The sequence below is a fragment of the Hyalella azteca genome, unplaced genomic scaffold, assembly GCF_000764305.2.
Source record: "Hyalella azteca isolate HAZT.00-mixed unplaced genomic scaffold, Hazt_2.0.2 contig9805, whole genome shotgun sequence".
Classification (NCBI taxonomy): Eukaryota; Metazoa; Arthropoda; class Malacostraca; order Amphipoda; family Hyalellidae; genus Hyalella; species Hyalella azteca.
Window position 1 is genome coordinate 95,165 of NW_025939865.1, and position 72,089 is coordinate 167,253.

General features: G+C 36.1%; 2 protein-coding genes and 1 long non-coding RNA gene across 3 annotated transcripts; 1 reads left to right on the top strand and 2 right to left on the bottom strand.

Annotated features, from left to right (window-relative positions):
- Positions 1-14,802: 14,802 nt before the first annotated feature.
- On the top strand, positions 14,803-38,074 carry LOC108680599 (glutamate receptor 1-like). The gene is made up of 10 exons (XM_018169473.1): positions 14,803-14,817; positions 15,164-15,257; positions 29,947-30,065; positions 30,330-30,422; positions 32,474-32,598; positions 34,806-34,982; positions 35,555-35,769; positions 36,437-36,654; positions 37,003-37,092; positions 37,907-38,074. Exons 1-10 carry the CDS (start codon positions 14,803-14,805, stop codon positions 38,072-38,074), a joined length of 1,314 nt encoding a protein of 437 aa, XP_018024962.1.
- Positions 38,075-41,308: 3,234 nt separating this feature from the next.
- LOC125178439 lies at positions 41,309-42,236 on the bottom strand. Its single transcript, XM_047882160.1, has 3 exons — positions 42,073-42,236; positions 41,729-41,821; positions 41,309-41,476 (listed from the first exon to the last, which is right to left on the bottom strand). The coding sequence occupies exons 1-3, from the start codon at positions 42,184-42,186 to the stop codon at positions 41,309-41,311; spliced, it is 375 nt and encodes a 124-aa protein (XP_047738116.1). The 5' UTR covers positions 42,187-42,236.
- Positions 42,233-43,518, bottom strand: LOC125178438. The gene is made up of 3 exons (XR_007156895.1): positions 43,408-43,518; positions 42,582-42,796; positions 42,233-42,290 (listed from the first exon to the last, which is right to left on the bottom strand). It is a non-coding gene; the product is annotated as an uncharacterized LOC125178438 (long non-coding RNA).
- Positions 43,519-72,089: the final 28,571 nt, after the last annotated feature.

Below are 72,089 nucleotides of genomic sequence, written 5' to 3' on the forward strand. Positions count from 1 at the left end.
TCTACGACTAGTTTTATACAACTGACTAGTACTGTATACTAAATGTCCAACAACAGCCATGTCCATGCATAAAATTAATGTGAACACATAAATAAATTGGCGGATCAAAATTTGACCTGCCATAGCGGAAACATGGCTTTGTCATGCTAATGATCTCATCAGTATGACATTCCTGAGAGAAAGGTCTCATCAGCCCACGATGAGTTCAATAATGGCAAATTATCAGCGAATGTCGACTCTGGTCAATGGAGAGGATGGCTCAAATCAGTTTCATTACGGCTGGGCATCAATTACTTATAACATGAAATCCAGGATGAAAACCTATTGATGCTTAACGATTATGTTCTCAAAAGTAATTTTAGCACAGAGATGGAAAATCATCATTAATTTACTAGAAGGAATCCGTGAACTATTGCACATGCCTCAAAAACATAAGGTAAAATCATCAACACGCGCAGGAGTTGCACTTGGAATGAAAATTTTTCACTTGAATTGAGGTAAATATAACTGTGTCTTCAACACAAGCATAAACGCAGAAAAATGAAGTTTCAAATACTTCGAACATATAACACGAATGCCAGCACAGCGAAAACGGTCCGACTAGTAAGTATCTTCAACGATCCAAGTAACAAGCAGAAAATTTAAAGATTTGTTGACAAGATCCAGGAGCGAGTGCAATAAACATAGGACTCTGGAACGATCAACACACTGATTTTTTATGCGTCAGAAAGGAATATCATGTGCCTGAGTGGCTCCATGAGACGCGCTTCAAAGAGAATTCCTAAGCAACTCGGAGTCGGCAAAGCGTCGGGCAATCGTTCGCAGCCTGAGGCAATCGCAGCCGCGGCTTCTTGAGAGACACGCTCTCTCGGATGCGCTAATGGAAAGTGTTGAGAAAAAGAATACATACTTGTTGCATGTGCTTTCGAAGTAGCTAGACCGGTTATGAATAGCCTATTACATAATTTTAATATATTTTTCCTAGCGTATATTTCTACTCAAGTTAACGCTCAGAGGCGCTAATTGAGATCATGTTGATAAAATAAAAAATGTCGAATAGTTACACATGCCTCCTAAGTATCTCAGTTATTTATAATTCATTTTTTGCATAATTTTTATTAATTTACTTTCCTCTCGTTCATATGTCCTCAAGTTGCTAGTGATACCGGCTTGGTGATTCATGCTTTCACCAAAACAAACTACAAAGTAAATTGTCAACATCGAAATTAAGTAAAAAAGTTATTTTGGCTTTATTCTGGATCTAAGCAAATAAAGTAATTTGGCATCATCGAGTGCTAAAACACAAAGAACCAAGTGAATAATAACATCAAATTCGACGTTTTTGAATTGAGAGTCTTTTCAACAATTGTTAATGAGACGCGTTAGCAACATAATCATAAAGTAGTGAGACTAAAACTAAGTAAGGCATTGTAAACTTCACTGTTATTGCTCTGCTTTGGTTTATGTGGTTACCAACACATAAAGTTTTACCAATCCTGTAAATGAATAAAAAATCCTTATAGCATCCTGCACCAGCAATCGAACAATGTCAATACTGAAGCATAATATTCTGTGAGCAATTTTGGGAAAAATCCACTATATATGGATCATAACAGATTATACACAACAAACCTATATTATGTCGTATAAATGAAAAAATCGCCTGAATACACTCGCTCACTAGCTGTGTAGTTTACAAAACCAACTAGCAATTTAGATCCCATGAGCTCATGAGGTCACAAATGCAAGTCTCTGATAACAAAAAAAAAAAAAGTCATGATGGATCCCTCCATTGACAGGAACTTGGCGCTCGCATTTTTTTACGTTTATTTACGGAGTGTTTTGTGGCTCTCCTCGGATTGACTGGACTGTACTTCCATGTCGCGTAATCAAGAGAACACGCCAAGATTGCGACGCCGAATAACAGGAAGACAAAGTGGGGGAAGAAGCGAAAGGGGAGTTAGGAAGAGGAGCTATTTATAAAACACAGAGTGGTTGAGAGGCGATAAGGCAAGGGGAATGCAGCTAGACACGCGATCCTGGGATTAAAGAAGGAATAAAAAGAAGCTCGAGATAAGAAGGGGACGAACACAAGAGCCATGGACGGTGCGAGGAATGCGCAGCTAGTAAAGCCGAAGTGAACTTCAATGAATTTCTGATCCGTGAATCATAGGGATCAGAACCGCGAAAGCTGAACTTGATTCACATTGAATTTTGTTGCAGTGGTTTTCCATGCTAAGAGAGTAAAATCATAACAATTGGAATTCTAGAGAGCTTGATAATAAAAGTTGAAAACAGTTAGGAAGACAAATCTGGAATTGTACCTACTCTAATAGAAGCTACATATTTACCGGAATTTACAAGTGAAACAGAAATAAAAATGATGCTATAATCAAGGTTCAAGCTTCAGAAAAAGAGCCAGATCGTCTATGCATACGAATTTTCAAAATTATTGCGACATCGTGATACGCGAATAACAAACATTCTGTCTCTATCGAAAGCTCGCGGTCATCAAAATGATTTCTGAGCATATGCCGACCGCTGTTTGGTCTGCTGAGAGCATTATTTGTGCGACTAACAGGAGTGTTGTGCTTCAGTAGGTAAACATGCATACGATTAACAGACATTTCTGATAAATAATTGCCGAGATCTTGCCAGTATTGTTCTTACTACAACAGAATTTTATTGTTCATCATTTAACATCACTCTTTTCATTAACACATAGATGTGTAAATGTATTTATTGTACGTATACATATAAATCATGAACTAGTCACTACATGCGGGATTCTGTTGTGTCACCTTCACAGAACTACTAATATGTTTACTATAGTACGTCATATAGTCAAACTGCAGGTTATCGTTTAATTTATTGCATTGCAATTAATGAATCAAATTTTGAGCTATTATCAAAACTTAAATTATTTGATCAAAGAAAATTAAAGAGCATAATAACACTATTCGATTATAAAAGAAACCATGAAAAATAATTGTGTAAAGTGAACGACTCAGATTCTGCATTATTCATTCTACATCCTTAACTTCAACGTAAATACAGAGCTCATTATCAAGCAAATTCTTAAAGCTAGTAAAAGTCAATGTGAATTTATACTACACTTCGCTTGAGGTTTCTCATGACGAGAGATGGTGACCTCCTCGAAACTGTGGACCAAAAGGAATCCAGAAGGCGACCCTCGACTAAGAAAAATGATTTTGTCGTGCAAGGAATCGCGCTTGCTCGATAAAGCAGCAGGCCAAAGACGCTCGATGTTGAGGAGATGTTAGGCCTACAGCGTGAGAAGCGCACTTCAAAGTGATCGCGCAAGGAAAGCCCTCGGACTAGACCGGGTGAGGGAGGTGGTGAAAGATTCTCAGTAAGATCAAAACATATTTAGATGCAGCCATAAAATAGGCAAGAAGGTGCATAATATACTAATAAGGCAAGTGCTGTGAAATATTACGTCATACGTATCAGCAACGAGAAATGATAGAAGTAGAGTGTGATCGATATAATTGTAATCGACTTCTCTCGGAGGACAAAACCTGGCCACGTGAGTAGCTGGTTTCGCAAAGGATGATGGGAATTTCCCGAACGAACTGAAATTCAGCATTGATATGGTGCATATTATTTGCGGTAAATAAGATATTTAGGATCGCCTTGGCCATCCAATTATTCGCTTTTTCGTCCTATTCACGTCAGTGCAAGAGAAAGTAAAGTCATCATCAATTAAGTCTGCTAATCAGAAACTTGGAGTGCAATGAAACTTACCCACGTAATCGTCAATACGTGTAAAAAAAATTGAAAACAACTGAAGTTATGTTGTCTATCATTCTTTTCTCACAAACTATTGAGTATATTTTTGGGGCAAAGCTCACGTAGAAAGCGAGGTAGTAATCCGAGGGAAGGCTGCGTAACGCGAGCCATGACGCCACCTGGCTTGAGTGAGGCCTTGTTCCCGAGCTCAGGGCTGAGCTACGCAAGCCACACAAGAAAAAAAAAAGACATTGAGTATCTTATATTTTGACCATGTGGATCTTATATTTTCTCCTTGTTTAACTTATATTTTGACCATGTGTAGCTTTTATTTTGTCCTTGTTTAACTTATATTTTGATCATGTGTAGCTTTTATTTTGTCCTTGTGTAACTTATATTTTGACCGTGTGTATCTTTTATTTTGTCTTGTGTATCTTGAAGATACATCTCGCCCTTGTGGAAACTCTTGTACTTGAAAATACATATTATCCTATCTTGTCCTTCTGTATCTTGAAGGCATCTGGACAATATTTCTAGACAACTGTCAGAAATTTGACAACTGTCGAGATTATCGACTTATACTACAACATAAACATGCACGAAAAATTAACTAGCTAAGTAAAACAGAAATTAAGAGCAGAGCTCATAAATCGTTGCAATAGAATTGCTTGAAATCTTCCATGAAATGATATAAAAAATGTTAACATTTTTCGAATTTTCTCATAATTTGGGAATTTGAAGACAAGACACATGAGACACGAATCTTTAAATAACAAATTATTAATCAAATAAGCTAAGTAGCCGAGGTATGTGTCGACAGCCATCTTAAAACGAGAGATAAAATTAATTTATGCTGAACCACTTGTATTTTTTAAACAAAAAGACCCAACCACGCCACCAAGGCATGATAAATCAACGACTAAATAGACGAATAAATATCGCCTATAGAATTTTCCAGGTTTAAATCATGCAAGAGCATAACAAACCTTGAAAAAAGTAACAAAGAAAATAGAGCCGTTGACATTTCATAACGACATAAACATTTAGTATTCATGCAAGTATGTGAATGCTTCCAACATCAGGTCATTCTTCCTCACTTATAGCTTCATTTGTGAATAAAATAAAGCAAACATTGCCAGGGAAAGAGCATTAGTCGATTTCCGATAACCGTTGTTGCTCCATTCAGTTTTTTTAATTACTCAAATATTTAACTAGGCTGCAAAACATCAATTCTATTATTTGATGGAGCAAATTATGGAAACGTGAACGTAATAATACAAGAAAATTGAAGCGAATATGTCACCGTCACTTTAAAAAGCTTCGCCTCGTCAATGAATGCCTTCACTCCTCAATGAAGTGAAGGCATTCAACAATGAGAACGCTTTGAATGGCACTCATTGTTCCATAAAATACCGAAACCACATATACATAACAGTCGCATTATTGCATCATCAGGGCAAGGAACTTACTTTTTCTAAGGGGACAAAAAATATCAAGCAGAGATATAAAACATTTATCCCGTTGGAATTTTCTACAGTGAGTCCCGTACAGGAACCAGAAGTTAGTAACGTAGGAGTCTCACTCAGAGAGTTCAAATGAAATTGATAAGAAATTGGTTATATTTATCCAGTCAACAGATTAAAGGGGAAAAATGACGAAGAGTAAATCAACAACAAAGACTTTTCTGGAGGATGGTCTGACGAAGTTTATGAAGCTATGTATATCACATTAATTTTGCTGTAGCATATACATATATACGCTTCAGGGTATGACAGATAACCACACGCCTGTCATTTCAATAGATTATCTATTCTGCCTTCACTGGCTAAGGTGCTTCATAAAGCGGAACTGACCTTTGAACAGAAGAAAAAATCAGAAAATATATTTTACTGACTTCATTTAGAAAATAATAAGCAATTGTGAGATTTCCATTTAGTGGGAATAATCGGTAAGCTCTGGACAGAGAACCATCGGCTTACCAACTGAATAACTCATAATTATTGTCAAGATTATCTATCAATTTATTATCTCATAAATTATTATCAAGACTTCAATAACAATGCTTTCAGGGAGGCCAAGGTGATATATGTAACACCAATAACAATATAACTGTGCAACAAAACGAAAATATTTAATAGGAAGCAAGCATAATAAGGAAGGCGTGCTTGCACAACATTATTTATTGCAACCTTCCAACAATCCTGAAAAGTTTTGCACCGTTCCCATCCTATAGTCGTAACTGATGAAACAAAAGTTGTCCTGAAAATGATTCCAAAACAATATTCCAGGCTCTCATGGCATATTAATGAGACACGGTTATGAATCAGCAAAACAAATGCAGAACAGTGCTCGCTTGAAGCCTATTTCGAAATTTTTAACCTAATCCGTCCCTTTATTTCCAATTTATTGGTCATGAAAAAACAATAATGAAGGCAATGAGTTTTGTATAAAGTTCTAGATAATTTAATTAAGAATTTTTCATTCTCCTTGGGAACCAAATTATCACGGAAGTACCATACAGAGAAATAGTAGGTATTCAGGATAACTGAAACCATGTCTTATAATTTTAATCAATGCGTATCTTACTCACAGCATTAATTAACTCTCACTCTAACACAAGGGGAGCAGAAAACATTTGCATTATTTGTGTCCAGTCTTCCGTGTTGCCTCTAATGTATCATCTCACTTGAATAAAATAAAGTTCTCTGCCTTAATACGTTATGTGAAGTCATGTAATTCAAGGTAAAAATTCAACGATAAATGCAGACAGCATTATGCACTGGCACAGAATTACATCAGGCTGCTATAAAACCAATAAATGAGGGATTAAAATAAATTCCATCTAGCCTATGAAGTTTGTCAAGCTCATAGCGATTTCACTCTGCAATCTAGCAATAAATGATCGAAAATCTACCTTTTACTTCTAAAATCTACCTTTTACTACTACCTTTCATCAATAAAATTTACTGATGAAAGTTTTACGAATGTATTAATAGTAACATCAGGTAAGTAAAAAACACTAATACCGACAGAGACCAAAGTATGACAAATACATTTTCGTTCAGGGCGCAGTCACTTCAGCGAATTTTAGTCACTCCATTTCATTAGTTCAGCGCATACTTTGCATGAATGTACGAATTGCACTGTAAGATCAAGATTTCAGAGATTCATTTTAGTATATATCTTCTTTCTATATCTTTAGGTACATACCGTATCTTCTACATGCATTGATCCTTCATACCAATTATTTTAGAGTGCTTTTTTAACCAGTTCATGTTTGGTCTTGCATAAAATTCAATCGACGTGAACAAACAAACGATAAGATGTGGAGGAAGTAGGATCAAAGCAATGTTGATAGAAATTCTCCCGACTCGAAGCTTTCCAGCAAAATTTTGCTCCAATTTGCCAAGTAACTCGGACTAAGATACGAAACTAGTATCATTAGGTCAAAATATTAGAAAAAATTTAAGATCAACACACGCACACACACATGCAAGGTGTGTGGGCCGATCACATATACACGTGGGCCGATCAAAGAGCAAAACAAAAATTGCTGGAGTCGACAAACAAGAACTTCAGAAGAACAAATAGATTCAAGTGCATATATAAATTTAAAAATGTGAAATATTTATGCAAAAATTCGAAACCTTGGCATTCAGCCTCACACGAGTAATCTTCTCGACAAGAATTGTTCCCTCGCTTGAATACGTATATACCTGTCACCACATTACATGACATGGAATGTCAACCAATCAACACTTAAGAACACAAGTACGTACAAGCGATGACGTATGGAGCAGTCGCAAGCTACATTAGTGTCGTGTTACGTAAAACTTTCATTTAAAATCCAGGGATGAGGTCATTTAATACTCTGATGGCGTCAGGTAGACGAAAATAACTCAATAAAACGCATTATGGAAGACAAAGAGCTAGAGTTACCCCTTAATCTCTGAAATAATGACTTGATCTTAGGAATGAGCAGAAGCGGACATCACAGTTTAACTCGATGCAATCTGAGGATAGTTGATGTCATAAACAAGCCGCCATACGCACTCATTGCGGTGCTTCATCACAACGGATGACGCCACTACAGAATTTTGATGAGCAACAAGGCCGCTGCAGAACGTCATAAGCAGACTGCGGAATGATGGATAGTGCCTGCGCAGACTGCGCAGTTACTGACAGTGCCCGCGCCGACTGAGCAGTGATTGACCGTACCCGCGCAGACTGCGCAGTGCTTATGTAAAGTTAAGTTAGTCACCAGGTGCTAAACTGTGTAAAATTTATCACCTGGTCCAAGACTATGCTGATGCTTCCGGATGATGGACAGCGTCCGCGCAGGATACGCAGTGTTGGACCGTATGCGACTGACTTTATAGAAATCGTAATTTACACATTAAACGATAGCTCTTTAGATCGGCGACAAGCTGTGCAGCAGGAGAATATAAAATTCATTATTGTCTAAACTTTCAGTATAAATTCATTATTGTCTAAACTTTCAGTAAAATGCGGCGCGAGGTGGCTAAAACGGCATTTTGATGCAGAATCTTTCCTCTGTACTCACTTTAGCGCCGATTTGAGTAACCCAAGTTTTGATGCAAGGAATTAGCCATCAGAGGTATATACTAGCCACGTCTTAAATGACATAGCAATTCATAGGCAGGAGAAGAAAAACAAGACACACCAGAGAGGTCATTTTCACAACAGAAGTCTTCGACAAAAGATAAACATTTTTAAAAACATGTTCCTATACCGAGATTTGTTTCCTAGAGAGCCACAAGATTTCATGGAATAAAAAAGGTAAATTATTCTAGATGATAATTCAAGTTCGAAGTTACCGTACTGAATTTAAAGAGCCTCCAACAATTATGTGGGCAAATCGATACATACCAAAGCACATCGGTAGCCACGTAATTTCAATTGAGAGAGCCGAGTCAGAAGACAGCAACATTCGCATCTCGCACCCTTGCAATTTCTCGGCCAATCACCGGAGATAAAAGCTGTGGGCCTCCCGAGCGGGCGCGTCGGTTACTGATTATCTGTCGCATTCGTCCAACCGAGGGAGATCTGCTATTGCTAATGCTATTCGTACGAACGAGGAAGAGAATTAGCAAACAATATTAGCCGGATTGCGCAGCTCAAAACAGCAGCCGGATCAATCAGTACTTTTTATATAAAATTTTAGGCAACAAATTAGAAGATCGAGAATTCCAATTATGCATTGACATTCGAGTGAAACATGGATATATATTGGAACGGTCTAGTGAAAATTGAGGGAATAATGAAATAAAAATATTATTTTGATAGAACGTCAAAGAAAAAGTTCGACAGCTCATCTACGGGCATTCCCGAGGCTGAAGTCGACGGATTTGATGATGTAGAAAAAACTCACAGACACGCGATCAAAAATCAAGGACAATTCGAGTGATCAGCAAAGGTAGTGACATGGGAGATTTAATTCAAAACAATGAGCACACCAATAGAATCAAATAGAAGCCAAAGCTACTGATGTTGGATGAATTCAGCAAAAATCTTGCACGATCCGTTTATAATTTTAGCCTTTTATTTTTATTTTAAAGTCCAACGATAAAGGTATACAAATAGATCTTTCTTATTCACAGGACTCCACAAAACGTAGAAAAGCCGAAAGCCATTCAGAAACAAGTTGCATTCATTAAAACTCCTAACAAAAGATCTCATGTAGCGCAGCAGATCAGGATACTTTCAACGTCCAAATGGAAACACAGCATTTCAGCGACGCTAATACCGATTCAAAATAAATTGAAAACCAACATGCGCTCGATGGAAGATTCACTGAGCTTTGCTTAACGTAAACATGAGACCAGTCTCAGCGCATGAAGGCTCTAGCAGTCACGAAAACAGAAATTGCAGAGACGTAGGAATTAATGCTTGAATAGATTGGGAGAGTTTCCCAGCATCGCAATATTGATTTCGCTAAAAAAATTGCAGCATTAGCATCTGCAGAAAAATGCTGCAATTTTACGTCCAATGCTGCAATTTTACGTCCGATGCTGTAAATTTGCAGCATTAGAATCTTGAAAATAACGCAAAAACTCTTTGCTTCATTATACTCTTTCTAATCAATGAAATTTATTTGACCTTAAAATGAAACGCCCATCAAATTATCACGAAAACAGAAATTGCAGAGACGTAGGAATTAATGCTTGAATAGATTGGGAGAGTTTCCCAGCATCGCAATATTGATTTCGCTAAAAATTGCAGCATTAGCATCTGCTGTAAAATGCTGCAATTTTACGTCCAATGCTGCAATTTTACGTCCGATGCTGTAAATTTGCAGCATTAGAATCTTGAAAATAACGCAAAACTCTTATGCTTCATTATACTCTTTCTAATCAATGAAATTTATTTGACCTTAAAATGAAACGCCCATCAAATTATCAGGATGCACAGCACTTACCCATCAAAACAAGGTAAGAAGTGAGGCTATTATTAATTGTATCAGCGATCGAAGTCGATAACAAAACTTTCAGCGCAATGCAAATTTCGGAACCCTTTTTGGTCTCGTTAAAAAATGTTCAGTTCAATGGAAAGAAAACTCTGCTAAACTCAGATTGCTGTTTTTGTGCTAAACGGTAGGCAGGTGAGTCCTCGGATGGTCGATTGAAAAGAAACATTTCAACTGCGTACAAAGAACCCATAGTCATTGAGTTGTTACAAACAACTCAAATTTATCATAAGTTTGAGTTTCGTAGTTTATCGACATTAAAGTTAATGATAGTTCATTTCAGCAAAGATTGGATTATAGACTTGATGATTAGTCGTGAGTCAATAAGGAGTACACTGCTCAAGATAAACTTGAGCTTGCAACTAACCCATTCTCTCCTAAATACGTTTTCCTTTTTAAAACCAAGCGCATCTGTCAGAAGTTATTAATGAACTTTGGTTTGCACAGTCAATGCGTTAAATAAATAATACAACTCAGTTCCACAGGTGTTACATGCGAATAACAAATACGCTGAAAGCATTAGGGCAAAATTCAGCAGCGTCCCAGCCAAGCATTCCTTGGCGGTCACACATGCGGATAGTCCAAACATGACTTGCAGCTCAGAAACCAGCATTAGCTTTGGCTGCAGTTGCAGCAGCACCTGCACAAGGAATCCGCTTCTGCACTCAAGAAACGAACGAAGTCTTTGATATGAAGACTGTCAATCAACCATACTTGGTTGGATAATAATCTGGACAGAACCTTGTTAACACGAATGTTCCAAATGACGAATAAAAGTAATCAATAGTAATTTTGGCACTATCTATATTTTATCTATATTATTCACAGAGAGTTTGTACAATACCCGCAAATATATTAATGATACATATGCAAGGGTAAAGCACGTACCATATTTTGCTTATACGTTACGAAATGGGGAGCATGATAACTTTCAGTTTCAGAACTGCTTTGAACCACAACGCAGAATTATGCACACACATGGCTTGTCATCTAAAAGGAAGTTCGTTGACCGCAACCTAACATCACCTGGGCGCTTGCTAACTCTCTTCACAACGTCTCAGGGCCGTTCGTAAAAGTTTATCAAAGAGTCGGAGAACTCAGCAGACGTGTGGCAGAAGGCCACCTTTGACCTCAAGTTCTCTCAGCATGGCTCGGTATACAAGAATCATGGGACCGGTTCAGCGAGAGGAGGAGATCGCAGGTAAAAGCTTCAGATTCCAAGCAGCTGCGGCACAGGAATCCAAGCACAGTGCGAGCCCATGAACAGCCTTGCCCTAGGACGACACTGAACAGCCTTGCAGTAGGACGACACTGAATAACCTTGCTCCAGTACGATACTGAACAGCCTGGCTCTAGTACAGCACTGAAAAACCTTGATCCCGTACGGCACTGAACAACCTGGCTTTAGGACGACACTGAACAGTCTTGCTCTAGAGCGACACTGAACCGCCTGGCTCTAGGACGACCCAGAAAAAACTTGGTCTAGTACGACACTGAACAGCCTGACTCTAGTACGACACTGAAAAACCTTGATCCAGTACGACACTGCTCTAGTACAACACTGGCCTCACATAGCAGACAGCAATATTGTGCGATCATGCAACGGTTCATTTGAGAATCGAAATACTCGTTGCTCGCATTTATTGGCATATACTTACTAAATATCTCACTTACTTTCATCTGGAAACAAGTCGTCAACAAGGCTTGTATGAGCTTCAAAAAGAAAGAAGGCATCGATAGATACATGAATACATTTCAGATTGAAGTAAGACATATAGAAAATGTAAAAAAGGTTATTTTCTCACATTTAACATTACTTCACGCATAATTAATGATTTTGCAGTAAACTTTTACTAAAGCAATGGTTTCAACTACAAAGTTCCGTCCCTGGTAACCTATACATTCATCAGGTATCAAAAGGTTTCAAATGTTTCTTGTTTTCAACCTGACAGGTTAGCCCGCTTCTCAACACAGCTTTGTGAGAAGCCTAGACTAAATCTGCTAGTATTGTAAGAAGTTGTAATGCAAAGTCATTAAATATTAATGGCAAGTAGGACGTTAAATTTCAATTCTTCCAAGCAGAGACTGACTGAAGGAAATTATAAATCGCTGCAATAATCGTTGTTTGTATCTAAAATAATTATGTTTGTATCTAAAGGCTACAATAATTACCATGTTGGTATCAAAAAGATACCAACATGGTATCTTTTTCATGGCCCTCCCAAATTTGAGTTACCTTCGGTAGACAAAAAGTTTCAAAAACCGTGTACCATCCTATCCATCAAAACGTGCAAATGGTGGTGAGGTCGCTATTTAAACCCTTATTAATGGATAGTGAAGTCGATATTTAAATCGTGCAGCGTTCAACCAGGGTTAGTCTGCCTTACCGTAAGTGTAAGAGGAGGCGAGCGGTACCAGCAGCGCCCAGTAGACCAGCAAGAGACTGGCTCTCCCGCGAGCAGCACGCGTTGCTGCCATGCTCACAACACAAACTTTTTCCTGTTTAATCGTTAGAATTAACAGCACTTCTCAAGTTCAACAATTGATCACCAGATACCTAAAATAAAATTGAGTTATATTCTTCTTGATTTTCCATCACAGTTAATTTACTACGACTAAGATCTTAAAGATAGTCACATTCACAAATATTTTAGTGCCACATGCTTTTCCTTCTACACCACAGATTGATCGGTCCATTCAATGTCACAGCACTAGAACCACTCAATAGTATTTCCACCGAAATAGAACCTGCACAAGAAGCAAGATTCAAGAATGAGTCAGGTTACTATAGAAATATCCAACGTCGGTTAAAAACGGTCTGTTATTCAAAAATATTGATGATAATAATGAATGAGATGGTGACAGGCTCGAAGCCATGACCCAACAGCCCAATCTATTTGAAAAGACACCACAATTCAGCCCACCCACGTATAAATATATAATAGGCTTTACGAATCGATGGGCAAATTACACTTACAGAACATTCCCCTTACTTAGCGCAAGAGATCAACATTTTTTGACGAAATCGATCCACAAATCACGTCTTCGGTTTCGTCAAATCTCGACTAGACTCAATAAGCGGGGCGCTCAAATGAAACTCAGAAGAGATGGTAAAAAAAGTATTTAACATCGTATAAAAACTATGCATTTTTTAGGAAGAACTCAATCATTTACGCAGCCATCAAGACTCATTGGGAATCTTAACGCGTTTTAAATCAACCATCAACAGGTCGCAAGAATTCGTAGTTAAAAAAAGTTTAAAACTCTCTCGCTCGACAATGTTACGCCTCTGCACGCACACGAGATTCCAGCCCAGCATGAACAAGGATAAAAAAAATATATTGCAATGCCAGTTATGTCACAAACGTCACCACAGCACTTATTATGTCGCTGGCCTTCAAAAGAAACGATCTACGTATATTGTGAATAAAACCGAGCCACAAATTTCTAACGCAACTGTAACTAGGTAGGTAATCCTAGTTATCACGCGTTGATCAAACCCCAAAAATTGTAGTTCTGACTAGTATTATACGGTTTTTATTGATGATCCGTGGTTTAAGTGTAGTAATTCTGAGAGAGCCACAAATTTCTAACGCAACTGTAACTAGGTAGGTAATCCTAGTTATCACGCGTTGATCAAACCCCAAAAATTGTAGTTCTGACTAGTTTTATACGGTTTTTATTGATGATCCGTGGTTTAAGTGTATAGCGGATTGGTTAGTTACGAAACCGCTACAATTCAAGAACTTAGAATGGGGATTATAATACGAATTTGCCGAGGATAGTGTTTTAAGTGTATTTTGTAAAGTATGGAAGTTGCACCTGTAGAATGAACAAACGGCTATAATACTAATGGCATAATACAAATCGAGATGAATAAATGAAGTACATTATATAAGCAAATATTACAAATTAGATCAATATAACAGGAGCTATTTAATGTCTTACCCCAAACATTGGCGGATCAGGCTGTTATGATCCTACGGATAACTGAATCTACGAAGAAACAAAATGTCAATCTTTAAGTAGCTCTGATGGTTTGCGAAAAAATCAAATATTCTAGAAAATTAATAAAACTGATAACAGATAAATAGTGTCCCTATAAGTGTACCTAGTAATTCTGAGTGGCGACTTACGTGTCATTGGTAGGCCTAGGTTAGTATGTACAGAATATCTTCAGGAAAAAGATTTCTCTCACCCTATGCCAACGTAGCGAACGACGCAAGACCAAATCAATAAATTATGATGGTGGCAGCAATACCTAAGCATTTCAATGGAGAATATACGTTCGTCAGAAACAGGACAACATCGATCGATTATTTCTTCTTCCGGCTCACAAAGGGCATGAAGGAGTCAGTGGCGACGGTTGAGCGTCATCTCTGACTCTGTTCTAGTCTAGGCACCGCAAGTAGCCTACGCAACATTAGTGCAGCTTCCAAAACTAATGCCGGCACAGAGTACTCAAATTTGTTGCTGGGAACTTCGTAGAAAGTCAGAAAAATAAACGACGGAACCTTATGGATGACTTGAGAATAATAATTACCCTTAAATTGAGTCTACCTATGCACAAGAATACGGTGAGATACAAACTTCTGGCCACTTAAATTAGGATTAAATTAATATATCCGATGGATTAGGTCCAGGAAGTATAAAATCTTGATTTCTTATCTCACAGTCAATCTGGGCGAAACCGAAAGAACCTTCCATCAACTGATCACTGAAAGAAACTCATATCTCTTGACAGATTTTTCGACCAATATTTGCACTTATTAAAGCAACCGCAACAATGGTAAACAGCAATAAAAACATCACTAAATTTTAAATTAGATCTCATCCAAGTGCCCACAAAACATTTTTCACTTGCGTTGCGCCGGAACCAAGACGCACCACCTCACTCCTCGCAGTTACTTCGCACACTGACAGGCTTTGAAGTTCAAGCGGACTACGGTCTACCGGGACGAGGCGTCTGAGGCGGTCGAAAGCTCACGGTCGCAGACCTTCCCTGTCAACCGAGCATGTGAGTCAGAGGGACGGCCCATAAAAGCTAAAGAATTCTGCGGTCCCGAAAGAGCTATACGACTCGAGCCAGCATGGCGAGAAGAATAACACCTAGCAAACCGATTTTTTTTAATTCGACTCGAATCGAACTTCTTTGATGGAGACAGCACCTTCAGGGAAAGACCAGCGTTTGTCAGCTTTCACGGGACACATGCTGATATAGAACCTTGATGTTCAATGGATCCAAGATTCAAGTGTGGTGCTGGAGTACACTTTATTTCTCTAATGTAATCAATATAAGATTTATGTTATGCGTAAAATTAGTTTAATAATGGCAATCAATGATTGCTTAAAGCAGTGTTTGTAAGTTGTCTTCCGTTTCCTTACTTGGACATCGATCTTTCAATTCACCTCGGTCCGCCCCGCATGAGCGAGGCCTGGCGACAATGTGTCTGGGATCAGATGCTTCTGAGGAATTCCTGTCTGAGACCATTGATCCAAGAACATGGGCTTGAGGTAGTCCTTCATCCCATTTAGTATTCGATATACCAGAAAATTTCAATTTAATTTATTTTCCGGAGTTTACTCCGAGTGATTTAATATTTTAGTGCTCCGCTCATGTTATTGACGTATGCAACATGAGTTAATATTAAGCCGGTCGTCTATATTTAGTGAATGAAATTAACACCTGCATATGGATATCAAGTAACAAGAATCCACCTATAGAGAATGAAATTACAAGCTCGAGAACGTTCGATTAGATAAAATTATATCATTAACACTTTTACAGTTATAAAAAAAATATTGTAGTGAAGAATACGTTAACTTTGAGTGGCCCGTTCATTTGATAATTACAAAATAATACGTTCGGTGGTCCCTTAGACCTGTGGTTTTCCAAGGAAAGACTTTCAATATCGGAAGGAATGATGCCTTCAAATTAATGGATAAACACATAAATGATATGTAGAGAAGCTTCATATGTAGGAAAAAATCCTAGGCTCCCTGAGCTTGAATTAGTACCATATGTATGAGTACCATATGTATGAGTACCATATGTATGAGTACCATATGTATGGGCACCATATGCATGAGTACCATATCTATGAGTACCACATGTATGAGTACCATATCTATGAGTACCACATGTATGAGCACCATATGCTTGAGTACCATATGCACTAGTTCCATGAGTATTGGTTTCGCGGACCAATAAAAACGAACATTGCACAGTTATACAACCAACAAATCAAGGAACTATGAAAATGAAACATAAAACGAAATAATATAGTAAACAAATTTTAACATTAAGTTGAATTAATAACAGAATTCGTGAATGACAATAGAAATCAATTAACAGACATTCTCGGTGATAACATACTGTAAAAAGTATTACCGTACTCATCTTTCTTTTTGGCGTATAACAGAAAGAAAATTAAGGGATAACAAAGGTCAAAGAAAGCCGATGTAAGATCACAGTAAAAGCGACTTCACACATTAGTGAGAAAAGACAATAAGTGAACATGTAATAAAGTGAAACCTGCAATAAAGGTTAGCATTGCACCGCTTATTACAGTTGAGAAACTTGCACAATCTACATAAAAATAGACCAAGGAAAGGAATAAATGAAGACCATCGCCAGACGTTGTTTTACAGTGAAACAATGAAAGGGTCAGAAAAGGAATGAATAAGGAGGCTGATGACATTCTTTGCGCATGAAGAATACTTGTTAAGGTTACCTCCTACCTTCTTAGGGTTGTCTCTTACCTTCTTAGGGTTACCTCTTACCTGCTTAAGGTTACCTCCTACCTGCTTAGGGTTACCTCTTACTTGCTTAGGGTTACCTCTTACCTGCTTAGGGTTACCTCTTACCTGCTTAGGGTTACCTCTTACCTTCTTAGGGTTACCTCTTACCTTCGTTGGTTACCTCTTACCTTCGTAGGGTTACCTCTTACCTTCGTAGGGTTACCTCTTACCTTCTTAGGGTTACCTCTTACCTGCTTAGGGTTACCTCTTACCTTCTTAGGGTTACCTCTTACCTTCGTTGGTTACCTCTTACCTTCGTAGGGTTACCTCTTACCTTCTTAGGGTTACCTCTTACCTTCTTAGGGTTACCTCTGTTACGGAGCTCTAAGCGTTCCGTAACATGGAAAAAATCTAGTTCAATGATCATGATGTCTCTTGTATTTAATTTTTCCTATGTCATAACCCAAATAATTGTAGCATCGGTGCACCGACTTCAGCTTGAAATTTAGTCAAACTAAGATGATGCAATTTGCTCGCTTTAACGAGTGATACAGGATCATTGGGCATAGTCGTTTTACCTTCGGGCTACGAAATTTATCTTTTTTTTTCAAAGATGATAATGCCCCGCAATTCGAGCTAACTTTGAGAATAAGAGAACAATGAAACTAATTAAAAAGTTCAATCGCCAAGCAAGGCGATTTTTAACATTTAAATTATGTGGTAATACTTGCAAAATTTATAAATAGAACAGACGTCATATTATGTATTATGTAGAGACGCAACGTAATGTGCGAGGTCACGGCAATAAATTACGTAAATCTACAATAAACTGCATTGGTTTCACGCGGAACGCGCAATTAAACATTCAGGTAATATAAATTAATTAGCGATATCAATGCCAAAGAAAAAATCTCATTCATCACAACCCAACGCAAGATGATTGAGGCTTGAAGAGGGAACAACTACACAAATTCCTTATATAACGAAGGCCAAGTTTCATGTACGTTTGCTTTTAAGAATTCCATCAATGAGTCACAAATGACTAGGAAGAAACGTGAAACGCAAAATAGATTAAAATTGTGAATAGCTTTCGTCTTAATAGGTTAAAATGTTTTCTAGTACTGAACAAGAACTTCTTGAATTAACCTTACAACGATTTTGGCAATTTTTTTTTCATTGGGTTGACAACCCTTGAATTGAAATGTTAAGCAATGACGGTGGTTTAATTTTCTCAAGAAATTTGGTCCGATCATTGGCCTGAATGACAATTGAACGCAATAAATGAAGTAATTAACTGTACTGCTTACCGCGAGCTCAGGGAAAACCGAGCGACCAATGAGACGGGAGCCACAGATGCATTTATAAATTTATATCAATGTCGAAGCCAGAAGGTTGTTCCAACTCAATAAAGCTTTAAAAAAATAGCAATTAGCAAGGCTATCAAATCCCCAAAAATGGTAAGGCTCTCTTAGTTTTGCTGACAACATAGGTAAAACTATCGAAGATCCACCTTCATTCAACCAATGTTGAAACAATTATGTGGGCATAAATTCGTTATATTGTAGGATTGCCTATATTACAAGTTTCCTCTTTAGTATTTTTGCTGTAAAATAATCTAGAATTTAATTAATAATCGCTATTAGTTGGATAAATACGACATAAAAAATTGTATTCAGTTTGAATTAGATTTACGAGTTTTGTTGATTGATGAATGTGTCTTTATTAACAAGTGCAAATATGTACAAACTGCCGCTGAGGATACGGGCTCTCCTGTGAAAAAATTAGGTTCTCTCTCCCTGCTACTCATGCGGGCAGTAAATTTAGAAAACGCATAAGAAAACTTTGTCTGGCTATGATAATAGGCAGACTAAGCTAGAATTTCCTTATGGAAATGTTGGCACTTTCTCTGTTATTACTTTTTAGATTATTCAACCTTTCCGTTACCCGTTTTTTTTTTTCGTTCATGCTACTAGGGAAATATAAGGAACTATCCATCCTGTCATTATTTTTGTTACTATGTTGAATAACACCATTATGATATAAATACTTTCGCTTTCTAAAGACTGCACGACATAATTCGTGCAGATTACCCATTTGGTTGTTCACTTGCTGTCTTGGGGCTAATTTTCAACAATTTTTTCAATAGGTGCGCCGTTTTTTCAATGATATTTGTATTCATAATCATTGACATAAAAAACTCTTTGATTCAAGTGAAACCTAATTAGGAATTAAATTCGAATCGAGTGTGCGAGCCATAATGAACGAAATAAATTTGGATCACCACAATCCAATTCCATATACGTGCGCTTTTGTGCCCTTTGTAAATCTCTCCCAACGCTAATTATTACTGATACCCAGAATACAAAATAATCGTTTTTTATATTTTAAATGCCCAAATACGTGCGTCAACCGTCGCTGAGTTGTAGACAAGTCCTGTAGGATAGACGACGCACAGCGACCATGTTTGACGTGGCCAGGCTTGACGCTGAAGCGAGCGGACAGACGTTGTTCCTATTAGGGAGCAGAGGTGTTCGACACGCCCGCTCTGGGCTCTAGAACAGCTCGTTGTCTTAAAACTATCAAAACACCACACTTCTTTCCGCCTTGAAACTCAGTTATAATAATGGTTCACAGTTGTTGACCTACAGTTAGTAAAATCTTAACAAAATTATTCTTCTGTTATAATCAATATCATAATATTGCCAATTATTAGAATGACAATAACTGATTTTTGAAGTTTCGACGCTCATACTTTGGCCCTAGAACCGCTCGTTGTCATAAAACTATGAAAGCACGACACTTCTTTACGCCCTGTAACTTAGTTTTATTAATGATTTACACTTCTTGAACTAAAGTAGGAACAATTTTTGCGAAATTATTGTTTTATTGTAATCATACGGATTAACAATTACCGAAAATATGAGGCGTTCGATGCTCCCGCTCTGACTGCCCACGGACGGCTTCTTATCTTAAATCTATCAAGACACCACATTTTTATTCCCGACGAAACGAAGTTTCATCTAATGAAAATTTGAAAGTTTAGGAAACGCCATATTAATTCGACATATCTTCATCGAAAGTGGTTCGGAAACCAGCTCCATTATCAGTTCAAAAAAATTGTGCGGAATAAAATTGACTTCAATAGTGAACGCCAAAATTTTGGCTGTCACTATTGAGCTTATGAGTAACCAAAGAATAAGAAATTTCATTTGTTCACGATCGAGCGTTCAATTTAATCGAAAGGGAGTACAGCTCAACTATAATTTGAAAAATAGTATCCATTATAGGTTTATAAGTATTTATATGAAGCTCATACAAATTATTTCCAGCTACATTTATCTGATTTTGTATTTTTTAGAGGTTATTCGTTTAACATTGAACTCGGAAACTTATTTCTGCGTAACATAGCTCTATTCTAACCTTGCATACTCGTACAGGTATTTTCACAAGCTGAACGAAACTTTACCAAAAGAGGCAGATTTTTAACCTCCCGCTTTGCGTATTTCATCAGAGCATATCGCTTAGGGAGAACCCATTAAGTCGACCAGATCGTCGATATTTATTCACAAGATCGAGGCTTCGTCGAGTCGCCCCAGGTGCAAAAGCCTGTCTATTTTCTGTCTCATTCATGCGCCCCAGGAGGCAAGAATGTATACACTCCATGAGGCTTTATAGTTTGTTTTATTTTGAATGAGCCATCGCCCAGGGACATAACTGGCCCGAGGAAAGCTTATGATCATCATTAAAAACCCGACGCAGCTCGTTTCCCGGACGACGGGCACGGACATAACGTGTGTGTAGGATGCTTGCGTCCCACGCTGGTACTTGCATGGGCGTCATGAGAAATGCAACGCCTACAGTCATGCAAAATTTAAAAACATTTTCTCTGTTACCGTCGTTTTAATGATTGTTACTTCATGTATAAAGAATTTTACAGGTTAAAATGAAGTATTTCAAGATCGATTTTGAGTATACAACGATCCCCACTTGCCGATCCACCTCTATTTTGCCGACCCCCATCACATGTTTTTAGAAATAGGAAAGGATCGATCCCCTAATTTTCGATATGAATATTTTTATATATAACGATATAACACGTGACATCTACTTTAGAATCTTTAGCGCAATATTTCAATTCTGTTATGAAAGATTTACATTTGCATTAATGTTACAGTCTCATCTCTGTTCTCGCATGTAACAGAACAGAATGTTTAAAAAATTAATCTCTGTATTTCATGCTCTAAGCTTGACAGTGGGCGGAAAATATGATCCGTTGATCTCCTTGTAAAAGCACGAAATTGAAACAGCGCTCAAGTGCTGCTGTCGGCGCAACAAGAGCACATCTGCCTAACTATACGTATACGGACAATTTTTGAACTAAAATAGATTTCATAGATAAATTGCAATAAAACATAAATTATACGCATAGATGTAATACAAAAGTTATATATGCTTGTCTATTAATTTTGTTCTCAAATATTCTGTCACAAATGCACGCCAAGATTTATAGCGAAGAATAGGTCAAATAAAATAACGTTATTTTTCGAAACGTTAAATATTCTGCGATATAAATGCTGAAATAATATAATATAATAATTGCACAGTTTTTTCACCAAATGATCGATTTTGCCGATGACTTTTGAACTCACGTCCGATGATTTTGAATTAGTGCTGGTTTCTTTATAAGTTTCAGAATATATATATCGCATATTCGGTTCCGTGGAAAGAAGTATTTTCAATTCCAAATAGTGATTATACGATACACGAATTTTCAATAAGTTATATTAATAATCGTCATTTATATCAATTTTGATACCATAAGGCCACACTATTCAAAATATCATATTCCGGGCATGTATTTGCTAAAATTCAATTTTTGAATAGTTACAGAAAAATTCAACGTTTTTATCTCTTCTCTCTGAAAATTTCGTGCAAAACTCTACGGTCATTGAGATAAATATCTTACTCAACTGCCATAAAAGTTTCTACGCACATAATTCTTTCCTTAATTCTCAGTGTAGATGATACCCAGATGGATGAATATGCACTTCTGCGCAAATAAAATGCTCTAGAAAATCATTTACTTCTGCAAGTAATCCTACGAACATGCACACACTTTTGCGATCGTTTTATCCGTTGAAAAGCATTCGTACACGTTCAAAACGCAAATATTCAAAATTTGAACAGGAATGTCAAGGAATGACCGTTCAACTAGCATGCGATAGCGATACCCGAATCTCCTTCTGTGATAACGTCGTCTGACTCTCCACTGGCGATATACCGATGTCCAGCCGTCACTTTTTATTAAAGATATAATCTGAAACGACTCCATCCGCCATAACCACTTGGGATAAATTCTGAAAGAAAATATTCGTTCGATATAGTAAGCCTCGTTCACAAAATTTGGTGTTTATGTTAATGACCTTATAATGTTGTTCTTGAATAAATTTTCTAACACTTGAATCCGGCTGCTTACATGGAAAAGAGAGATATGGAGAACCTGAACTTTTCACCAAATAACGCTGAGATTTAACATATTTGTTGTTTTATATTCTTGTAACATTCATTACGAAAAATTAAGTACATATTAAACAAAAAATGCATCTAAATTTCAGTTTATTTTGAAAACATGAGAGTTCATGACTTTAAAGGGCTAACTTAAGAAATGATTTAAACAAAATGTTCTCCGCCATGCATGCTGATCCGATGACTGGTCGAAATTTGCTACTCCAACACGAGTTGAAAATATCTTGACCAAATATTCCTGATCCGTCAAGTGATGGCATCTAAGGACGTACTGTCAAAAATAATCGCGATTTCGTAACTCTGTCAGCTAATAATTGACGACTAAACCCACTAATCACATCTAAAAAATCGGCCGCTACGTGTACAGGGATCTTACGGTCCCTGTTCAAAGACTTTTTATATGTATTACAATATTACGTGATGTTTTCTCAGAAACATGCATATAGCAGCATAACGATGAACTGAACTTAGCGTTAGTTACATACCGGCGTTACGTATAAAAATCCATCTTAACGCGCAGCTCGGTACGTGTTACTTGGCACGTTAGGAGTACGCAATAAGAACTGGAATAATTTTTTATTATTGCCTTTTTTAGTTTAAATTACCGCTTAAGACAAAGAGTTAATTTTGTTTTTATTGTATGGGACGATGGAAACTATAGGGACTGAGCCAACTCTAAGAGTATCTTTACCTGGAGACCGCGTCTCAAGTTGTACTCCCATGCAAGGATGATAGATTAATTATCAGCCATGATAGCCATCTTCAACCATCAAGAACTATCCTCAACTATCAGTCAAACATTTTGTTCCATATGCCGTTAATCATTTTTATAGTGCAGTCGACGGCTGATCTGATCTATATATATTTTAATTCATAACTATTATTAATTAGTTATGTAAACAGTGCATGACTGTTATGTAAACAGTGCATGACCGTTATGTAAACAGTGCATTATCTCATACTTTGATTTTGGGGACAAATTGAATGGCTATGAGATGATATACCATTTTTAGCGACCAATTAAATGGCAAAATATCATTGGTAATCATTTCATGAATAATCTCCAAAAAGAATTTATTAATCAGAGAGGATTTTATAAGAGCGTAGAAAATCAATTAAGTCTTGTTAAAATACTTGACCGCATTTTCATATTAAAAAAACGTCTGAATGATCGCTCATATATTCGTTGAATGATGAAAGCATTTTCATGCGCTGATTGTTTTCTTTTTTTAAACGACAGTTTCAAAATTTGTGAAATGTTGTCTTTTAGTCTTTATCGATTATGCATATCACATTAAAATGATGAAGGTTAATTAACAATCAGATTTTGGCTATCCAAACTGGCGGTTTTCTTCAGATAAAAGGACGCTGTAAGCGTTCTTTTACGAAAACTCTTGTGAAGATCAAATTTTCTTCAAGTTCACAAGTCATGAATCGGTGTGGATAGGGACGACCTAAGATTATTCGAAAAAACGGCCTCGCTTGCCAAAAAGCCATCGCTTGCCAAATCCCGCTCACGACATTAACGCCATTTTGGCCAAATGTTGCACGACAAAAGGAACATTTGAATGAAGCCGAAGACTTGGATTCGTTTTCCTATAACATTGCCATCGGAAATGGTTCCATCTAGGCTTACTTGAGCGGCCACAGAAACCAATTCCAACCTTGCGGAAGAAGTTGCGTCTTTCAGAAAAGCCGTTACGACTGAAGAACGCTTTGAATAATCCACACGATTCTTCTTGACGTGATAAACATGCGGAGTTAATGATCTTTGCACGGAGGCTTGGGCATTGCAATGACACTAGTAAGCGAATTTCGGCGATAAGAGAAATTTCGCTCCGAATACATTGTAAATAAATTGAAGATACATGTTCGAAACTCGAATTCAGACATTCAATATATAATGAAGTTATTTTCAATAACTTATGAATAATGAAGGAATTTAGAGAATGTATCTTCTAGTCGTATAAAAGCCTGTTCATGTAAAATTTCTTCACGTGAAATTTAACTTTAAAAATATTTATTCGGACAACAAATCGTTAACCAATGGGACGAGATGCAATTAAAAATTATTTTAAGGAGCTCTGCAACTTTAAAATCGAATCTTTCGGTCGATGTTTCAAATCAACGAAGTTTGAATTAGAAAATATTAAGTCCAAATCTCAACTAAAATATATAGTAAAGAGACTCAAGCTTGACTCATGAGATCATAAAATGCCTAAATAAGCAACATTAACGAGACACTAATGCAAGTTTTTTCCGCTTCTACAACTTATTATTACTTTTCCATCGGACTATCAAGTTAACGAGCGCTCTAATTTTTATAAGAATGGGATCACAAACTCTTTGAACTCATTACATGAGCGGTTTTAATGTAATTTGCATAAGCCCTTGGTTTAAAATAACAAAGGAGCAATCATAAATTATATCTTGGCAACGAAAACAACTCTACTGCAATAATTAAAAACGGTAAGGGGAAATTTTTAATTAATGTTTTCGGTCCTGGATAGAAGACTTAACATTTTTGTAAAAATAGCTATGAAATAAAAATGAACATGCATGGTATTTCATTTCATGTTCATGTATAAACTTAATATTTTATTTTAATAATTTCAATTTTTCTCTTTTAAATTTGGCTTCCATTTATTAATGGTAAACATATTCCACAAATCAATTTGTGGAGCAAATACAATTTTTTCGATTGTTGGCAAATTCCAATGCTTATTACCAGGCAATTAGCAAAAGATTTACATTAACCAAGCAGAATAATAATTAAAATGTATACCTAAGTTCAATGATTATTTTAGAATTTTATAGAAATAGTATCATATAGTATAAGCAGATTTAATTAAATTTATTAGGAAAACTGACAGCTTTTTACGATTATTTCTATTTCTTGTAACGATTCTCATCAAGGTTCCTTCAGCTATAGTAACTTCATGAAATTCTTTCCTCTTAGTGAGCTAAATCGTATGCAATTGTTCTATCGTTCTTGCGGCACAGAGCCGGAGATAATTGTATATAGGAAAGTTTAATGAGTTTCCTGAAGTTGGATGACAAGGTTACGAAAGTTGATCTCTCAAGTTGAAAGTTATGGTAGACATTCGCTGTTCTGGAATGTTCATTGAAGCAATCTAGAAGCGTGTGCAGCGGTGGATGGCTGGCATGGCTGGAGCAAGTTAGAGGTCGGATGATAGTGAATTTCGGGTCAGGTAATAGTGAATTTCCCGAGCCTTCATTACCTGTACTCGTGTAGTCGGTCTAGATCAATACGGTGTCTTCTCTGGAAGTATAACCTCACTTAATTGGTAGTTATGATTTATTACCTGTAATTATGAATATACTATAATTAAGACCTATAATTCGATAATTCCAGGATTCTTCTAATATAGTTATTGCTAATATTTTATACGTTCTATGATAATATTCTGAAATTTTAATTTATACTTCATTGCAACTCAATGTATAAAATACCTAATTTAACTTTATTGACGATCTAACGTTTACAAATATTTGATAGGTCGCCTTAAACGAGAAGGCCTATTTGAATATAACTCATGTCATCGACATGAAGAGTAAACAATAAGTCACTAAAATAATTGACAGGGAGTTAAAACTGCAGAAAATTTTATTTTCAAATGAAGTCAAATAATTTAAGTGAAGTCAATTTGACACCCTACGATTGACAAGGTAAAGTTTCCAGTCAAAAATAACAAGTAAATAATTAACTGCTTGAAACCATGTACTAACAGGTCCTCGATTATTACCTATGTGAATTCGGATTGCCATTATTTATGCTTTCAGCCATGGATTTACTTAGATTAAATGAAAAGAAGAGCATTTGAAACCTTTTCAGTTAGAGAAATTTAACCTAATTGCTTTATTGCTTCACCTTAAAACGCTTGAAAGCTTTGAATGAACATTACTTAAAGTTTACTTAAAACTCGCGACTTGCTTCCGGACCTAGAATTTCGACAAAAAAGGGTTGCGTTCACCATCTAATCTATAAAAATACGGTACTTTAATTACCGTCAACTACTGACTAAATCGTTAGAATTTAGAGAATAATCTTTTTATTGTCAAATGTTCTGATGTTTTCAGGCACCCTGAATTAACTCATTCAAATTGCACCTCTACGTTATAAGTAATTCTTGCATGACACAAGCCTTTTGTCGCTGAATATCGGTCATAACTGAATATACGTTCTGATATGCATCCGTGTAGTTGGGCTTTCTAGTCATTTTATGACTTAGATTTATGCTAAGAGAAAATGGCTCATGACGTCACTTGATTTTTTAGCTCAACTTTCACTTGACCAGCGGAAAGGGAATTGAATTTTAATACAGTCTGTCTGAATAAATTTTTGCAATCATCAGCTACGAGAAGGTTCTTCACAAGAGTTCGTACAAATGACTGATAAATGTGCACTCATAATAATGAAAGCTTCATGAAGTCAATAATCATAATCTTGAGTTACAACGTTCGGAGTGATCCAGCCGCCCTCTGAACATTCGTGTATAGGCAGCAAGCTATCTGATCAGAAGTGCAGTAATGCATTAGCCTAGCTTGTGATTACGTTCATTTGGAATAAGGTAAAATCTTATGTAAAATCGGCAAATTTCCTGATTTAGAACCGACTAAACCCTTTATACTTCAAATGATTACCTCCACTTCTGCAAAATTAACACATTTCTTGTGTTTGGTAGAGATCTAAGATAATTTTCAATTGCCTAATAATTAATTAGGATAATCTAGATCTAAGATAATTTTCGATTGCCTAATAATCAGAAAAGGCAGCAAGCCGAATAACTGGAATTATTACACTCAATATGCAGTTGTATATTTAACTTATTGTTTAAGTTTGATGCAGATAAAGTTCATTTGCGGCATTTATTTCTTAATTGTTTCATTAATATGAAACAATTATTCCTTACATAATTCGCATGCTACGTTAATTAACTCTTCCCTAGGTAACTGTCCTTCCTGCGCATGACTTTAAAGTATTTCTTTTGTACTCGTGCTGTTGAATTTAACTGCGTTTTAAGCAAGTGCGTCAACTAATCGCTGTTTGAGAACTATAAGTCATTTTCAGGCACATCTAGGTTGTCAACATCGAACTTGAAGGCATACACATACAGGCATGATAGTAACGCTACAAAGAAAGAAGTTCCTTCTCCATCTATAGTCATCACTCTAAATCCGCTATTGGCAAACTATCGCCAAGCTATCCTTACCGTCTGCATTGGAAGCACTACTAAGCCGTGACATTGCGTCGGCTATCACATCTTCTTCTCCTGGTCAATAAATACTCTATTTCGAAGTCATATTCTGCTATCTCATTTAAAATGCGTATTAGTTTCAGCTGGAGAAATTGTTGTAGACAAAACGAAAAAAAGCAGCCCATTCAGTATAAGCTTTAAATGGATTTTTCTTACTAGGATTAGCGGGCTTGATGTTTGTGATAGGCCTTTTATGAAGGATTTTAGACAAATCATTATGTTGAGGTAGAGATGTTCCAATAGGTACAAACATTACATTTTATCTAGTAGGTTTGTAAGGCGCGTTCAAGCTCGTGTAAGATCCTAGGTCGGCGCAAGAAATTCGCGGTCAGAATACCGCGAATTTCTTGCGCCTTCACCAATCACTGTGAGACAATCAAAATCAATAAGTGTTTAACTCCAACAACCTCACGTGGAAATTAAAAACTTTCGAAAATTAAAACTTTCGAATTTTTTACTAACAAAGTGCAGTTAAACAAAATTATTATTATAAACGAAACTAATACCAGTACGTGCAGTTTGAAATACATAGTAGTTGTGCATTATAGGCATTATAATGATTATATATAGTTGTGCATTATGTGTCCACACAGAGGAATTGTATTCGGATCACTTCACTATAATGTCTCTACACATGCAACCACACTACCATTGTTACAAAACATGCTAACTCGCAATTTGGGGTTCCATAATTCCTGAGGCGCAAAATGGCTAGCTGAAGTGAATCTAAAAAATTTGTCTGCAATATACAACGGAATTTTACTTAGGGAATCTTGAATTAATCACTGTTAAGGAATGCCGCTTTTCGCACAAAGAAGAAAATGCCACAACATTGCCGATGAAGTCAGATGTCATAGCGCTCGTATCGTGAGCAGTGGACTTCCGAGGTGCCGTAATCCATTCAAAGTGAATGGATTTATTGTGCATGGAGTGAAAAGATTAAAAAAATATAACTCAGTACTCACTGCAGTGAGTGACAGAGAGCGCATTTTCTCATCGACAAAGACTTGAGGTCACGGACGGACGGACGGACAGCTAGACAGACAGACAGAAGGAAATGGCGAGCACAATAGTGCATTTTTCCATAAATGAGAAAATGCGCTAAAAAGCACTAATGGAAAACATTAAACGCTTGAATAAGCTCAGTATCAATTGTAGTTGAATTTTTAGGCTAAACTAAAGAAACGGTTTGAAGGAATTGATTTTTGAAATTATTCATGAACTGCATGAGTGGTCTTGACAAAGAAGCTTTTAATTCGATTGAATTGGGAACCTACTGAAAACAATCAACTATTGGTTCATATTAGTCCTTTACAATAACCCGATTAATATAAAATATACTAGTTTTCGCAGGTGGAAGCTTTTGTGCGTCAATCGTTACAATGATTTTTTATAAATTTTGTATATCTTTGACCTTGTAAGGCATGACTGGGCTTCCGAGCTTCCGAAGCCACAGTCGCTGCTCAGATCTGAAGCGAAACATGCCATGAAAATTAGGAAGATCATCTGAACGGCTTACTTCTGGTCATTCTTTCGGAATTTGATCTTGGGCTGACCGAGGTAAATTGTTCTTACTATTTTGTTAAGTTATTTTGTTTTAGATTTCTGGGGCCGTAATATCAAAACTCGCTTAAGCAAATATTGATGTAAGTACACGTACGTTGCGGCATTAGTAATCATAACGGCCTAATTAAGTGCACGTAGCCGTGTACACGTAGCCGTGTACTATCGTAAGTAAATAATGTTATTTATTTAATTATCGTCAGTAAATAATGAGTTTGCACTGAAAAGCCGTCAGTGATTGGCTGACGAAGTTACGAATTCATGGCTGTTTCTGATCGCACGGCCCCTGATGCCTGCTGATCTGAAAGATAAAAAATGATTTCCAAGCTTTCAAGAAAAAAGATGAGCAGTAGTCTGAAATTTATCTCTTTGCCCAGTATTAATATTTTTTGTTTATCGCGCTGTCGAAATACATAATTCAAACAGACATTTTTATCGATAGATTTTCGTGACGACATAGCTGTTGCATTATGAACTTACTAAAAAGTTTGATTACTTAGATTGAATTTATGATTTCGAGGATGACTTATAATAAAACTATACTAATTACTGCTTGTTCCTGATTCAGCTTACTATTTGTGGTCACTTTTCACGCAGTTGCTGAGCGGGTGGCCCTCGGCTCAGCGAACTCTAATTCTGAGACTTTCTCCTACTGCAACGTAGGAGAAACTGCTCCGTTCGTTGGAGACGTAGGAGAACGTAGGAGAAACTGCAACGTTCGTTGCTACTTTCGTAGCAACGAAAGACAGCCCTGCATGGGCCCGGCAGATTAATATTAAGAATTGGCGGCGAATATTTTAATTCCTTACACACGTACATTCTCTTTCTTGCGACGTTGCTTCATAGTTGTACTGTCAACGTCCTGAAAAGTTTCATTACTTAGAATAGATTTATGATTTTAAGGATGAAGTATAATAAAACTATACGAATGACTTCTTGTTCCTGATACAGCATACTATTTGTGGTCACTTTTCACGCAGTTGCTGAGCGGGTGGCCCTCGGCTCAGCGAACTCTAATTCTGAGACTTTCTCCTACTACGCTCGAGTCCATCAGACTTCCGCTTGACAATAATGTAAGTTTGTAATAAGTACCATTATAGAATTTATTTAAAGGATATAGTGTGACAATTCAGTCCCAAAATTAACTTGGCTAATCTTTCTGCAAGATCTCTTGTCACGTGCAGTCCTTGTAATTATAAAATTCAAAATTCTCATAAGAAAATAAGTTATTCACGGAAAGACGCAGTTATATTCAAACATACTTTAGAGTAGTGTATTGGAAGAAACTTATTATCAGTGTTTATCTCGAAACGTCCTCATAAATGATACATAAAAGCGTCCACTTCGTGACGTATAAACGTCACAACCGCCAAAATTGTTCGCACAAAGAAGTATTTATGCAATCTAAAATCAAATTAATACACAATATTCAATGACTGCGAGAAAATGTGTAAAATTAAGCGGGTTATTGCAACCAATCAATCAGAATTTAAAAAATTTCATGTCTAAAATTTATTCCAATAAAAAGTGTACTGGCTCCCAAGAATTAAGTGAACCTCTGAAACCGAGCCATTGTTCCTGTGGTTCTCTTTGTTCCTTGAACTGCTTATTATTTTTGGGTGAAAACACTGGTCTTATATTTCGAGCTTCGATAGGCTTTTCGATAATTCAAAATATTTCGCTTCTCTCTATCGTTAAATTAAACTAATTAATTCAAAACCTACTCGACGCTAGAAAGTAAATACTTCTAACTCATGTAGCAACGAAAGGCATCCCTGCATGGGCCCGGCAGATTAATATTAAGAATTGGCGGCGAATATTTTAATTCCTTACACACGTACATTCTCTTTCTTGCGACGTTGCTTCATTGTCAAAGATAAGTCACGGTTGTCAATAATAAAATTTGTTTCCGCATAATAGTCTCCTTGAATACTTTTTATTGCAACCATTTATTCCATATACGCTAGACGAGGTAGGAGATTTATTGTGTTAAGGGATTTATTCTATTACAGTTTTGCTCGACAGTAATTGATTAGTAGTGCCTCGTCATACCTGTTTCAGGTTTTGTTCGCTGACATGCTCATGTCTGATGCGACTCAAGATGAACAAAGAGATCGAAGCAGCTTTCAAGTTTCTCACGAGCAAGGCAATCATACAGCGCATAATACCAATGAACCTTCACGAGGAAAAAGCCTACAGCCGACGTTCGTTCTTTGGCAAACTTACTGCGTTAATCCGACTACAGCTTCGATTCAGCTAAAATACGGACACTGGGTGACATCTTTTGCACTTATTTGTAGTCTTAAGATATTCACACGAAAATAAAATACTAAATTAAAGTTTAATCCTTTATTAAATTAATCTCTACAATAATTTTTCGTTTTGAAAACGTCTCCTTTTTCGTCGAAGGCGATTGATTTTTGAAATTTCCAGAAGCCCTCAAAATACAATATGAGCTATAACAATAATACATGATTTGCAGAATTAATGTTCACTAATGTGTAATCAGAAGAGGTTGCCACTGTCAGAGAGTTGATAGACGCCAAAAGTTTATTCTCAAAGCTCAATATTATGGACTCAAGCTTCATACTTTAAGATTCATAAATGTAATAGCGCCAAATAATGTCCTATTTAATTAAGAAAAACAACTGTAAATCACCATTATCTTAAAATATATACTTAAAAATATATACTTAAAATATATAAATCAGGTGTATACACAATATTATTTCACATTGAACTTGCATCGAATGTGACTGATATAAATTTGACCTGACCTGAAGTGGTTGTTGTGGTCACCGAGACACATCAACTTGGCCTACTTAATTTTATAGGATCTGGTCACGATAGTCTGCAATTGCACAACTACTTCAACCAACACAAACAATCCACGTGCTGATCAGAATTCCTGGTCGTACAGTACCAACACAAGCAACCCACGTCAGAATTCCTGGTGGTACAGTGCCCAGTACAATCAGAATAGGAGACTAAGTCTTAATGCTTCTTTTAATTATTCTACAATCAGAGTAGGAGACTAAGTCCTAATGCTTCTTTTAATTATTCTACAATCAGAGTAGGAGACTAAGTAGTAATGCTTCTTTTAATTATTCTGCTTAAATTTTAGAGTGCAGGAAATGTCCTCCCGGCAGTACCGCATGACCTGGCCGAGAATCGCTCGGACTTGCTGGGAGCTTCTCTGGCGTGCGTCTCTGAGACGGTAGGATCCTTGCGCTTAACGTGCAAGCCTCGGTCAACACGCATGCGTCTTCTATGAGATTATTCGGTGCAAGATATTTGTCTCCAGGAAGTTTCGGTTAAAAACTCATCAACTATATTTGTTTTTTTTTAATGCCCGTGTGTGTTGACCCAGTCTTTTCGAAAACACACAAGAAGAATTTGCATTTTCAAATAATCATGCAAAATAAAATAGTTTTTTAATCCTATATATCCCTCATAATAATGATAGTTTTCGATGACAATGCCTGATGAAGCCTCAGCGAAGACATAATATGTTCCAAAGTTTGAATACATAATAGTTTACTTGCTTTAACCATTTGCGGGCAACAATCAAAACGGTGAAGTAGACATAAAAATACACATTATGTCGCATTCCGAAATTCTTTTACGTTCAAATGTTATGGTCGACCTCTACCAAAAGTGTCTTCAGAGTATTGTAATTGTAGAGTTGAATTATTTTCGCTAAATATCACAATTTGTTGCTCCGGGTTCACTGTTCAGTGCGTCACGCTTGTTGATTGAAGCCTGACACAGTGATAGGCTTCATATATATATATATATGACTTTCAGATATATGTTGTGGAAAGAGGAATGACCTGTGAACAGTCGTTATAGATCAATTCTTTGAAGATAGAATATGTATACATTTTCGAAGCTCATGAAATTGGTAGAAATTAATTTCAATAATATTTCATCGTTCTTCAATACTGTGATAAAAAACACAAAACAAAGATTAGCACTAAATGTCTTGCGATAGCGTTACAAAGTTACAGTTTACGTAGCCACCAGGGGTATGGTAAAAATGTCTGCGAGTCTTCAAAGTTGTAATGTTTATTGGGAAAATGCCATTTTGATTTCCCGTTTGTTCGGGTTTCCATGACAATGTTAGAAGAACTTCGAAAGAACATCTACCAAATTATTTTTTAACGTGGTACCACTTCTACAGGATTCTTTTGCGGTGAACGTAGACTTCAGTCCAGATGGGCAACCTCGTTTTACTGGTTGGATACCGGATTTTCTGAAGCGTATTGAACAAGATCTGAACTTTACGTAAGCTCAATTGTTTGTTTTAGCTGTAATTTGTATTTAGCTATCATTTTGAGTGCGTTGTATGCATAAATGATGTAGATAAATTAGTTCTCTTATTATGATAAAACATTTCAACGAATTTAATGAATTGATTCACATTTATCATAGATACCCAAGGCTTTAGTATTATGGTAAAAAATTTCGCTTACTAAGCATAATGGTAGGTGCAACGAGAAAGGGATATATACCAAAACTGAAAATTTTTCCTGAACGCGTCTTTCGATTGTTCTTTGAACTAAAATCATGTCGGAGCATTTGTTGATATGCATATTTTTACTAAGACTCCGTGTGGACTGCTCCGTACGGAGCAGTCCACCAAATTTAAACAGTCAAGTTTACATTCATATCACTTACATGCACGATATGGAAAGCGCCGATTCGTGCTGTTGTGCATGATCCTGATAATAAAAATATGGACAGTAATTATTTGGGTAATAATATTATGTATATGGGTACATTATTTGCATTTAAATGTATCGAGGGTGCTAAGCATATTACTACTACTTGTCGCAATTACTATATAGTATAATATATAGTATAATATTACTACTTGTCCCAATATCATAAAACGGACTTTAATGTTGGATATATACGCATGATGTTTCGCCGTTGTTTTCAAGTAACGCATCAAAATATAGAAGCTACAAAAAAATATAAGAACAGAAACTCTGTGTAAAATATGTTTTAAATGAACATGCTTTACATGTTTTAAATAAACATGTTTTCATTTTTTAAGATGAAGCAAGGAAGATGAAGACAGTTATAAGACAATTGTGTCCATTGATTGCTGCGAAAGTTGTGCGTCTAATTTTTCATTGAAATCTTCTCCGATAATCAAAATCAACATAGGTAAATAAATATTCAGCTGTAGCGTGCCTGTAAATTAATATGCAATGTAGTTTTATGACTGTCTAGTACTTATAATATTAGCGGTGGCAACTATATGAGACAAAATAAATAAAGCAAACAATTAGTTAAGTTCGAATGAATATACATTCTAATCGAATAGTTGAACATTTAATTGGAATAAATGTATATTAGATCGAATAAATGTTCATTTGGCTAGAATAAAAGTATATTAAGCCCAAATAAAGGTACGCTTAATTCGAATAAACATACATTGTTCTCAGGTGCAACCTGCGCCTACCACCTGACCGCAAGTGGGGAACCCTCAACCCCGACGGCACGTGGACAGGCATGGTAGGCGAGGTGGTCGCTGGCAGAGCAGAGTTTGTGGTGGCCACGCTAGACAGCACCGTCGAGCGTGCGCGTGTGGTCGACTCGCTTATTCCTATCTCCACCACGTGGTAAATATTTGGTTTTGTCATTATATATGTTTTATTATACAAGGCACGTTATAAAAATTTTGTGCAATGAGCGCCCCAAAAGGGTGTTTGGGTTAGATTTTTTTATTTTCCGTGCACATTCCTCTCGCGTGATCGAATATTATTAGTTTGAGGATTTTTCACGCCTTTGGCGGAAAGGCTGACAAAATAAAGGAGGCCATAACTCCGATATTAATATGTTACTATTTAACTCCTAATCAACATAAAATTGAGATTTTTTCCATTGAACGTAGCCGCAGAGCCAAAAAATAACGATATAACTTGAAATAATGACTCCTAAGTGTATTTGTCTGCAATGAATACTTGGAACTACTTAAGCAATCAAGATTACGCGAAAGAATCAACGACACGGATACTTTTATACTTCTCATCTTGATATTCGAACTTGTAATAAATAAGTAAACATCGGCGAATAATTTTCCACCCGTAAAGCAAAAAAATTTACGATGATGTAACTAGGAGATTTATTACTTCAACAATTTTTGTCCCATAGACCACGCATAAAAAAAGTTTATTTATTTCATGACTTCCAGGACTTCCCTGTACATGAAGGCCGGCTCACAATTCGGGTCTCCGTGGATTCGCTACACAGAAGAGTTCAGCCCCAGCGCTTGGATCGTCCTTCTTGCGGTCGTCATCACGACGACGATTATCCTGTACCTCGTCATGCACAGATCCCCTGGAGAAACCGTCACTTGGGAACTTAGTGAAACTTTACTAATTGTGACGGGGCTGTTCGCTTCTCAAGGTAATTTGTAGCGATGAGCAGGACGCGATTTGGGCAAGAATGCATCGTCGGGATAGAAAAAAAAAATTCTCAAAGTTTGCATGCAATTGAAGTTCTCGCTGGCGCTAAATAATAAATTTGCGCCTAACTGTTTTCTGATATTGTGTATTCATAGATCCGACGCTGACATGCGTTTGGTTCGTTCCTTTTGATGGGATTAAAAGCAACCGCATTATGAACAACTTGTACGTTTGTGGTGAACAAATTAATTATGAAAATAAAAACTAAAGAACGTCAGTTTCTAAGTGAGAAATCAATAAAGGATTGCAAGAGGTAAGATCATAACACCATAAGCATCGTGGATATGCGCACCAACAGCCCATACATATTTCCATTGCCAGGCTTCAGACACACAGACACGCAAACTTTGGCCAAAATGAAATGGATTTCTAGTATTCTGGCTTACATTGAATTCTCTTCTACCATCATCTCCGACGCTTCTCATGAAACTTTTAACCCTTTGTCCTTTCTTTGTTATCGCACAGCAAACACTGCCGTTATTACAATTGACTTCTAGGGACAATTGGGTTTGTAGCATACTGTACCATAATCATGAATTATATTTCTAAAGTAAAAGTAATGAGATGAATACGAGCCCTAACTCTAAAACATGTCAACAACGCTACAGGTTTCTGCGGCTGTCCAGTAAACGTGAGTGTGCGGATCTTCCTATTAACGGTCATCGCGCTCGCAATTCTGGCTCAGACTTACTACTCGGCGTTCCTGTACGCGAAGCTCTCCGACACTCGACGCCCAGTTCCGTTTCGAACTATTCAAGCAATCATAGATGATGGATCCTACACCTTCGGAATGATGATCGGAGCTTCCATCCAGGGAGAATTTCTGGTGAAATAATCACGATACTGAGGCTTATTACAGACTAAGCTGCTGTGCATTGAAAAAACGCGAAAATTGTAATTGATTTTTTTTAATTACAATTAAATTTGAGGAATATTTTCCATTCTAGAGTCGATAAGCATAAATTTTTCAAACTGTTCGATAGACCTTTTTTATATTATTCATTTTTCTTGTTGGAATTTTTTGTGAATTCAATAATGGCAATCACAATGATCGGGCGCAGGACTTTAAGTCTCTTTTTGTCGTAGATCTATCTTGCAAAGATTCGTTTTCTTCATAGATTTCATCTTTCGTTCCTCGGATTAATCTGTAATTTCGATTCATTGTATTCAACAGGTCTCGAAAGACCCGTTGCTCCGACGCTTGTATGATGAGTTCACAGTCCCAAAAGGACTTTTCTCCGAGTTTACAGATGTCTTCAAAAGGGTAATTTTTTAGTACATTAATTTAAGCGTCAATCCTAGCAAATGATGCGCTAATCTCGAGATTTTATTACAAACCCATCACATTAAAGAGTCATGGTATGAATTCAACTGGTGGATCGTTGAAGAAAAAAGTCATTTTGAAAATATGAAGCAATTTTAAGAACGAGCGATTGACATCGTGGGGTGTTTGCAGTCAGGGTATAAATGATGACATGAATTGCTGTCGATAGAAGAAAAAATATTTGAAGCATTGGCCGAAGTGAAGAATTTTTAATGTCTGAGCGCCAGCAACATAAGGCAGCCTCAAGTTTTGTAGTAACCGGCTCTCAACCGTGTGATTTCTTGAACAGCATTGATTCAATAAAATAACAACAAAATCTTGCATTTTCGTTTCATAAAGTCAAATCTGGTGAGCTGATACAAAATTAATGAGTTTTTCGTCATAATAAATAAGAAAATTGCATTGATTGATTGCAGTGTATGATTGAATTTCTGTTATTTTGACTCGTGCCAACGCGATAACACGTTAGGGTGGTACTTCATAATTACTACTCCCACAAATTTTACCGTATATTCATCGCTTAATGTGTTTAAATTTGCTTCAGTATGATAGTAAGGTTAAAGTTATCCTCTTGTGTATATTTTTTTATTTAATATAATTCTTATTTTTGTAACATTTTGTACAAATTTCGGAGTAATAATTTGTACATTTTTTATTTTCATTAAAAAATCAATAAATAAAAGAATTATTCTTACACTTTGGAAGGTAAAAATAGTTGTGTTGACTCGATTTCAAAAAGTTTTTTTTTAAACAGCTTGAAAATGAACGGTACATCGCTGCTCTAAACATGCTCTCCGTCGAAGCTGAGACTCGCCTCAACCCATGCCGATTGATTCGACTTCCCATTAAAATGTTCGCGTTCAAAGCTGGTTTCGCGCTGAGGAAGAAGTCTCCGTATAAGAAAATATTCAATAATGCGTGAGTAATATAAGAGGTATTATATTTATATTCATCATTTCCTGTAATGTACAAAAAATATAAAAAATGGAAAACGATTATAGAATGAAAAGATATCGGTTCTTTTTCTATGTTGTATTTTTAGTCTAAGATTGCAGACACACATGTATATCTGATATTCCTTTTTGAGCTCTATGCGAAGTGTTTTAGATTCTTAATCAAGCAATCGTTAGGGTATACTAAGTCATTATTTGATTTTTATGAATTAAGTATTATTTATTTGGAAATAATGATAAAAAAAAAACAAAAATTATCTCCAAATGAAAGCCATAAAAATTATGGCTTTTGAATATGTTGTCATGCAACGATTCCATTCATCAATGAATCATTAACAAGCACCAATAATTAACATATTATTCAAATTAGCAAAAACTCAACCTTGGAAAAAGGACTAAATAAAAACACTAGAATTTAATATCATGCAGTAATTGTCTTTTACAGGATCCTGAAAGCACTCAACACAGGAGTTCTTGATAGACTTGAGCGTCAGTGGGCGTTTACATCGCCGTCCTGCGCCAGCATTGAGGGAGTACCCATTAACTTGGCTCAGACGATGTCTGCCTTCTTATTTCTTCTTGGTGGCATGATAACGGCCTCACTCATACTCTTGTGTGAACTCTTACTACGAAAATATCGAAAACTTTCAAGTTCAACATGAATGACTTTAATTTTCATTTTAAAAATCAATAAAGAAAAGCATTAATCTCAATAAAGAAAAGCTCAGACGATGTCTGCCTTCTTATTTCTTCTTGGTGGCATGATAACGGCCTTACTCATACTCTTGTGTGAACTCTTAATACGAAAATGTCGAAAACGTTCAAGTTCAACATGAATGACGAGTTTATAAGCAAACATAGTTTGGGAAAATGGTATAGGGACAATTTAATAATAGAGTTAACGCTCGTAAACACAGTTAGGAAAACTAGTGAGAAGAAGATTTAATAACTTCGAATATTAAATGACGAGTTTAAATACAAAATATGATATAATAATTTCTATTATTAACGATGAATTATTTTTAATTTGAGAAAATTCGGTTTTTATAAATAGCGGCTTCGAGATGCGTGCAGCTAAGTGACATCCATACAAAGTTTTTTTAACGAAAAAAGCAAATTTAAGAATTACATTAGGAATCGTTGGAAAGAGTAGGCCTTGTAAACAGACTGCAGTTAATTTAGGATGAGGCCAAAAATTCTAACATTCATCGAAGCTTTAATGAATTTATAATAAATATGCATTAACAAGAATATAAAATATGCTTTACTAGGTGATTTTGGTTGTTATAAATCAAATCCCTTATTTTTAAATGAGTGAGAATGAAAATTTCGTAGATTAAAACCATATATTTTGCATGTGCACTTTCCTAATAATAAAATGATCAACAAACCCTATATTTTTCCCATCGATATTTTACGAATCTGTAAGCAATTTGAGTTCATAATTGTTAAGATTTTATTAATAAATTGGCCAAGTAACAAAGTTCGCCGTCAGAAATAACAATCAATCTTATAATGTAAAATCTTGATTGTCGTTGAGTAGCAATCTTTGTACAATCAATCTGGAGAACTTTATGCGGCAACAAATCAAACTAATTACACAATTATCTACAAGAAGTTGAGCCTGATATTTACGCAATGTGCAATACTGCATTATTGGTTCCATTAAGAAGTATAGTTAGAACGTATAACTTTTGGAACTCATTATGGATCAAGCATAAAAATGTTGGTATATGACCTAAATAATTTGTATTATCCTGTCATAATTTCTGGTTAATTATACTGACATCATCAAAGATGCTAAGCTGAGAATTGAATTATATATTCAATACAGTTTAACTAAATATATATCATGCACATTCTATACTCATAACAATTTCGACACTTCAATTTTTAAGAAATTGTTTTACAAAAAAAAAAAAACAATTGAGTTTTGTAATGATTTCTTTGCTTGTTATATGGCAGATTTTGACTATAGCTGATATTATTTCAATTTTAAGTGATGTGATCAGAATTGTCTGGAGGAATATTTTCAACATTCTCATCTTGATAAGGTACCATAATTTCAAATATGATCTTGGTAGTGGAGTGTATATCAAATGAAATTCCTGCAAATATTCATAGCTGTAGTTTAAGATGGTTTGCATCGTTTTTAGAAAGAATAAGGGAGTAAAGGGATTTTATGTTGTAACTATATTATTGTTTAAAATTCATACTATATATTATTACAAAATGCTTCGAAAAGAAGCTCCATCATTAGTTTAAAAAGTCAACAACAATAAAAATAAATAGATTTTCTTTCAATGTACCTCTTTCAACGTTTTAAACTAAAATATAGAGATTTTTTAATTTTGCTTCTCAAATCATCTCTCTGAACAGGCAACTTACATAATGGTCAGGTTTTCCGATTTAACAAAGTAAAGTATAGTTTTTAATAACATGCAGCACTTGCATGCCAGCAATCTACTTCAACATTTTAAACAATTGCTATGTATTTTGAGGAAGTTGAGAAGTGAAGAACAGGATCTAAATTATTAACTCGTTAATTTTCAGTGCATTATATATGAATTAAATCGATTTATTAGACTAGACTGTGATTATAGAGTCTGCTATAAGGATATATTTTGAATTAACCTATAATTCAGTATGTCGATAATTATATGTAAAATTTTCAAGAACATCTCATGTCGAAATGTTCATTAAAAGAATCTATTTACATTGCAGGCTATTAAATTAGTCTGAGTCTAGAGCGTTAAAGATACAAACGCTGCATCATGCGTGTGTGTTCAGGGTCGAGAACAAGTGGCATGTTTAGTAAGTTTTTCCAATAGCAAAATTGCAATACTCAATCCATAAGCCACGGAAAGCAAACAAAATAATGACAGTGTTTGTTCCAAAGTAACGGCAGTTACCAATTCTGGAGTTGCTTTCTGGAAATTAAATTTTATCCGATCGTAGTTTATCTTTTGACGAACCCCGTTCTCCCAGAGCTTGAGGAGCCTGAAAATCAAGTAGGATCAAAAGAATTTTTGATTATGGGTAATTTCCATATGCAGGGCTTTAATAATTAAAATTTTTTAATATTAAAATACTATTTTATCTGCAGAGACATCTGGTCTTGAACACCATATATTAAAAAATAAATACAATTAACTGATCTCAGTTCATTGATGTGATGTATATCAATCTCTGTAAGGAAACTCTCACCCTTTGTTCAGTAACTCAATGTACGGAGACCCTTTTGCCACGGAATAGCCTGAAGGAAACTTGAAGAGAATACCAGGCATGACGGAGAAGAGATTCTTGTTGAAATTCTTGTCAAGCATGTAGCTCTGCTGATTAATCAGCATTATAAGCCGCTCATCAAGTGCCTAAAACAAATGAGACAATTGATCACGGCATTTTTGGTGCAGTTGGGGCGACTCTATATCAGTCGGCGCAAGTGAGGTGAAAAGTATTTTTCGAAACATTAGTTATGAAAGTTTGAGAAGTTAAATGATAGAACTACGAGAATAATACTATTACCTCAAATTGCCAAGCATTTTGTTATTGAAAATATATGCTTTATCTTGCAGGTTTTCTTTGCATAGAGATGACGGAAATAATTCAAGACACGTTCATACCCGCTGTAAGCCTTCGTCCATGCTATGAACCACGCCTCCTTTTGCACTGATCAACTCCACCCAGACTCGTTGTAGCAATGGATTATCGGAGTACTTGGAAATAATAAATTTCATATTCAAATTACATGTAGAGAACAGTTCCGCAAGGTGCAATGAAATTTCTAAACGTTTATGTTTCATCAAATCATAGGGGGAATACATATTTATTTTCATGGGACCAAATCATAAAAACGCCACAATCAGCCTTTGACGTCAATATATGTTGACATTTTAAGCGATATCAATATCATACTCGTTCTGTTTTGCACCTTCTACACACAAATGTGATAAATCAGAGAACGTACCTGAATTTCTGTTTTGGTAGACCATCCATCTACCACGCCTATTGCATAAGACCTGTCGTTCAAAACAGATTGGAAACCATTGAACGGGTATGCAGGTAGCTGTACGGTCAACATAGCGTACAACCAACTGGTGTAGTATGTTGCGATGAGAAATGTTGATGTGTAGGTGACAATGACTGCGATACGGCTGGAAAAACCCGCGTATACACGTTCCGAGCCTGAAAAGGTGCAGACACTCTACTGACTTCACTGAGAATTTACGTTGATTTAAAAACTGTATTACGTATTTAGTAGGTATATTATATGTTGTATATTATATTGTTTGTAATAAAATATTGCGATTCACAAAATTGCAAATTAAAAAATCGCAAAGAGCATACAAAATTTTTATTTCGTTTGACTACATGTCACACTGCGAACATCAAGTATTAGCATAATGAATTTTTAGGCTAGCACTCTCAGCTTCAAATTTACGTGTTTATACTGAGGCTAACGTTTAAAAATTTCACCTTGCGCGGCAAAAGCACCAATTACAAGAAGCCAAGTATCTTGCAGCGGTATCTTGCTAGGCTCGAACGGACTTTTCTTAATAATTCCGTACAGAAACAGGGTCAAAAAACCAGTCAGTGCAGCGCAGCTCAACCAAACTCCACCTGAAAATTCTTCAACGTAACGTGACCAGGTCGAGTCAACAGATGTGGTCCGCTTCATGACCATTACGGCTCTGTAGTAAGTCATGTCTTTAATGCATGCGAAGTAAAGGAAGGATCAAATTACTGTATCATTTAGATCTCAGCTTATTTAGGACCAATCCAAAATAGTTGGTAGCAAATAGACAAAATGAGCTCAAGTTTTTTTTATCTTCCAAACAGGATTAAGTAAGAAAAAGTGAAAAGAGGTGAGTCGATTAAATTAATTAGAGTTTTAAAAATGTTACACAACCATATCTTTCCTAATAAATATGGGGTTTTCCTCTGAGCGTAAATCACTAGTTAATCCGAGGCAAGCGTTCATAAAACCTATTCTCGAATGACTCTTGATTGGAAGTCGTATTGAATTAGTTATGCTAAATGGAAGTCAACAATTCAGCAATGGGGTATCATAAAAACCCCAGTTAACACGACCCCAGTGTTTGTTTTGTGGCGCCACAGAGAGCCATGCTGAAGTACCACCCCCGACAGCTATAATGTGCCGCCCGCCAGCAACACTAAGAAATGAACTAAGCTTCATGAAGCAGCTACCAACAATCTACAGTAACTCGATTGACTATGAGATTTGAAGACTATGTTTTCAGGTATCAAAAGCATACAACACTTACATATCTGTATTTCTCACCCGCTTAACTCGTTGGCTACAAGAAAGTGTATTGCTCTGGAACGAGCGATGGTGTTGTCAAGGCTGGAAATTATAAGATCTCCTCTCCCAGCCACGAGTTCTCCCACTGCTCCCGACCACGTACCGTCAGAGCGTAAGGCTCCATATTCTCCATCTTTCGGCGTAATGTACTTGCATCTGGAAGCGAAAAACGTCTCCTATGAGTGCATGTCCAGCATTTAAAACACGAGGTATTCCTAGCATTGCACAGGTTTGCAATCAGAGAGCTGTTTCATTCTTTTAATTCGATTCCTGTGTATTTTGATGCGCTGAAAAACGGGAAAAAATTCTGTAAGAAATACGGGACATCATAATTTTTCTTACAATGAAAAATTATGCTTACATACTTAACAAGTTTAAAGTCAGAATTACTGTTCATTGATTTAAAAGAGGGCATTCTAAATATGGAATGAAGAAAATACACAACTCTCAATTCGAAAATCTTTCAGAAGAAGCTGACGAAGCATTCCGCCGTTTTTGTTTTCTTGGTTGCTTACGAACAAATTTGATTTATTGCATTGATGTTGAACGTTCGATGAGTCAATTCAAAATCTATTATGATTCTACGTATTGGTGTCTATTTATAGATTCTTTAAAACGAAGTATTGGAACAATGTTGCTCCATAACGGTGGTTTTTATGCTCCCATTCCTGTTGGTTATTCCACACTCCTCGAGAAAACTTAAGAAACTTAAATATAAAGACTTCTATTGACGAATGTGCTAGGATATGAAAGTGCATGCTGCTCGAGCGACAAGCTGGATCCATCAAATACGCTCGTTCCCTGTATAAATGGGACAGTCGAAACCGAAAGAATCACTTTAACAAAATAAATTATAGCGTAAGGTGCTCAAAGTTAGTAAAAATATGTCCGAGAAAATTTGGTACCTTCTGATAAAGTTCTTTCTTCTACTATCTCTATACCCATATTATTGGGATTGTTACAGCAATTTTTGAAATTACTCAAAAGAGAAGGCAAGCGTTTCAAACACTTTGTTTCGAAAATTTCTACCCTCACCTAGGCAAAATTGAAGAAAGGCTTGTTTGTCGGATCTGAAATCAGGAAGCTTGACGCTGATCAAGAGTTCATCAAAACCATGAAAAGGCCTCAAAAAGTAGCGTTGAGATTGAATTTTAAGAAGTCGTAGATAAATGTTCAGATAATAACAAAAATCCTGCGGACAAAAAGATCGTCGTACGAATGTTGAAAGCTTTTCAAGCTTTAGATAGACAGATGAGTTTAAACTGCATTTCATTTATCACGCATTGTCTATTTTATTGAAAACTTGGAAGCTGTATGTATAAAGCAAGACGAAAGATTTCCCAAGACATTAAGGAGAAAGAAAAGAGATACCAAGAAGATGGAACATTCTAATGCTTGCGTACTACTGCTGCATTCTTGAGATTTATATTCCAGATGCATCACATAAGGGTGATGGTACCAAAAGCATAAAGCAAAACAGGAATGATGGGGAAGTCTCGATTTAGCGTGCATCATTGAGCTTATTTCAGTTTCAAAATTTAAATCAATGAAACTTTCGTGATAAATTTTTGTAGCATTCTATTTGTTTTTATCTTTGAATGAGTGCCTTATTTGACTCTCTTCTATAAGTTGTTAGAAATATGAAACGAAGAAAAAACGGTGGATAATTTTCGGATTCATATCTTTCTCAAACACAGAGAATTGGTGAAGCTTGCTTAAAAGAATTTTCAGACCTCTGTTATATACTAACACCTGAAACAAGTTGTGTACACAGTCTTTCCAGCGCTGTAACCTTTCATAGAAAGCCATATTCAAGAATAGATAGAGGGAGTTTTTGAGCAATGCAACGGCCATGATGATGTAATGGACGAGGAGCGGTCGTGTCACTTCCAAATGGATGTAAATGCGCACGTGTTTCCATCATGTTGGAAAGGTTTAATAACCTTATTTCATTTCATGCATGATTTGCAGTTATCGTTTTAATCATGTGTCAAGCTAACCGAAATTCGCGTCCAATAAGCGCTAACAGGAGGAAAATTATCTTCACATGCAAATACTGCCGAACTTAATTACAATATATTAAAATTTTGATTGCCATGGCAGTGGTGTATCATTATTTATTCTAATTCATTTCAACGCATACATAATTAGTCATTCATACAGTACTAACAGCTTTTTTAAACTTCTTCATATTCAATTATAAGTGTTGTGTGTTCTTCAATAGCATTTTGCAGCTGGCCAAGCGTCATCTTATCCTATTTTACACGACTTATTCATTGCCAAAAACGTACGTGAAGTTGAGTGCGCTTGACAGAGCCTCCGACATCAGAAATTGCCATTGTTCAATCGCGTCTTCAGTTTCCGAGTTCTGGAGACAGCGAAATAGAAATGGTAGTACATGTTAATCAAATGCAATGAATCTCCATATTTAAACATGGATATTAACAACATATTTTTAACTATTTAAAACATTAAAGGACTTACTATTACGGTCGGGTTTTTGTGTGATAAATGAACTTGATGGATATTTTGTAAAATATTCTTGGAATGCTAGTGAGCGATTCATTATTACATGAATATTAAGACAGCACCCATTTAGTTTTCGTGTTAAACCGATTTGCACTAATTAAATAAATATTTATTCTTTTGTAATACTAGAATATACCGTAGTGTATTTTTCGTGAAATGTAGGAATTGCTTCAACCTACTGTTTCAAACTGCTCAGCATTTCCGGTTTTTAAAATTAAAAAAAATTATAAGGAATAAATAAAAAATAATAATTTGATCTTTCTTTAATGCCATTTGTATAACGATAGTATGTGGAAGTTTTTTTTTCTATCATGATGTGAGTCAGATTCTAGAAGTTGATGAATACTAGCGCAGTCAACGCACTATTTCGCTGTTTTTACACAACTGGCCCATAAAGCCCAACTGGCCAATCCCAGCCATTATGAACTGCAATTGTCAACGATTAGTTGATTTTTGATTAGTTACCTATCTTCGTATGAATGTTTGAAATTACGGGGTTGCATGTCTGTGCTAAGACTTACGACATAAAGACATCGCAACGTGTGTCCTTGGAAATTCTTCACGTAAGGAATTCCGTTAACCGTTGATGATGTTACACCCGTTGATTGTTCCTGAAAGTAAGAGTATTTAAAATAGTGCGTAAAAAATCGCTCAAAAATGCAGGGCAGCTAGATGAAAATGATTTTTCTGAATATACCTGAGTTTGAATGAATTTTTTTTATTTTGTCTACTGATCGTGCTTTCTTGAAAAGTCCTAATAATCCATCTAAACGATTTTTTTAATTCAGTAGAAAATGATGGAAGAATATGCTGCATTATTGCTTTCATTATTGTTCTGAAATATTGGTCCTGTACCACAAAAAAGCTCCATTCGTCTTTTTTAATTATGCCGTATGCATGACATGCGTGCTAGAGGCATTGTGAACGTCTTATACCAATGTACGGGCACTACCAAAGCTCGTAAATTTTTCACACATGAATAAGTGTGGTCGTCGCACGGTAGAGCGCGGGATGATAAAAAATAAAGAACGCGCTATAACAAAGGACATGTGATCGAGTTCACCGAACCAAAAGCAATTGTTTTAAAATTTTAGACTACAGTTCATAGCTTAAGCTCTAGGTGCATTGTTGTTCATACTTTCTTTATGTATTTATTTAGATTTATTGTTCAAGTTGATGTGTTTTATGTTTGCTAAAACATTTAAATATCTTCTTCATTTAATTTCGTGACGCTTCGGAAAAGCAGATTTTTACTCATGAATGTCTATTCTAGTAGATTTTTAAGCTATTCTCTGTAAAATAGATCTTCGCAATTGAATTAATGTCTTTCTTTTTCAGTGTCTAAGTAGTGATGAGGTTTAGAACGGAAGATTTTTCATATAAATTATGCCAATATAAGCGGCATAGATATTTATGTCGCCAACTCATGCTCTCATAGCCTATTAATGAAAGCGTATTAATCGAACATTTTTTCTGTGAAAACTTCTATGGTTTATTCGCATAAACGTCCTCGCGTCAGCACTCAATAATCCCAAATTGGTGGCAGTACTACCTCATAGAACTGCTTTTAAAATCAACAAATTCATTGGATCTTCTTTGATATCATATTGTGCGGAGGAAATAATGCATTAGATACCAATTCTATCACATTTACATTACTATAACAGGACTATAAAATTGTGCGTTACGCAAGCAATAAACTTCAAAAGAAAATAAACTTTTGAAAATAAATTTTTCGCAAAAGAAAATAGACTTTATAAAAAAGAATTGATCTGCGCCTTGTATTAATTAAACCTAATGATGTGAGAGACGCACATAGATATGATCAACGTGGAGAGGATGTCACATAAGTCAGGACTCACCCAAAGTGCAACTTGCTGTGACATGACTGGAGTTTCGGGCGCAACAAAATACTGCTTTATTAGAGTTACTCGAGCGAGGAGTGTGTCAACCTCGGCAATAGTGATCTGAAATTCAAGCTGCTAATAAAAATTGTTATTTATATATTTACACACATAAAAAGCAATATATACTGACAACTAGGTAAACATCTAAGTGGTTTGATAGTTTATAAACCTCTACTTAAGAAAAGAGAAAATCAGCCCTTTTTCATTCAGATATAATAACAGTGAATTTGTAACAATGTCGAGCAAACAATTAATAGGCAATGGTTCAAAATCTTTGCATTTGTTTGCTCAATATCATATTTGCAAGTTCTTCGCGCATTTGCTTAAAACCAACACACAACATTTATTATTTGGACACACAAATAATAAATGTAGTAGCAAACGTGAAAATGAAATTTTTATTAAATTGAATGAGATTTAGACTTACGAATCACCTTATTGAATGGGAGTTGAGACTCGTTTCTGAGAGTCAACGTTCAATTATAACAGAATAATTATAATAATATTGATATAATTAAAACATTATTATAATTATATTATATTATTATGGTTGATTATAGTTATATTATAAAATAACGGAAACATGTACCTACCAGGTTATCTAAGGGCAGCTGCAGAAGAGGCGATGGTACCTGGCACAGTAACACCACAATAGCCAACTTGCTGTACATTGTCCTCGGCAGGTCTTCCAGCTGTTAGTTTTGGATTAAGATTTAAAATCGCGAAATGAGTAAGCAATTATAATAATATCAGAGAAACATCTTAGAGACTTGCCAATATTTGGTAAGAACAGTGGAGCAGCAATAAATTTTATATCATAAAATTTATTGTTATACTTCACTCAATTAGGAACAGAACAGTGGACGTGATTCACTCCGCCTGATCTATTTTAATGTAGCACAAGTTAACGAAAAGTTATTAAAAACTACAGGTATATTATCCAAACTCATGTAAATAAATTGCTCACATTGTCAAAGTAGTGGCCCATATTCCTACCCTCAGTTCGAGAAAAGAGCGGACCGACAACTGATAGGATTTTTGCAGAGCCATTTGGACAATGTACCAACTTATTTCAATGAGTGATGGATTGCATGATAACGCAGCACCTGTTTCATAACAGCGAACTCTGGGTGTAGGAGCACCACTAATGGTGGCTTAGGGCCGCTCGTCATCACAACGCGAGAGAAAATTTGCTCGAGTTGTTCCGCTGGAGGAAAGTTGAGTAGAGAGACGGTGATGCCATGCATCTTCAGCGCTCTCAGAATTTGCCTGCCTATAGATTTGCAAAACAACAAGAAATATTACTTTGGTGTGTCTTAAAAATAATTTTTGCACGTTGAATATCGTTACAAATATATGGGTGTGATTGTGCATCACACTATGCTTGCTTTTTTTGCGAAGTTAATTGCCCATGAAATCTTACGCTAAATTTTTTTATGTTTGCGATGTTGAAGTAAGTTAGAGTGAAAAAAATTAAATTTGAGTCGTGTACGCAGTCAGCTGTACCTCAAGTGAACATATAGGACTAGTATCAACAATTTGTGGATGTAGTTAAATTTAATTATCAACTTTTTAAGGAAATGCGTGTCTAGCTTACATATCACGGCACATGGATGGCTTGATTACCAAATTAGAAAATATCTTATTTCGGCAATATCTCCCAAATTATATCTGGTGATTCAACTCACCGGCTGAATTGACATCTTTCAAGATTGCCATTTGCTTGATGCAGTTCGTCTTGGCAAAATCATCAATAAAATCGTAAATTATTTTGTCTTGTAGACAATGATGAAAGCTTATATTTTTTTGAAGCAACTTGCCATCATCTAAAGCCACGGATCGATCGAAGATTACAATCAAGCCTGAAGTTAATACAAGGTTAAATTGTAAGTTCAAATGAATTAGTCTCATTATTGTTACACCGATATGAAGATAGTGCATTTTATTTTCTGGATATTTTACTGTGAGTTTAGCCGCTCCTGTCGTGCAACCAAGCCTGTTGAGCTTGCGACTGATTCTGTGTGTACAATCGTTGACCGTCCCAAGGCAAAGATGTTGAACAAAGAATCACTTTACACGCTTATGAATATGAAATTCTAATAGCTGCATCGACTCGCTTGCACTCGATTTATAAAGTGAAGATCTTGAGGTTTACACGTGGAGTGGCCAGCACTCCTAGTTTTTACTTATTCATTCTGCTTCCCGGAACTCTCTAACGGATTTTACCTGCATGCATTGTGATTCTGTTATTCGACGATACTTTTATTTGTAGAGTATTACGTAATATAATTCAAGAATCATTTAGATTCGGGTGTTATAAAGACTAATAGGTTTGCTCATGATTGCCCGGATGGATTATCACAGCAATATGGGAAACCCTTTGTTCTAAATCCCATATTTCCGAATCATGTAAAATAATTTGTAAACCATGTGTCGTTGCTTAAGAGAAGAAGCGGACAAACATTTAGCTCAGAGAAATCGGCTTTTAAATATAACGGAAACATGTACCTCCTTTTTTAAAACGTAATGTATACTTGCCAGGTAAGAATTAACAATAAATATTGCAATCAAATTCATTTTCCCATTTTTCGACGTCTAAGTATTTTCCTTGCAATATGCAGTCACGATAAGTATCGTGGACACGACGCGTTCGATCAGCCACTATATAATTGCGGTGACAGTTTTCAAACACTCACACACAAAGTTTGACAAATATTAATAGATCGTAGATTAAAGATTAAGATTACGCCAAACTTGATACAAAAATATTAGTGTCGAAACTTCTGTCGAGCTTACGACGATAATAAAACTGTTAAGATAAATGAGTAACGATTAATCATTGCAAAGCATATATTTAATCTTGTCCTGCTATCATTCTGTAAGGATTTACTCATTATGCTTCAAAATAGCGGTTATCCCGACATTACGGATCTTACTTTATTGCGGACAGGAACTTACACGGGGCGAGTTATTTTAGATAATAAGGGTTATTAACTACACGATCTCATCCTCCTTATAGAAGTCTCCTTCTGATCGATATCTCATTTGTACATACTGATTGCTGCTGCTGTAATAAAGAGTATGTGGGTACTCGTGATCATTCTCCTATGATGTGCCAAAGCTGATGTAGAGAACCCTAGCGAATTACTACACATTCATTATCCGTATATAGCGATTTATGAACACTATTGCATCAGGCAGCGAGGTCGATCAGGCAAATTTACAATGTATTTGGGGGTACATATAATGGTAGGTTTCAGTGTGTTCTCTCTTAGTTATGAACAGGTATCAATAGATCCATAAAAATAACATCGGAACGAAGAAAGGTCATCAATTGGGCACCATTAATATTTAAAATGTTTTCTATCGCCGCCGGTGCTTTTAGGTAGCGAGCTAAGATCAACCTATATAATAAAGGCAATGAAGAAAGTCAACATATCCTTTGCCATTGTAATTTCTTGAGTCGTTTCTGAGTTCGGTATTATTTATGGACTATATTTTAATGACTGAGCAATATCAGTTGGCAGCAAGCATTTCTTACATAAAATTTGGCGTTTGTAAAGAATTTGTACAATAATTCAATTCTCCGGAATAATTTATAAGAGTATTTAATTTATTCTACGAATTGAAAATTGCTCTGGTATCGTCACTTGTACTTTCACAGAGACGGAGACACAATAAAATTATTTTCCTTTCCAAGAAATCAACAAATGACGGCAGATTAAAGCGAGCTTGCAACCTGTAACAGTTCTAAAAAAATTACTGTATCATCATGATTACTGCAAAACCATCTACCAACTATTCTACAGTAGCGGGACAACTATACTACATCTAAACCTTTCAAGGTTTCTGCCAGCGGGCCCTATAGGGTTCGTAGAACATTAAAACAACCAATGATGAAGTTCAGGCCGATGTTTACTTACGAGACTTGCGGTGATTACCAGAAAAATGAAATATGCGTTTAAAAATTACTTTTTAAAGACAACTCTTCTGAACAATCCAGTGTCTTGGATGTTACACATGTACAATGAATTTCTAATTTTAATTTCAAATATTGAAAAAAAAATTATTTATAAAAATTTTTTCAAGATATCAAAATTTTGTAAATTTTCAAAATTATTTAATCTTTCAATTGATTCATGCATTGTCTTTGACTTTATGCAATTGTGCAAAATTTCAGATCATTTGGACAGGTCAAATTGTGTCAGACGAATAAGATTTGTAGGAGACGAAATTATTTTTAAAATTTTTTAATAAAGAAAAATTTTTTCCTAATTTATAAAATCATTTATTCTGTCAATTCATTCATGCATTGTCTCCAACTTCACACAAGTGTGCCAAATTTCAGATAGATTGGACAGGTAGAAGTGTGTTAAATATTGATTATAAGATTTGTAGCAGACAGACAGACAGACAGACAGACAGACAAACAAGAAGTGAAGTTAAAGAGAAGTCTTGTAATTACAAAATAAATTGCACTTATGAGGTTCAGATGCCGTAGAACGACAACATAACAATTATGGCACAACAATGGTAATGGATAAATCGCTCCCTACTAGAGTCGGACTACATCCAAAGATAGTTCAGCTAGCACATTTTTCTTTGCAGTCGTCTTTCGAGGAGTGAGGCGGCTTGAAACCTAGTACACAAAACGATGCCAATATGTGGCCCGCTGCACAACCGCATTCGTAAATTCTGAAATTGCAAAGGTTATCCCCTTAACCACTTTATACATATAAGACCGACTCCCATTTTACTTCCGTTTTTAAGTATGGAAAACATTATAATGCCTCTTTTGACTTTCATCAATATATATCTATTTTACAACGCTTTTCTTTAACTTCACTTCTTGTCTGTTTGTTTGTTTGTCTGTTTGTCTGTCTGTCTGTCTGCTACAAATCTTGTAATCAAAATTTAACACACTTCTGCTTATCCTATCGATCTGAAATTTTGCACACTTGTGTGAAATCAGAGGCAATGCATGAATCAATTAACAGAATAAATAATTGTGAATAAAATTATATATTAAAAAATTTATATAGGTATATTAAAAAAATTGAAAAGTAAATTTTTTTAATTTTCAAAAATTAGAGGAGAAATTCATTGTACATCTGTAAGGTTGGAGATACTGGATTCTTTGGAAGTGTTGTCTTTAAAAAGTAATTTTTAAACGTATATTATTTATTATTATTACAACACTTCTCTTTAACATCACTTCTTGTTTGTCTGTCTGTCTGTCTGCTACAAATCTTATAATCGATATTTAACACACTTCTACCTGTCCAATCGATTTGAAATTTGGCACACTTGCGTAAAGTTGAAGACAATGCATGAATCAATTGACAGAATAAATAATTTTATAAATAAAAACATTTTTTTTTCAATATTAAAAAAAATTAAAAAAATAATTTCGTCTCCTACAAATCTTATAATGCATATATGACACAATTCGACCTGCCCAATTGATCTGAAATTTTGCATAATTGCATAAAGTCAGAGACAATGCAAGAATCAATTGACAGAATAAATAATTTTTAAAATTTACAAAATTTTGATATCTTAAAAAAATTTGAAGAATAATTTTTTTTCAATATTTGAAAATGAAATTAGAAATTCATTGTGCATGTGTAACATCCAAGATACTGGATTGTTCAGAAGTGTTGTCTTTAAAAAGCAATTTTTAAACGCATATTATATTATTATTATTACAACACTTCTCTTTAACTTCACTTCTTATTTGTTTGTCTGTCTGTCCGTCTGTCTGTCAGTCTGCTACAAATCTTATAATCGAAATTTAACACACTTCTACTTATCCTATCGATCTGAAATTATGCACACTTGCGTAAAGTTGGAGACAATGCTTGAATCAATTGACAGAATAACTAATTTTGAAAATTTAATATCTTTTGTGTATTAAAATTATTTAAAAATTAATTTTTTAATACTTGAAATTAAAAATAGAAATTCATTGTAAATGTTTTGCATTGGAACACTGGCTTTTTTAGAAGTGTTGTCTTTAAAAATTAATTTTTAAACGTATATTTTCCCGACACGATAAGTATCCTGGATACGCACCCCAGCTGCTGCATATTAATTCGCAGAGTTAAGCTTCGAACACACAAATTTAGACATACAGTATATATGCTTTACATTTTAGAAAGTGCTTGTACTTCTTGGTGTGTAGAAGGCTGACACCGAGGATATTTTTGAGCAGATCAGGCGCGCGTCGACAATTCGTTTAGTGTCGTAATGAAATAATACATTTAATATTTTTCTCACGAGCAAACCATGGCTTTCCAATAAAGGGTATACAGATTATAGTTGAATCTTATTAAAAAAACAATAGAAAATTCTTTGCATTTGTAAATTTTAGTTTAATACGTTTTTGCTCAACGTATGGCAGTGAATGAATGTTTGAATGGTATTTTCTTTAATTAATTCGATTAGAAAGAAAAAAATGATCATGACATCTGGACTGATTATTAAATATTGATAGTTGCTAGTTGCATCTCAAATACCAGGGATTAACCCCAACAAAATTTTGATGCGAACCCGACTCTTAAATAGCTGCAGCCTTGGGCTCGGGGAGCACGTAAATCAGTCGCTCTACATGTCATCTTCGGCTCAGGGTTCGAAAGCAGCCACTGGGCAGCTTGCTAGCTCGGTAAGACTCGGCTCGGCCAACCCTTATCATACTCTCAGGCGACTATGAAGTCGGAATGGAGGATCTGACCAGAAATTTATTTCGATCAAGTGACCAAGCAGACCCAAAATAACTAGCGCCAAGCGTAGCGACTTTCCGGCCGAAACATATGAGGTCCCTGAATTTTGTTGGAGAAAAGTTCAACATGTTAGTCATGAACGGGTTACGGTCATACATGTTCATATTTCACTAGTCGTCGATCATATCAAGTCACATCAAAATAATATTTAACTTTCACGCAGTATATGTCCCATATGTTTTGGTCTTAATTTCACTAGCTTATTTTTTCTCTCTTTTTTAAATGAAATTAGTAAGTGAAATTAGGGCCGTTTTTCAGAACAGAATTTCGGCTAAATTTTGTATCATACCTGAGTTCTATTTAATACTCTGTTTGAACATGAAATGGTAATTACATGTTATATATATGGTGTACTCCTATGAATCTCTAAGACCTTGAATAATTATGTGTATAAAATAATAACACATTTCACGGTATTGGATTGCTATACTAGACTAAATTCAACACTATGAGCAAATTCCGGAAATAATTCAGATTACGGATGAAATCTCTGAGTTTCAGACAAAATCTCAGGCGTTTAGTCTACTCGTTCACCCAGTCTGCAATTCCTGTTTTACTGGAAAACTTTCTTCAAGGTGACATTACCCAGTCATTCCGTTCAGCACTAGCGAGTCTGACCATTCGTACGATTAAAGTAAAACAATTTCAAATAATGTATTACATATTTAATTACCTTATTAAAAAATGATATTGCTTCGTATGTATTACTCTCACTTGCTTACTAATTTGGTCGTTTTTAATATGTATTTTTTAAAAAGAGAGGTCGCATTTTTCTCAATCCAATTTCATAAAGAAGGACCATATTTTGCCCTATATGTGAAGCTTATAAACTTGAAGAGAAAATTTTTATGAAAGAAAGTCAGATGCTTGCTCTATTTTCTTATCATCTGCCGTTCTTTATAAGCAAATATTTTTCTTCAATATAATTTTACTGTCAAAGATCGAATGACTCTAAGAAAACACTTAATTTAGAATGTTCCGACATTGTATAGAAGGACGTTGTACAGGGTGTAAAAAAAAACAATACTCAACTTCGAATGGCTGTAATTCGAAAAGTAATAAAGTTAAAAAAAATTTGAAGATCAGGATTTGTTCCCTATGTTTTTCTGCATCTCTCCACCAAAAATCAGACAGATCGATGTAGCCATAAGCGTTTGGTAGAACTTTCAGTGACATGTGCTAAAATCGTGCTTGCGCAAAGTTTTAGTAAGATCATTTTGCATAATCATTACATTGTCTTGACATGTTTTCTTTTCGCGGTTTTATTTTTTGTATCATTGGTGAGACAAAAACATGGCAATCCTTGGTGAGACGAAAGCATGGCAATCTTTGGTGAGAAACAATCATGGCAATCTTTGGTGAGCGACAATCATGGCAATCTTTGGTGGGAGACAATCATGGCAATCTTTGGTGAGAGGGAATTTGAAACCAAAGATTGCCTCTAACCAAAGATTGTCATGATTGTGTCTCACCAAAGATTGCCATGATTGTGTCTCACCAAAGATTGCCATGATTGTGTCTCACCAAAGATTGCCATGATTGTGTCTCACCAAAGATTGTCATGATTGTGTCTCACCAAAGATTGTCATGATTGCCTCTCACCAAAGATTGCCATGTTTTTGTCTCACCAAAGATACAAAAAATAAAACAGCGAAAAGAAAACGTGTCAAGACAACGTAATGAATTTGCGAAATGATCATACTAAAACTTTGCGCAAGGACGATTTTAGCACATGACACAGAAAGTTCTATCAAACGCTTATGGCTGCATCGATCTGTCTGATTTTTGGTGGAGAGATGGAGAAAAACATAGGGAACAAATCCTGACCATCCAAAATATTTTTAACTCTATTACTTTTCGAGTTACAGCCATTCAAAGTTGAGTATATTTTTTTTGGGACACCCTGTATATGCTGATATTTACCGACTTGTGTTTTATCGAGCATGCAAGACATGGATGTCACTTCAGGGTGACATATTCTGCTTGCTTTCAAGGAGCGCTTATAGTACAGCCATAAGTTCCTTTGTTCTGTTATTGTCACAAATTATCGACGGGGAGGATTCATACGAGTACGCATTTTCCATCCAATGAATAAATCTAAAATAGAGCCGTCAATGATCTCCTGACATGAGTCCCATGATCCTCTGACAAATACATTAACTACTGGGAAAAATTAAAAGACGTGATAAATAAACCCAAGAATACTATCAGAACAATGTTCAATATTCAAATATACGTATAGGTAGTACATTTAGTCCCAGTCCTACATTCACTTCGGATTATCTCTTTTAATTTCCAAGCATTCTGAAAACTGGTAAATAAACCCAAATTCATGACTAATGCTAATAAATTATTTGAAATATATGGCACAATGCAGAGAAGTAAGTCATAAGTATAATTTTTTTCGGTCAAATAACATAAATAACCGAATCGACACGCACTTCATAATCACAAAAATAAACAGAACTACTGCTGGAGCGCATAACTGATGCGAACACGAAACAATGACACGGTTCCGAATCAAAAAAGGAGGTCACTCGTTTTTTTTCGTAAAAGAGGTCACTGCAGACGTTACTGGAAACTATGTGTATAACAACAATGAACATAATAAATGGGCTAAAAGTGTTGTTAATGCATATACATGACCTCCTTCTCTTGGTGCGTCAAAAGGATTATGCCGTCAAAACGGTCTTGATTTGCGCTACAGCGTCTTACAAACAACAACACGATGCGAGCCTGCATTTCTAACTGTAGATGAAAGATTTTGTGTTTCATTGAAATTTCTTTGTTTGAACACAATCATATTTTGAAACAATTTTTCAATAGAACGCCAAACAGTAAGCAGCAGGGTTCATACTCGATGACTCCAACATCTAAATTAATTATACTCAAACTTTGCCACGAACAAACATTTTCAAAAAGACGCACAAGTGCAAGAACTTAATTTCAGAATGAAAAAAATAAACTGAAACCTTACTTTAATACCTCAAACAATTTTTGTTAAATCATAGATATAAATTACATATAAATAACATATAAATTACATTGTAGTGATAATTAGAACAGAAATGATTTATACGAATCGATGAAGCCTGCACTCGTAGCTAGCTTTGTCTGGTGTCCTTCGAAGCAAAACTTCGGAAACTTATAAACTTGATGCTGTGATGTACTGCTGCTGCTTCTCTTGATTCTCTTGACGATTTAATGATTTCTTAGCACAGATTAAGAAAACACACACTATGTTTCTCCAAATGTCAACAAATGAATCTGCTACTTTCTTCCTATGCTGCAAGAAAAAATATCGAGTATGACGTTAAGTTGTAAATTTTCATGTCTAACCTGCAGGTTCAAAGCTTAAACGCATACTTCAACCTCAAATTGCACGGCATAATAATTATTCGAACGGAAATGCAAAATTTCAAACAAATCATTCGTACATAAGTTGACATAAATTTCTTCGCTAGATTAAAAAATAAATTTGCAGCCATGCATGAATGATCTTATTTGTATCCATCGTGTTTTAAAGATTTTAAATATATTAATAATCTATTATACAGCATGACCTGAGTTGAAATTCGGATTCAGCCTCCTCAATCACTATCTTAATCAGTATCGGCATTTGGAGATAAACATTTCACAAATGATTGTTTTTAATGTTCGGCAAGAAAATTTTAGTCTAAAGTCTCTCTATAACTTCAAAACTGTCTAATATTCAATGTCATGAAATTATACGTAAAAAGTAAACCATCTATTTTTCCTTCAATCGAACATAATGAGTCCTAGAAAGAGAACGACGTACAGAGACTGGATAACCAGGGGCGGAATAAGAGCACTTGAGCATATCCAGGCAATGCCCTTGAAGAGACGGGGCGTTTCTGGAATGATCGTTGCCATTACCAAGGATATTGGCTGTTAGCCTGCCCGGATCAGGTGGCTTAATGCACTGCTATCCTTCACTGAGAATATGACTCCTGATGGACTTCTAACGGCACATGCGTTGATGTTAGCGGCTGAGCAGAGCAACTCTACAGTAAGGAAACACATTGGGCTTGACGATTGGGAATGGCCTCCGTTCAGCCTAATGGAATCTTTCTCGCAGCAATGACGTAATTTAGTCTGAGAGGGAGATTTTCTTACCCCGAAATGTGATGAAGGACTAAAGCTCTAAAGCTTCTGCGGAATTTGTTCCATATTTTTGCTATTTGACGATGATCTAAGGTATTTTTTATGGTCTATGGTCTAGCAGAAGCTCAAATTGCAAAATAAATTAAAAATTTTCCGGAAAAGTAGGCAATAATTTATTATTAAGTTCACGTTGGGTAAGTTAGGTAAGATAACAGAAAAAGTTCAGTAATGGATAGGAATGTTTTTGCCAACCTGAACAACTCGCACCCTAAATTTGCGAATCGCAATCGGAAATTAATGTTTCAATGTTATTTCGTGATATAAATAAATAGTTTATTTCATAAAAAAATTAACATTTCCATGTACAAGTTGGACAGAGCGAAAACTTTTCTACTCGAAAAATCAGGATATATGCATCTTGACTTTTTATTGGCGGTTTCTCAATGGTGCTCCTTGGCAGCCATAACTTTCACAAAGAGCTTTGGGGCTGAAATAAATTAATTAAGTTTAAAGACAAAAATTGCTAGCTTCGCTTTCATTATTTCACAGTTTTGCTGTTTATACATTTGATAAATGTGGAACTTACGATAATCACGATCTCAGGCAATTTATGGAGTTGTATTTTTTTACGAAAAAATGGAATGTCGCACATAATTTAGCTCATAAACAAGTAATTCTCTATGAAAATAATGGCAAGTAGAAATATCGTTGTAACAGAAATGGGTTATTTCTAAAGTCGAGAACAGTTTTCACTTCATTAGATACTTACAAATAATGCAGAAAATAAATAATCACTTCCTTACATTAATTTTGATGCACATTGCACAATGAATGATGCCCAGGAAAAACTATAGGAGAAAATTATTCTTGGTGATATGAGGGCAAATTTTCTAGACATCAGAGGCAATCGTTGAATGATGTTTAAAGAAATATTAAAATTCGAACTCTTTCATATTGAAGAGATTTTTTCATCCAACTTAAAGAGCTCGCAATTACATTATTTAATTTGTCTTACATATGAAATTTTTCTAAATATGAAAGTGCCCAAAAAATAGTAAAGGAATGTCAATGAATATCATATAAATAATTATTTTTTCTCGGCGAAAATATTTCAAATTTGCTTTGTATCACTCTGTATATGCTGTGCATTACGAGTATAAATGTTTGCCATCTACAATCGAGCTCCGCCTGGCAAATATTCAAATATTTTAGACGAGCAATCGACTGGGAAATAACCTTATTTATTTTGTTGTTTCAGCTTCAGTGGCGCAGTGTTTATTCAGAACAAAGCATCGAGGTGGTACGGGCAAAGGGTGCGAATTATCGCCAGCTCTACGCGTTGGGTAAGCTAACCATGGCGCTTTTAATCTAGCAGGCTCTGTTCAATATCGTCCCTATATAACGGCTATAAGGCAGGGCTATTGAGATCATTCGAATATTGAATACAACTAAAGTCCTCACCATCAATTTGTGAAGCTTCTCTTTTAATTTCTTATTTTTCCGAATTCATAGAAATTGACTGAAAAAATTTTGTATAAAATATTTCGAATTAGATGCAATGATACCTGCAATAGATACCGGGATAAATGGCGAATTGTGATATTCGACCAGGGTAACATTTTCGACGGTAAAACTTCTGCGCTCAACGTGAGTTTAGTTAATTATTCATTATTAAATCATGCTTGTGCTTTAGTTAAATTTCCCCACCGTGCTAAGAATACGAGCATTTGTGCTACCCTGGTCGAAATTTGTGAGAAATTAATGAAAGTCGAAATTGACCCGTCGTTTCTTCAACTATTTAAAGCACGTGCAGCATTAGGCTAATTGTTTGACCAATATGAGCAAGATAATATATACTTAATCGTTTAGTATGCCTGCAAAAATTAATTAAATCAGTTTAAATAGGTTTCATAGACTGCTGAAGATTATTGGTAAGGTTGAAGCATTTCCTGGCTGATTCCATACCATCCGATATAAAATAAATTGTATTTGATATTTGTTTATGGGCATGAAAAACAATTGACTCCATCAATTTTCTAGCTTGGACTTTGCTCTAATATCGGTATAAAACATTCATGAATAATTTCTGCGTCCATTTTAATAAATCAGAATAGCATATCATTATAAACGTAAAAATATCCTTGTAACACACTAGATAGAGGAATAGTTTATGGCCTGCCGAACGAATTACGATGAGCTTACTCACTCTAAATCAGAAAGGTGAATTGCCACGTGCTGCCCATAACCAATTATATTTTCTCAAACTTACGCTCTATTGAACAGAGTCGCAAGAGGTGATCCTTTTTTTACTGCGAAGCCTGCAGGAAATGTGAAGAAACGTTTCGGCAGCATGGAGTAGTCGCATGGATCGATGTCACGTCCGTAAAACTCAGATTCGATAATCATGAACACAAATCCATTTTCGCGAGCCTGGAAATTAATGAATGTAATTGTTAATAATGACAACTTCATGGTCAATATTGGTTCATCATCTAATTAGTGCAGTTGATGGATGAAATATTCACAGAACTTTTTTAAATATATAACTACTAGCTTTGTAGCTTTGTTGGATCATAGCTTCAAAGTGCATGGTATTCAGTCAGGAGAACCAGAGATCCTAACCCGATTTAATCCTTCTTCGACGCTCGACACTAGTCCACGTGGTTTTACAAGTTCATTCCAAACTCGCTGCACCGTTGCATCCTTACTGTCCTGTGAAAAAATTCAAATTTGTAGGGCATAAAGACAGTTTTATTTTAATCAAGATAGTAAGTGCGAAATTTTAAAACAAATATTTATACAAGTAAGTTTATAATTAGTGGCATATTTTTTGGCGCTACAATTTTTCTGCAAAGTTTTAATTCATTTTAACAGCTATTTGACGACGACGTACAGCTACAAGCAGGCATCTATCGGCTACCTATTGCATTTGGCCGAAAACTCTCCAAAATTTAAACAAATGAGACAATTAAGATGAACATTGAAATTATGCTCACAAACAAATTTTTCATTTCGTTCTATCACAGATATTAAACCAACATTCCAGCGGTAGCTCATTATTGCGCAGATGAAACTCTGACATTTTCGACTGTAAAACTTCTGCTCTCAACGTGAGTTGAGTTAATTATTAATTATTAAATACTGCAATTGTGCTTTAACTAAATTTCCTCACCGTGACACGAATACGAGTATTTGTGCCTCTCTGGTCGAAATTTGAAATTTATCCTAATTTATCGTCAACCCTTAATTGATAAGATGAATTGCTGGCATAATAGGTTTTACAAGTTCAATGCCCACAAATTCCAGGTGACATAAATAAATGACAAGAGTTGTGTCAAATTAATTCTCATATTCCAAATCTCATATGAGGGAGTTAGTGATGGAAGAAATGTGATCAATTTGGTGCTAATATATTCAGCAGTTGTTACCAATGACAATTTTTAAACTCCCCATACCTTTAAAAGCTCCTGATACCTCTTTAATCTCGACCATATCTTCGATCTAATGATGCACATTTCATAGTTTTATCAATCGACCAAGCGGTCTCAAATCATTGTCTCAATAACTAAGCTTTGTCTAAAATTGAGCAATGTTTCCTTAAGTCAAGAAGTTTCTAGTTAAAGACTTTGAGCCCTCGCTTCAAAGATGTGTTTCACAATTTTCTCATCTTTTTGGCATGCACCTTTAGTTCTGTCTCAACTGAAACACCCTCCACTATGCCGAGTGCGTAGCGCCCGTTGTCCAGCAGTGACTGAAATCCATCGAATGGATAGGACGGAACATTTATTGTTAGCGCTGAGTACATCCAACTGGTGTAGTGGACCGACACAAGCACTGCCGTGCATAAAATCGTCAGCCACGCAATACGACCGCTCGTTGCAGTCGTCCAGCAGTCACAACCTGAAAAAAGCAGTTTTTTACTCATGAAAATGGACTAATGATGGTTACCAAGTAATTAAGATTTTTTTATGCCGTTCGCTGTTAGTGAAAGTGAAAAAAGGGTTTTAAAAATTAGCCAATTTTTTGAAGTTGATATCAATATACGTGGCTGTTATATGATAAAGCTTACATTCAGTTATATGGTCAGTCTTTCATAGCACAAAAATGATCGAAGTATTGATGAAAAAATGAAATATATTACATAATTCTTTAGTTGCGATTTTGGATCACTGAAAATAGTAAATTTTGTTGTTGTTATTAATTATTACCTAACATGTATAACCGAAGAAAGATATCTATATACTGCAGACATATCTTTTTTAACCTTCACACGCCAGAAGTAAAAGCATAAAATCAATAAATTTCCAACATTATTTCCAGGCATCAAATACAAGAAAAAATTTTTCCATGTCAATTAAAATTCATATTTGATAGCACAAAACTGTTGTTCTTCAACGCAACGCTTACAACATATAGTACTTGAAAATCGAAACAAATTACTCAAACTAAAATTTGCCACAAATATGGGCCTCTCACTTACAGTATTTTTGGTGCGAAAGTGAATGTACTTTACCATTTAAAAATTTCTTAGCTTTCATATCAAGCTAGTCGGTTGATCTTTGCTTACTATGTTTTGGAAGAAGACAGAATTGCTTTCGAATTAACCTCATACATGGTCTTCAAGGAATGTTCGCCTGATGCGATCAAACTTTAGCGAAATAATTCATTCATTCTCCATATAGTGTACTGTAAATTAATCCATTTGTATCAGAAACCGTGGCATTCGTGCAGGCAAGTTCATTTGCTTTTAGCGTCTACAAGTGACAGCAGAATTCAAAAAATTATCTATGATGGAAATTACTGAAATAAATTACTGTTTGATAGAGAGGGCGAATTGCTAGCACTAATCCGTACTTTATAGTGGTTACTTATTGATTGTTGCCTAATTCTTAATTTATGTTTAGATTACTGATTTTTTGTCACTAGTGGTTTACATATGCGTTTCAGTTCATCTGATAGATAGGAAAAAATTAGGTGAAAAATATAATTTTATCAAATTATAGAACGGTTTAGAAATGATAAAATTTTAATATTATTTACAAAAATTTCAACCAACTTTTTTCAAATCTTCAGCCAACTAACTTCGTTTCAACCAAAGTTCGTTCAAATCTGATAAACAATTATTTAATTGAATTTACTGCAGGTGCCCAATACTTTGTTCACTTATCTGTATGTAAGAAAAAATATCGAACAACGGTACGGAAGTATTTGTCAAAGTCTGTTAGTGCAAATCGAATTAGTGTCACATTAATTCGTTGGGCTAAAGTTTCTTTAGAAGAAATTCATGCACAGAATAACCTTGCGACGCCAGAGCGGCGATGACGAGAGAGCAGATCTCCGGGAAGGACAAGCGCCTGGTCTCGTGAGGACTGTACGTCAGAGTTACGAATAACACGACTGAGCTGCAGCACAGCAGCGCCGCCAGCGACACCCAAACTTCCCCGCTGAACTCGCTCGTGTAGTTCGTCCACACTGAACCTTTCTGATTGGCGGCCTTCATCACCATCACGAACCTGAGATGTAATATGAATACAAGTTATGCAATTATTCCGTACTTTAGTCTGCTAGAGTTGTTGATATTCAGTTATCAAAAGTTCAATTTATTGTAGCTTCTGTTAGTCATGAAGAATGCTACGATTTTGTGTTTTTTTAGTTCTAAATTGATTATTGTTCCATCTCTTGTCGAATTTATTAGTGCATATTTTCATATTAAACTTTGAAAATACGGTAAAATGATGCTTTTCCAATAAAACATTTTCAGATTTTGTTCTGAATTCAGTCAATGTTACCAAATATATGTAATTTAGTGCATTCGGAATTAGCAATAAATTATTGGTTTAAAAAAGTAGCATGAGTTAGCTGTGATTGATTCGTGATCTACCTGACAGGTTTCCTCCCTCCATGCACCCCCCAAACTAACGCCATACACCTACGATCAACCTCATTATGCGCAATGCGCCTTTTTTCGTCTCCTACTATCCTTTCCATTTCTTCTTCCTCCTACTAGCCACTTTTTCCCACCGCTTGTTGTTTCATATTTTTTCTGAGTAAAATATGTTCTGAGTAAAAATGTTCTGAATAAAATATGTTCCGAGTAAATATGTTCTTAATAAAATATGTTCCGAATAGAATATGTTATGAGTAAATATGTTCTGGCAGAGCGCTGGGACTGCAAGGCGTACGAGGTGCGTCCTCCGGGTGGCGGATGAAGGGAACATCGTAAGGTGACGTGGACCAACGCAGTCTTAGGGAAGGAAACCGTGTCAGAAAACCACTGGCCCTCTAAGCCTGGGGGTTGGGAAGAAGGCTAACCACCTACGCCCAGAAAACAATCTTGTTACAGAAACAACGGCCGGCATATCGCAAGTAAACCAGGGTGGAACAGAGGTCGCCAATATTGACCCTATGGCGGAGATGGGTCAAAGCCTTAGGGAAGCCCAGCGCCCGACAAGATCTAGTGACACCCAAAAACATTTTCACCATCAGTCACTGTAATGTGAGAACCATTTACAGGGAAGGAGTTGCAGCACAGAACGCGAGCGAGATGAAAAGATACCATCTGGATGAGGTCGGGATCAGCGAGTGGTCACCATCATCATGGGAAACCTCAATGCTAAAGTAAGAAGTGACAACAGTGGGTACGAGAGGACTATAGGCGGGGATGCAAAATGATAGTGGAGAAAGATTGTGTGAGTTTTGCCAGCTGAATGGACTTGTGCTAACAGGTACATTATTGCCGCACAAGAACGTCCACAAAGCAACATGGGTATCTGCAGATGGAAGAGTAAAGAATCAGATCGACCACCTCCTGATCAACGGTAGGTGGAGATCATCTGTCCTGGATACGCGGGCACAGAGAGGAGCCGATATCAATAGCGATCACTACTTGGTGAGGACACGCATCATGCTGCGCCTCAGTACCCACAGAAACAACAATAAGGTAAAGCCAAGTTTAGATGTGGAACGACTGAGAAATGACGAGATGAGAAAGAAGTACTGCAGGGCAGTCATAAACAAGCTGGGTACCACAAGAAACGAGAGTGATAACATTGAGGAGATATGGGAGCGGCAGAGAAATGCCTACACAAAGGCGGCAGAAGAGGTGCTTGAGTACAAGAAAGGGGTGAACAAACCATGATCAGCAGCAATACCTGGAGGCTGATTGACGAGAGAAGAATTACCACGATACGGGTTGAAAGCACCCGATCAGAGAGAGTTAAAAACAGAATGAGAGAAGAGTACAGAGAAAAGGACAGGGAAGTGAAGAGGAGCGTAAGAGAAGACAAAAGAACGTGGATGTCGGAAGAAGCGGAGAGAGCACAGAACGCAGCAGAAAACGGAAGACAAAAAGAATTGCACAGTATCGTGAAGCGGCTGACAGGACAGAGTACCAGCACCAGACAAACTGCAGCAGTGAAGAGTGTGAACGGGGAGCTGCTGCATGAAGAGCAAAGAGGCTAGAATGGCGAGATGGAAGGAACATTTCCAGGAAGTTCTCAACAGAGAAGCACCAGAGGAACCACCACAGGAGGAGGGAAAGGAAGGACAGGAGCTTGATATCTCAGTTGAGGCACCAGATGTGGAGGGCATAAGGGCCGCACTGAAGGCCCTTTGGAATGGAAGTGCCCCTGGGGCAGACAAAATTCCAGCCGAAATGCTTAAAGCAGATATCGAACGGACCAGCTTAGAGTTGAAGCGGATATGGGACTTGATCTGGGACCAAGAGACAGTTCCGGCACAGTGGACCAAAGGACTCGTTTGCAAAATCCCAAAACGAGGGAGCCTTCAGGACTGTGGAAACTGGAGGGGAGTTACTTTGTTACCTCTGGCCAGCAAGGTGCTCAGCAAGATTCTCATCAACAGGATACAAGGTGGAGTGGATACATTGCTCAGGAAGGAACAAGAAGGCTTCAGGAGGGGAAGAGGAACTGCCGACCAGACATTCATTCCCAGAAACATCCTAGAGCAAGCAAACGAATGGAACGCTACATTGTACGTCCATTTCGTTGATTTTGAGAAGGCATTTGTTTCAATACACTGAGACAGCATTTGGGCCATCATGCGCCAATATGGTATACATCAGAAACTGATCCGGCTAGTCGACTCTCTACGAGGACTTTTAGTGCTCCGTGATCGATGAGAACGAGACAACAGAGTAGGTTCCAGTGAGGACAGGAGTGAAACAGGGATGTTGCATTTCAGGATTTTTGTTCCTCCTTGTGATCGACTGGGTAATGCGTACGTAGGACTGTGGAAGGTGAAAGAACTGGACTCCGATGGAATTTAACGACCATGCTGGAGAAACTTGACTTTGCAGATGACATTGCCTTCTGTCTTCAACAATGAATCACCTGCAGCAAAAAACAACCAGGTTAGAAAGTAATGCAGCAAAACAGAGGCTAAAACTGCATGCCAAGAAATGCAAGATATAGAAGGTCCACAGCAGGAGCAACAACAGACTGAGGGCTGGAGAGAGTGAGGTGGAGGAAGTGGAGAGCTTCACATACGTATCTGGGTGCAAACGTCACTAAGGATGGTGGGAGCACAGCTACTGGATGTGAGGAGGCGAGTGGCAATGGCAAGCGCGCAATTCAAAAGACTGACAAACATCTGGCAAGCCAGAAACATCAGCAGAAAGACCAAAACCTTCCTGTTCAAGAGCTTGGTCCTTTCAGTTTTGTTATACGGATGTGAGACCTGAAAACTAACCAAGGGAGAGAGAAAACTAGACATCTTTCAGACCAAATGCTCACGGAAGATTTGCATGATTCGATGGCAGCAACACATCTCAAACAAGTCAGTTCTTGATATGACAGAAGTGGAGAAAATCAGTGAGGTGGTGAGGAGACGGAGGTGGAACTGGGTGGGACATGTGTTGAGGAAGGACAGAGCAAGTGACTGTGCTGTGGCCCTCGGGTGGGCACCTGAAGGAAGGAGGAAGAGAGGACGTCTTAAAACAACTTGAAGGCGAATGGTGGAAGAGGAGAGAAACAGAACAGGCTGGAACTCGTGGAACATAGCACGGCAGGCTGCTGCAAACCGGACCCAGTGGAGGTGCGACGTTCAAGCCTCGTGCGCCTTATATGGCACGGAGAGAACTGAACTGAAATATGTTCTGAGTATATATGTTCTGAATAGAATATGTTCTGAGTAAATATGTTCTGAATGGAATAGGTTCTGAGTAAATATCTTAATTCGTCGCTCTGTAACAACAACAACCAACGATGCGGCCTTAGCCGTAGATGTTTTACGATTGGTCTTAGGCGTCTTCATGTCAACCGCTCTTGTCGATATGCGAACGACAAAGCAAATTAATCGCAAATACGACACAAAGCACATTATCAAATCTTAAAATAATAAAATTAAAACCTACCCCGTCACATCTATAGAAATAAGAAAGTCGACCACGGATCCTCTGGCAAGTGTGTTGTCGAGAGTGGCAACGATGATGTCTGCTTGATCGTTGCCCACCATCCCGACCATCCCAGACCACGAGCCATCAGCATTACGACTTCCAAATTTGCGATCGGCAGGCCGTGACATGGAACAACTAAAAAAATTATTCCAACCTTACGAATTTGAGTGACTCATGTTTTTAATATTTTAATTTAAATGAGCCTTTTAATTTTAAAGTTCTGGATTTTTTGCGGGTTGAGGTATAAAAATTCCTAAATAGGAGAAAATACCATACAAAAAAAATGTTGCTCGAAGGGAATGGTTCAGCTTATTTTAGTAATTTTCTAGCTTATGAGGAACACCCCATGTTACTTCAAATATTTCTAGTGTAAGAACTGAAATAATTGATTTTTAGATTAAGAAAGTACAATATTATTGATATATCAATAATATAATGTCATTGCTTATTATAGTGATATCCGTATTCATGCTTTTTCATGCTTAATTTATAAATTTGTGTAGTGTGTATATATTTTGAAATAGTCTTATTTTAGAATTTGCCATTCATTACCCCAATTCACAGTTGAAATTTATTGACGCTATTGATCAATCGCTTCAGAATTTATTTAAGATGAACTGTTTTGTTTATTGGAGACTTGACAATGTATTAAATTGTTTACGTAATTCAATTCATATATCGCAATTCTTAATTTATGTTTTGCAAATTTTCCAGAAAACTTTTTTTCATTGCAAGGATGAATCCAGGCAAGATTTTTCCATTGCAGAACTCAACACTCTCGTGCCCACGTGAAGTTCATGGTCTGCTCCAGCGTGTGAACCAAGTCGAGGACCCAGCCGTACACATGCCACTCTTCGGCGGGTCGTTCCTCGAAGCACACGGCAGGTGTTTGCTGGAAAATCTCATAGTCTCAGCGATAGCGTCGACATATTGTAAGTTTATGAATTTTAATTAGGGCAAATATATTGTCTGCATTATCTACTTTTTGATGGGTAAATACAACATTATGCAATCATTGCAAAAGAGCTTTTGATATGTTAAGTGGTTTTTTACACCGATTTCATCACTAATTTTTCGCCCTTCGGTGATCTTCTATACTTACGCATATGACGCTACACGATTAATCCTTGTTTTCCATACTCACCATTTAGGGAAAAATTTTTATCATTTCTCCTTAATATTTAAATCTTAAAAAGACTGCGGGATACCGAAACATTCTGTCTGACTTTAATTAACGTGTGGAGCAGCTCTGTAAATTTAGACTCAAATTCAGACATAAGTAGCAACTCGTGAAAATTCTCGTATTTTTATATTTAAGATCGTGAAATGTGTTTTGAGAAAGTAGGATTTACTTTTGTTCGTTTGTATTTTGCCCTGATCCTAATCATTTATTCGAAAAAATGAATAACGCAATCATATTTTAAGATTCGATATAACTTTAAGGGCAAATTTCGTTATCGTTCTTAGAGTGTAAATACTCTATTAGCAAAATCCGTGAAAAGTTATTATTTTAAAGAACAATGTTTAAAACCAAACAAACGTTCATTGAACTTGATAAAAGCATTTGTAATCACATAGCTTCATTTATAGCAATTTCATTGCGAATTTGACAAACCTGAATCAGGTCTATAGTTTACAATACGCATATCAAAAACGGTTACCGATTGCTGATCATTTTCACGAATTAATCTTGAATCAGTAAATGACAGTTTTTATCAAATCAGTAGAAAGAGCACGCTGATGAAAATAATAATTTACTGATGTTAGAACCTGTTCTGTGACGCATCTTAATCGAGCGCCAAGCAGATCCATACGTCTATGCGACCAGTCGCTCGGAATTCGACGAAGACCATCCGTCAGAGTCTGGAAAAGATGAGTGGATATAATAAAATCTTGAGGCACGTGCATCTTAGACAGAAGTTCATACACTAATTCGATGGGTTCATGAGATGTGTTATAGTGACTGAAGGTTCTTTCGTAAAACGTTTTAAAGCAAAGATGAAGATCTATAATAACGATGCAACCTTTATGGTACTTCAACAAAAACTGAAACATTTTGTGGGCAACAGCCTAAAAGTGGAATTCAAGAGGATTAATATCCAGATTGTGAGCCGATCAGATGATCAGTGATGTTGTCTGATAATATTCGCTGGATTATAGACGTTGCTGTTTGGGGATTAGCAAGATAAACTATACAGAATATGAACCTAATTCCTCTCAGATCATTGTATTCTCCGTGCATATTTAAATTTTAGTGAAGAATGAGATGGATTTTACAGAGAATACATAGTGATTATCAATGTAAACGTTCAGTACTCAAATGTCAACAAATGACGCCTTGGTTTGCCATCATTGTTTTGAATATTGTTTGTTTTGAAATAAGTAACCACGGGGCTAAGTAAACCAAACATAATGAATTAAAATAAATAAAATAATAGTACAAGATGAAGCAATCGGAGTCAACGTGTTAAGGAATTCTTTCTCCATTTTTGAGTGCTAAGACATCCTGTCAAACGCTGAATATTTCCTGTACAGATGTGTGCATTTCATTTCAGATCAACTACCCTAGACAATGCATTTATGGGACTTCATGGAACCAATTATCGTCAGAAGAGTTTTATTGTAAAATAAACTCCATGGATATGCAATGCTTACTGTGCAAACGCAGTCCGCAGAGAAACCACCTCATTTTTTTATTGCAATTGCATACACTTTTCCTACATTTTCGTAAATGACCAGTGTTGTTGACAAATTTGCTAAAAATCCATTCTCATGAAATACATAAATGCGATGGAAGACCTGCAAAAATAATCAAATAATTTCAATCAACATGCTTGCTCACTCACCCAGTTCGAGATATGCGTGACTTTTACAGGAGTATCCCCGGTCACAGAGTAAGACTCAATGAGCTTCAGTCGAAACTCTTCATAGGTCGGCTTGGTAACTCCTGCAGGAGAGTACCGTTCATGAAGATTGGTAAATCTGTACTTCATGATACTGCTTTTGTCAAAGTAAGACTCCATGAGCTTCAGTCGAAACTCTTCATAGGTCGGCTTGGTAACTCCTGAAGGTGAGTACCGCACGAGAACATTGGTAAATCTGTACTTCATGATACTGCTTTTGTCAATTCATGTATGATTAAACTGAGCGTGGAAGTGTGCTATATATTGTCATGAACTATTAACATGCATTAATTATATCTTATCCCATATTTTTGTAATTTAAAATATTAGAACTATAAGAATTTTTAGGAATATTTGCTCTAACATCGGTATTTCTAGCAGAAAAATAATAAAATAAACATGGTATATATAAGGCAGGTATGGCGTTTAATTTACAATAAACACGAATAAAAGTTTAAAATTTAGTGAACAACTAATGAATTTAAGTATTCCTCATCAATTTTACAATGATAATATTTAATTTTTTTAAAGATTCATTATTCGTTTTTTAGGTTTGATGTCGATGTTCAGTCATTTATTTCAGTTGTATTCGTTTTACTAAAGTTCAAATGTTTTCCGCTTGTTCACTTTGCCACGGAGGATTGATGCTGTCGACATCTACGGGATGTTGAGCAAGCAAAGAACATTTCTAGATATGAGTTTAGTTTTACACAGTGTTTGTACCTACTTAATTTGGCCAATTATAATTTAGTTTCTATTGTAACAAACTGTATCTAATCAATAAAAAAAAATCAGCGTATTATTTTATATTTTCTTTTGATAAAAATCTGGAGACAATATATTTAGTAGTTTCTTCATCTGTGTGGTGCATAATTTATGCTTATTTCATTAATACAAACGGCAGCAATCATTAGTAGTTACATTTATTATTAATAATTATTTTTACTTTTATTTCAATCTAGGTTTATAAAATGAACTTAAAATTCTCTGATTCCTTGCA

Bases quoted from the DNA above. Each gene is read 5' to 3' on its own strand.
- LOC125178439 (XM_047882160.1), bottom strand. From the start codon at position 42,186: ATGTTGACCGTACAGCTACCTGCATACCCGTTCAATGGTTTCCAATCT. The intron at 41,822-42,072 runs GTACGTTCTCTG...ATTATTTCCAAG, and splicing joins CTACCAAAACAGAAATTCAG to TACTCCGATAATCCATTGCT. The intron at 41,477-41,728 runs GTATGAACGTGT...CATTTGTTTTAG, and splicing joins TGGACGAAGGCTTACAGCGG to GCACTTGATGAGCGGCTTAT.
- LOC108680599 (XM_018169473.1), top strand. The intron at 34,983-35,554 runs GTAAATATTTGG...CATGACTTCCAG, and splicing joins ATTCCTATCTCCACCACGTG to GACTTCCCTGTACATGAAGG. The intron at 36,655-37,002 runs GTGAAATAATCA...TGTATTCAACAG, and splicing joins CCATCCAGGGAGAATTTCTG to GTCTCGAAAGACCCGTTGCT.